Raw genomic sequence first — 71,332 nt, forward strand, 5'->3', positions numbered from 1 at the left:
AACTATGGTAAAGACTGTGAGAATGCATAACCAACAGGCTGAGTGAAGAAGTCCATGGGTGATAGCACAGGCTATCTTAGGACAAGAGGGGATCTGGACTACTAGGCTAACCTTGGCTACATATCAAGTTCAAGGCTATCCTAAAAGAAGTCCTGACTCAAAAACATAACAAACGGGTTAACGAGTTGTGGCATGGACCACGTGCAACTATTGCTGCTTGACGAAGTCCAGAATTTCAACTTTTTGGATCACAGTTCTCAGCACCCTTTTACTTTCATTTTTAATAATTCTCCCTATGTGTTGTGGGAGTTTCTTTATGTCTTTTCCTTTAGGAAATTTTGTTCCGGCTTTGAAGGATGAGAATGTGTAAAATACCAGCCTCTTTAAACAAAAGAATTCATTGGGAAAAATTCCTGCCACTGTGGAACCATATAGTGTGATAACTCTGCCTACTGTTAGAATTCCTGGCCACTCCCCCAGTTACATGACCATGCGTGCGCTGACCAGTAGCCAGGCAAGATGCTTAGTCATCCTAGGGCCTTACTCCTACATAATCTGTGCGCAGCATGGTCACCCAATCTATGTGCATGCGTGACGTAGCTATGTAAGCCTATATGTACATGTGAGGGGGTGAGGGGACCTATAAAAGTGGGTTCTACCTATTCCTCCCCTCTCTTCCTGCACAGTCATTCTATGGGCCTATGCACACCTGTTCTATTCCCTTCCTTTAATAAACTCTTATAGTAGGTTTTGTTGTGCCTCATGGCTTCTCTCGCATGGTAAATAGTGCCACTTAATAAATAACATTGTGCTGCCTAATCAATAACATTGGTGCTGAGACAAAGCGGGCCCTCCTGGCACTCTGTGCCCAGGACCCTGTACCGAGGTTTGCTCTACCTACAACTGCCCATTTTTCCATTTGCCCAGCCACTGGACCGCTTCACACAACACCAGCTGCTTCGATTGGTGAGCTTTCCCTTTACCAGCCAGCTTAAACAGTTCCCTGGACCAATGGGAATGACCATAGATCGTCCGGTGTCCCTCTGGTGTCCTGGGGATTGGGGGAACTCCCGTTCACAGCCTTCATTGGCTATGGTCGGCCCCCATCACAGGCTTAAATCTCCAGCCATTTACCATGACTACAGTCTGAGATATCGTTCTCACTGTTGGACCCTCGTCCTCGGGCTGCCTACACCCCACCCTCATTTTCTCGCTTACCGAAGCACTGAACGACTTTGTCAGCCTCTGTCAGACATTCATCCTCAGGCTAGGTACACTCTGGCCCTCATTCTCTGGCTTGATGAAGGATTGAATGACTTGTGCCAATTGCTGATCCTCACTTGATCTCGGGGACGCCTGAGATTGTAGTCTTGGATTATGTTTGTTTTTATTATTTTTTTTTAATTTTATTTTTTTCTCTCTGCCACAGCCATGGGAAATAAGGCTTCCAACCCTACTAGTCCCCCCTCTCCTCTGGGATGTCTTCTTAAAACTCTTAATGCCTTATTTAAAAACCTCTAAGCTTGTCTGGCTGTGCACTAAAAAGTGGCCTAAATATCCCTTAGAGAACAATAAAAATGGCTACCTAATGGCTCACTGGACCCTGATATTCTACGGGAATTATCTAACTCCTGCCAGCAAACGCGCCAAAGGAAAGAGTTACCTTACATCCAAGCTTTTTTTTTTTTTTTTTTTTTTTTTTTTTTTTTTTTTTTTTTTTTTTAACCTCAGCTCTAAACCCTCCCCTCGATTCCTCTCTCTGCCCACAAGCTCCCAGCTGTGCAACCTGAACCTGAGGAACCTCTGACTACGGCTCTGGACCCGCCAAGGAACCTCCACTATCCGACCTCCCGCTCCTGCTCCCCGGGCGTCTGCCCCTTCGCTCCTCCTCCAGCCCCTCCTCCTCTCCGATATCAGGCCGCTCGAACCGAACCCCACTCTGGCTCCCACCTTGACTCCTCCGGTCACTCGTTCTCAGCTGCTAAGGGACCCGACTCCAGCCACGTCAACCCAGCAACCGTTCTTCCTTCGCCAGAGGTGGCTGAGGTGGATGGACTGGTTAAGGTTCATGTCCCTTTCTCCCTCACAGAACTTCCTCAGATAAAAAGAAAACTGGGCTCTTATACCTAACTCTGCTTTCTTCATTAAACAATTCCAATATATTGCCCAATCTTATAGCCTTATCTCTCATATATATATATATCCCACTAGCCACTCAAAGGCCTCCAGGTCCCTGTCTTAAGTGTGGTAGAGAAGGCCACTGGGCTCATGCCTACCCTGCCCCACTCAGGCCACCATCTGGGCCTTGTCCAAAGTGCCACCGAGAGGGACACTGGTCAGCTGACTGCCCTCATGCACCTCGTGGCATGGGGACATCAAACGAGGGAAGACCACCCTCCAGTCGATCTCCTAGGCTTGGCAATGGATGATTGAGGGGAACCCAGGATAGCGGTTACAGTATCGGGGTGATCCATTTCCTTCCTTTTGGACACTGGAGCCACTTACTCAGTCCTGAGGGAGTTCTGGGGTCCCACCTCTTCTTCTTGTCTCCCTATTGTTGGGGTAGGGGGACAGCCTTACCCACCTCACCAGACCCCACCACTTAATTGTATTTTCAGGGGTACCCCTCTCACCCACACATTTTTAGTTGTGCCAACCCACCCTGTGCCCCTAATGGGAAGAGATTTTCTAGCTAAGGTAGGAGCTTTTATTTCATTTGCTCCCCACATTTTTCTTACCCCAGACTCGTCAGTAGCTCCTTCCTCCTCCTCCTAGCCACCCAGCCTACTAGTTCCAACATTTTATTTCCCTGGTCAGCCTCTCAGGAGGACCCCAAAGTCTGGGACACCCAGAACCCTTCTGTTGCTAGGCACCATCCCCCTATTATTATCCAGTTGCAGGACCCTACCAGGTATATTACCCAAGCTCAGTACTCTCTCTCACTCTAGAGCCTTAGAGGACTTAAGCCTATCATTTCTGACCTTCTCAGAAAAAAGCTGCTCCACCCAACCTCTTGGCCTTTTTACACGCCCATACTTGCAGTTAAAAAGTCTTATAGCAGAATACTAAACATTATAAAATCATGGCTACCAGCTCAAGATTTTTAATTCCCTGTGGCTGCTTCTTAATATGTTCAAAAATTCTTCCAAGCTCCAGAGCCAGCTTGAATCCACCTGAACAGATCAGATCCACTTCAGATAAGTATAATTCAAACTTTCCTGGTCCCAGGACACCCCCACACACCCCAGGACCTCTCAGGGACCTCCTCCCAAGGTACAATTTTTTCTAAACTTCCTCTTCTGCCTCACCAGCACCTCATCAGACCCAAACAGTCACTGAGCCCAAAGCAGCAGTAGATAATGGATGATTCCCAGAGCAGTGAAGGACAATCAACTACCTCAGGACGTCTGGCTGGCTACCCCAAAAGCCCCCTTCCCTACCCCCAAAAGTTAACTGATGCCCACCGAGTCAGCTGGAAGCAGTTGCAGGAGAAACAGCGCCCCTGTTCCCGTTTACCCGCGATTTTTAATAAAAACAAAGAGTCTGGAATGTTAGAATTCCTAGCCACACCCCCAGCTACACGCGCTGTCCTGTAGCCAGGCAAGATGCTTAGTTATCCTAGGGCCTTCCCTCCTGTGTGATCTGTGTACTGTGTGATCACCTAATCACCTTCACACAGAGTGGTCACACAATCTATGCCCATGTGTGGTGTAGCTATGTAAGCCCACATGTGCATGTTCAGGGGGGACCCATAAAAGCAGGTTCCACCTATTCCTCCCCTCTCTTCCTGCACAATCATTCCATAGGTCTATGCACACCCCTTCTAGTCCCTTCCCTTAATAAACTCTTATAGTGGGTTTTGTTGCACCTCGTGGCTTCTCTCTCATGGTAAACATTGCCGCTTAATAAATAACATTGTGCTGCTTAATAAATAACACCTACTCCCACATAAACTAACACCAAGGTGCTAGAAAATTTATATAGTAACTTATGCTGGATAAATAAGATATATTTGATAATCAAGATTTATAAATTCTAGCTGGGCGTTGGTGGTACATGTCTTTAATCCCAGCACTTGGGAGGCAGAGACAGGAAGATCTCTGTGAGTTTGAGGCCAGCCTGGGCCACAGAGTGAGTTCCAGGACTGGCTCCAAAGCTACAGAGAAATCCTGTCTCAAAAAACAAAGAAACAGCCGGGCAGTGGTGGCACATGCCTTTAATCCCAGCACTCGGGAGGCAGAGGAAGGCGGATCTCTGTGAGTTCGAGGCCAGCCTGGGCTACAGAGTGAGTTCCAGGACAGGCACAAAGCCACACAGAGAAACCCTGTCTCGGGAAAAAAAAAAAAATATATATATATATATATATTCCTCAGGTCTACTCAGGTTCATAGTAATATTATATTTGTCTAGTTTCATCTTTGCTAACTTTAAGTTTTAGCTATTTGGATAAACTAAGCCATATTTTAAAAATCCTACAATGTTCTATAAAAGTGTTTGGTGTCTCCCCCGCCCCAAGAAAGTCCTTTTCCCAAGGTCAGCCATTCCTCCAGGGACTTGAAGAAAGTTCCTGATTGCTAAAAAGGGAGTCATTCTGATCTCTGGCAAAAGGAATTTGTGACCCTCCATTACCATATAACTGGTGCCTATTAACTTGTCAAGGTCAATGCTAGCTTCCCCAATCCCTGATCTCAAGATACACCCCAGCTCACATACCCCCACCCCCACCCCCATTTAATCCTATGTGCAACTACAAATTATCAAAGGTGTATTCTTTAAATAAACTGTCTAGCAGCCATCCCAACTCACCCTCAGATCATGTCAGTCTCCTACTTTGCCCTCACCCACTCCATACATCCTCTTTGGGACCTGAGCCACCCTCCCGCCCCACCCTACCCTCAGATCCAACCCCACCCCATGCCCCCAACCCCATCCCGCAGCCCCCCAACCCCCACCCCACCCCATACCCCTAACCCCATCCCACCCTACCCTCAGCCCCCACCCTACCCCCATTCCCACTCCACCCCATACCCCTAACCCCATCCCACCCTACCCTCAGCCCCCACCCCACCCCCCACCCCCACCCTCGCCAAAGCTGGTCTCAGGCAGAGTTGGTTCCTTGGTTAAGAGCACTTGTTGCTACTGCAGAGGACCTGGGTTGTATTCCCAGCACCCACATGGTGGCTTACAATCATCCATAACTCCGGTTTCAGAGGATCCAACATCCTCTTCTGATCCCTCTGGGCCCCAGGCGCGAAAGTGGTGGATATACATATTCAGGCAAAACACCCATTCACATAAAATAAACAAAAACAAACAGAAACTTACTTTATGAGTCAAGTCACAGGAGACTCAGAAAGGTTTATAGATTTCCTTTAAGGTCGGGTGTGAGACATGATTTTTTTTTCTTTTTTTTGAGACAAAGTCTCAGGTAGCCTAGACTCAAACTTTGCAGCCAAATCTGGCCCTGGACGGCTGACCACCAATGCTGGAATTACAGGTATCTACTACCAAGCCTGATCGTGTGTGTGTGTGTGTGTGTGTGTGTGTGTGTGTGTGTGTGTGTATGAAGCAGGATGAAATGCCAGAGTCTAATCTGTATCTATAGGACTATCTATCTATCTATATCTCATCTGTATCTATACATACACATGCATACATATATATGTGTATATCATCTCTATCTGTAGCACTAAGTATCTATAGTGCATGAAGTTTTATGTAGAGGCAGGAAAAGTAAGATAAACTCTCAATACCCTTTCAAAGACGCAACTTTAAACAAATTTAAAAAAAATAAAAATAAAAAAGACAGTTTGCTCTAGGATGGATCTAGGATAGCGTCATCCAAGACACAACGAGTCCCGGGCGGCCGGCGGCGGGGCGGGGCTTGTGGCTGTTGTGACGCAGTGGGCGGGGCTTGCCCGCCCCTTTGGCCTCTAGCCCCGCCCACGGGCCTTTGGGTTCCCTGTTGCTGTTGCGCCGCTGCTGGCTGCTGTCCCCGGTGAGTCCCTGAAGTGAAGGGGGGCAGTTGAGCCCTTGGGGTCCCCGAAATTCGGACTTCTGGGCCTTGGGACGGGGCCACAGGCAGGCCACGGCGTGGCGGGCTTCAGCTTCACCTCGGTCCGTCCCGGGGGGCGTGGGTCAGCGAGGGTGGCTCCGGGAGGGCCTGGAGCGCCTACCGCGGCCTGGGAGGCCCGGGACGATTTTCCCAGAGGAGGGCGAGGCTGCCGGAGTTTGGGGTTCCAGGGCTTGTGGCCCGCGGGAGGACAGTCGCCTCTGACAGGAGCCAGGGTCCCGGCGCAGTGGCCCTGTGTTGTGGTTCGCGGTGGTATCCGGCCCCGCCGCCCCTGGTCGCCGAGGTTCCTGACGCCCAGCTTCTAATGTGTCACCGCTATCGGCTCTCAGGCCCAGGGGCCGAGGGCCCCGCTGCGTCACCCTGACCGAGTTACTTTCTCTTTAGGTCTGTTTCCCTCTGTGCCAGCAAGTTAGCTCCCTGAAACCTCTTTCCCTCTGTATCCCGTCGAGGCAGCCCCGATGGACAAGGAGATGTCAGTGCCCTGCTGCATTACAGCTGATCTGCCGCTGCTTTCTCCCTAACTTTTTTTTTTCCTGTCATTTGAATTCTTTGCCCTAGAAACAAATCCACAACAAGTGCGTATGGATGGAACTTAGGAGAGTAATTTGGATGTTGTATCATAACTTCCCTTTTACTTTTTTTTTTTTTTTTTTTTTTTGCAAAACCCACATATAACAAAGGACTTCATTCACTAGGTCTTTGTGGCTTATGAACCACACACGATTAGGGATGCCTAGATGGCTTACTTTCCCAAGTGTTGTCGGGAGTTCTGAAACTCTCTACCTTGTAGCAAGCAGGAAAGCAGCCAAACAGGAAACACCTTGAAAGGACAGGGGGTCCCGAGTTACCCAACAGTAACAAGTTACACATTCTTGTACAAACATAGTACAACATTCAGTGCAAAAGTATTGAAAATTCGTGCCCCGTCTCGGCTATAGAGTGAGAGAGACTTCGCCTCAAACAAGAACAAAACCAAAAATGAAACCAAACCAGCTCTACTTACGGATACTTATTTTCTCAGAGAAAGACACGGACGATGAACTTTCTGTTTCGTGCACGCAGGATCCTCACTATACCTGAACTGGTCCTTAGAGATTTCTCTAGCCAGATGCATGTGTTGGCCAGAAACCTACAAAGGGTTTCTATGGCTTACCCTGACTTCAAGGTCGTGGCTGAGCGGAGCTGAGATCCCAGGTCTTTTGGCCTCTGGCCAAGTTCCCATGCTGCCTCCCTGTTCTTCACACACTGCCACCGTGACCTGGCACGACACAACCACCCCTTTCAAGGGGGGAAATGTATGGGGTTGGTGAGGTGGCCCAGCAGTTAAGGGCATTTGCTCCTTTTGCAGAGGATCTGGGTTCAGTTCTAGTGCCCTCCTCGGGCTGCTCACAACCACCTGGAGCTCTGGTTTCTGCCCTCATGTGGTACACATACTCAGGCACACATACGCACATACACAGAAATAAATAAAATGTTTTTTAAGGATTTTTTTAAAAAAAAAAAAAACCTGTAGGCATGGGGATTTTGCTTCCGTCTGTGCTGTACATCATGTCTGTGCAGTGCCTGAGGGGGTCAGAAGAGGGCTTTAGATCCCCTGGAGTTACAGACTACGGTGAGCTGCCTTGTGGGTGCCGGGAATTGAACCCAGATCCTTTGTGCAAGAGCAACAGGTGTCCTGAGCTGCCGACCCGTCGTTTCTCCAGCCCCTAAAATATTTTTGAAACAAAAAGTGGTGGGTAGACGGGGAACTTTCACAGTTTCTTCCAGTTGAGTCCCTCACATCTGAGAACTGTTTTTCTGTGCTTCCCCTGGCATTGCTGTGGTGGTGAGTGACAGAACTTGCTCAGACCAAATATGACAGCTCTTTCCAACAGTTGATATGTGTCTGAAAGGTTCCTAGTTGCGTAGTTTTGTCTTACGTACTGGAAAACATCCTAGTTATTTATTTGTATTTTGTGTACATTGGTGTTTTGCCTGCATGTGTGTCTGTGTGAGGGTGTCACATTCCCTGGAGCAGGAGTCACAGACAGTTGTGAGCTGCCATGTGGGTGCTGGGAATGGAATCCGGATCCTCTGGAAGAGCAGCCAGTGCTCTTAATCGCTGAGCCATCTCTCCAGCCCCTGGAAAACAGCAAACAGCATGCTGGCACAGGCAGCCCCTGTGCCCCATTCCCGCGGGCTGCCTGGGCTCCCTTTCCCCGGGCTGCCTGTGCCCCGTTTCCCCGGGCTGCCTGTGCCCCGTTTCCCCGGACTGTCTGGGCTCCCTTTCCCCGGGCTGCCTGGGCTCCCTTTCCCCGGGCTGCCTGTGCCCCGTTTCCCCGGGCTGCCTGTGCCCCATTTCCCTGGGCTGCCTGGGCTCCCTTCCCTGGGCTGCCTGGGCTCCCTTCCCCCGGGCTGCCTGTGCCCCGTTTCCCTGGGCTGTCTGGGCTCCCTTTCCTCGGGCTGCCTGGGCTCCCTTTCCCCGGACTGCCTGTGTATGCTTTCTGCTGCTCGAATTTGCTAAGCCAGGGTCAGGAGGACTGCCTTCAGATCCTGCCTTCAGATCAGCCCATCTGTTTGGCTGACTGCTAGTTTTAGAAAGGAAAAGAAGTAAGATGAAAGGATTACATTTTTGTTTGTGGCTGCTCTTCCAAAGGACCCTGGTTCAATTCCCAACACCCACATGGCAGCTCACAGTTGTCTATAACTCCAGTTCCAGGGGATCCAGCACCCTCACACCAATGCACATAAAATAAAAATAAATAATTTTAAAAAATAAGTATTTGCATTTCTCTCTTGGTTTTGGAAGCATTCAATTTCTTCCTCTGAACTAACCTAGAGAAGCAACCTATAGTCAAGTCAGTATCTCGCTCGCTCGCGCGCGCGCACGCTCTCTCTCTCTCTCTCTCTCTCTCTCTCTCTCTCTCTCTCTCTCTCTCTCTTTCACACACACACAAACACACACACACACTTTCTTCCTGTCTGTCTCTGTGTGTGTTTATTTTTAAGATCTATTTTCAAGATTTATTTATTTTTATTTTATGTGTATGGGTGTTTTACTTCTGCATGGATGTTTTACTTCTGCATGTGTGTCTATGGTCCATGTGTGTGCAGTACTCTTGGAGGCCAGAAGAGGGCGTCAGACCCACTGGAACTGGAGTTATAGTTCTATTAGCTGCTATGTGGTTACTGGGAACCAAACTCCAGCCCTCTGGAAGAGTATCCAGTGCCAAGCCATCTCTATAGTCCCAAAGGTTTATTTATATAATAATATATATGCACATTATATATTTTATATATATATGTGTGTGTGTATATATATATATATGTATATATATATATATATATACATATATATATATATATATATATAGAGAGAGAGAGAGAGAGAGAGAGAGAGAGTAGCTATGTGTAGGTGTCCTTGGAGGCCATAAGATCCCCTGGAGGTGGAGTTACGGATGGTTGTGAGCTGTTTGATATGTATGTTAGGAATTGAACTCTGGTCCTCTGCAAAACAGTGCTTTCTTAACCATTGAGCCATTTCTCCAGCCCTTGTTTATTTTTGAGCAGGGTCTCCATATGTAGCCTTGGCTGGCCTAGAACTCACTCTAAACCCAGCTGCCTCCTCCTCCTCCTCCTCCCCCCTGAGTTCCGGCATCGTGGGCAAGAGCCACCATGTCCAGTGAGTGTTTGCTTCTCTTGAAACATGTGCCCAGCTGCTATGAGAGGCTCATGTCGAAGTGTTCGGAACTTAACCTTTTTTCTGCTAAAACCTATCGCTGTAGTTTGCAGCTTCATCTCAAATGAGAAGTAGACTGGGCTGTTGCTGCTTTGCTTCAGGATAAGAAGACCTATGCTTTGAGGAACAGTTTGGGGAGTAGTATATTAAACTAAAAGGCTCATTAGATGAAAACATGTCAGGTTTTCTTAGGCACTAAGAACCATTTCCTGGGACTCGTTTTGAAATACATTATTATTGCCAGCTCCCCTGAGGGCCCTAATCCTTTTGGAAACTGCTAGAAGGGAAGAAAAAAAAGAAGTAACAACCATGTCGGACAGTTTATGGAATCTCTACACTATCCCCAGATTAATGGGTTTTGGTAGGTGCTTTGTTTCCTGAGACAGAGTCTCAGAAATCTAGGCTTAGGTACGTGGCTGGGGCTATCCTTGAACTCTGAATCCGCCTGCCTCCATCTCATATGTTAGGATTATTAATGTATGCCAGCCATGTCTAGCTGCTGGATACTTTTGTTTTTAAAATCCCTGTTTGTGGGTCCTGGAGAGATCCCTTGGTGGTTAAGAGTACTTGCTGCTCTTGCAGAGGACCCGGGTTTGATTTGCAGCACCCACGTGGTGGCTCCCAAAAATCTGTAACTCCAATTCTAGGGGATCTGGTGCCTTCTTGGCCTCCAATGGCCCCAGGCCAAGGTGCACATACGTGCATGTAGGCACAGTCCATACACATAGAATAACATACATAAGTCTAAAAGAAAAAAATCATTTTCCCCTGTCACTACTTACATGACCAGACTCAGATTTTGGGAAAAGAAAAAGAAATGAGATAGAATACGGACCTAATATATCCTGTCACTTTTTCATAATTTCTTAGCTCTCTGGATTCTAACTTAATTTAGCGCTCGTGTTTCTTCTCTTTTCTTGCCTCTATGAATTACTGCCAGCATTAGGGCAGATGGTAGATTAGTTTTGAGTGGTTAGGAGAGGAAAACTGAGGCTAACTCATTCTAGTTTTCCTTTTGTACCCTCCAACCCCGTTTCTAGACAGCATTGTTAGAAAGGTAATTTTGCCGGGCACACTCCTTTAATCCCAGCACTCAGGAGGCAGAGGTAGGTGGATCTCTGTGAGTTTGAGGCCAGCCTATGCTAGAGTGAGTTCCAGGACAGCCAGCATTACACAGAGTAACCCTGTCTTGAAAAACAACAAAAAGTTGGGTTTTTTTGTTTTTGTTTTTGTTTTTTAAATTTACTTACATGTGCGCAAGTGTATGTGTCTGGGGACAAGTGCTATTATATTCAAGTGGAAGTCAGAGGACATCTTATAGGAATCAGTTATCTTCTTCCAGGGATCAATCAAACTTGGCTTTGTCAGGTTTGGTGGCAAATATCTCTATCCACTGAGCCATCTTGCCAGCCCAGAAGGAAAGGCTTTTAAGGATCACTAATGGTTTGGTTTGGTTCAGACAGGGTCTCACTGTGTAGTCCAGGCTGGCCTCAAACTTGTGATGATCCTCCTGCCTCAGAGCTCCCGAGTACTGGGATTACAGGTCATTATGCTCAGTTTAGGATTACTGATCTTAGCAGTTAGCAGTTTCCCTTCAGGAAAGGGTGAGTGTGGTACTTCCTCACTGAACCCATTAGGATTGGTATGGCATGCGCTGGGTTTCCCTACAGCCCGTTCTTGCCCTCAGTTTGGTAAAGAGGAAGGAGGGGATGCTGCCCCTCTCCAGCCTACCTGCCTCTTCAGCCCGTCTCCAGACTTGGCAGGTAATTTAACTTTGTTCTAAGAACGATTGAAATCTGAGGCCCCGAGGACCATCGGTGTCCTGAGTCAGAGACATGCTCAGAGGCCAAGTCTGGAAGCTTCATATAGTCTTGGTTTTTTAATAAGCAAGAGACCAAGCTGTTGCTTTTTCTAGACGAGGGAAGAGATGGGATTTCTTCTGGCTGTGTACAGGCCTCAGAGCATGGCTCTCTGGTGTCACTTGTGAGTGGGCTGTCCTTTCTCAGTGTTCTTTGTGAGTTAACTTGGTTGGTCTTCAGTGAGAAGGAGAGGCTGTACCAAGCCACCTGGATTCTTAGCTAGTATTCACAGCTTGCCAGAATTTGTGTGTGTGGAAGTGGGTAATGGGTTCTGTTTGGGTTTTTCAAGACAGGATTTCTCTGTGTAGCCCTGGCTGTCCTGGAACTAACTCTGTAGACGAGGCTGGCCTCGAACTCAGAGATCAGCTGCTTCTGCCTCCCAAGTGTGGGATTAAAGGGTACACCACCACCGCCATCCACTGTGATGGGTTCTTACATCAGATTTGTGGGTTCTTTTGGTTTTGTCACCATGCCATTTAAGCAGCCAAGCCAGCTGAACTGGTCATATCAAGAATTGGTATTATTCTTGGATGTTTTTATCTCCTTGACTTTTTTTTTTTTTTTTTTTTTTTTTTTTTTTTTTTTTTTTTTTTTTTTTTTTTTTTTTTTTTTTCTGAGACAAGGTTTCTCTGTGTAACAGCCCTAGCTGTCCTGGAACTTGCTTTGTAGACCAGGCTGGTCTCAAACCACAGAGATCTGCCTGGTGATTTAAAGGCATGTGCCATCATGCCTGGCTGACTTCTTTTTTTAAAGGCAGGGAGGGTTTCATGTGGCCCAGGTTAGCCTTGGACTTACTGACTTACTATACACACACACACACACACACACACACACACACACACACACAGACATACTATAACATTAAATCAACAAGAAAAGAACTCAAATCTTACCACCATCCTTAACATCATCACCATCATCTTCATCATTAATAATATTCTTGGGTGGTGGAGATCTAGCCTAGGTTCGTATGCTAGCTAGGCAAACACTACTGTTGAGTTACATCCCCAGTCCATCCCTGCCATTATTTACCTGTAAAGCCCCTCCCACTTCTTGATGAATGGCGTGCATATATTCTTCATTCATTTATTGGAAGAACACCGAGTGGGCAGTTACTTTAACCTTGTGCTGTGTACAAGTGAGGATGATGTGTCACAAGGAGAACTAAAGATAAGGGACTTCATGTAATTGAGGGCGGGCCTGACCTGCTGTTAGTCACAGTCCCCAGTCAAAGGGCAGACAGAATCATTTGATATGCTCAGATAAATTGGTTCTTCGGTCTTAGAACTGAGGAGGCAGGGTGGCTTCCCTGTGACTGGAGACTTCTAGGGAGAGAGTCAACAAGCTGAGAGACCTCCCGGCCCGTCTTCCACAGCATCCCAGCGCAGCCTTCATCCCCCAGACAGCAGCTTGCTACAAGGGAAATGACGGACTGGAATAGGACCCTTTCCACTCCACTTGGGAACACTACCCCAAGGCATGAGGTTCAGGATGTGGCTAGGCTCTGTCACAAACCAGAAAAATCAGTGAGTTCTTGGCTCTGTAGCTAAATTTTCCAATAAACTACTTAGTGCTCAAGTCCTCTTGCCTTCTCTGGGGGCGGGGTGGTGGTGCACTGACTTCTGGGAAGTTTGAGCCAGGTATCTGTGGTTCATACCTTTAATTTAATCCTAGCAGATTTCTGTGAGTTCAAGGCTAGCCTGATCTACATAGTGAAAACCTGTCTCAAAAATGAAAATCAGGCCATCCAAACAAACAAACTAAAACCCCTGACTTTTGAGGAGTTTGAAGAAGAGGCCTAGTTGGAGTTACTTCAAAGTAAGACCAAGACATAGGTTAAATCTGGAAGAACTGTAATGTTGTGGGGTTTTGTTCTCTCTCTCTCTCTCTCTCTCTCTCTCTCTCTCTCTCTCTCTCTCTCTCTCTCTCTGTGTGTGTGTGTGTGTGTGTGTGTGTGTGTGTGTGTGTGTGTCTGTGTGTGTGTGTGTGTGTGTGTGTGTGTGTGTATGTGTATGTGTGTGTGTGTGTTCACATGTACATGTAGGTGCCCTCGCCCTCGGAGGCCAGAGGAGGGTAAGGGATTTCCTGGAGCTAGAGTTACGGGCAGTTGTGAGCCACCTGAGGTAGATACTGTGGCCCTGTCTCCAGGTCCTCTGGGAAAGCGGGAGTACTCTTAATTGCTGAGCCGTATCTGCACACACTCTTTGTTCCTTTTCCGTGCTTTTACCTTACAAACAGGTTCCCACTGTTTATTTTTACTTTTTAATTTGCATGTGAACCCAGGGCCTTGCACGTACTAAGTAAGCACACTAAACTGCATGTCCGGCCCTCATTTTCCATTTCTGATTACATTTTGTCTGTATATTATATCTACAATAATCATCTAGAAAACAAAACACAAGTTATTATCCATTTTATAGGAAGGAGTCATACTTCCTCACTCTCTTCCAAATATGAGTTGCATTTTTCTTTCAAAGGTTTATTGTTATTATTTTAAGTTATGTGTAGGTGTGTGTGTCTGCGTGTGGGTAAGTGCACATGAGTGCAGGTGCCCTTGGAGGCCAGAGGCATTGGCTATTCTGAAGTTGGAGTTACATATGGCTGTGAGTCTCTTGACATGTGTGCTGGGAGCCAAACTTGGGTCCTCTGAAAGAACAGTAACTAGAGACACCTCTCCAGCCCTGTGCACTGCATTTTTCTGCTGCTGGAATTCCCTCAGCACAAACCCATTTCAAAAACCCTCGTCAGTCTTCCTCAAGAGTTACATAAGAGTCTACTCCCTAAAAATGTTTGTGTACCAGTTGTACAAAAAAGTTCTCTTTTTAAAAAGGTATTTTCTATGTCTGACAAATCTTTTTTAAAGATGTATTTATTTATTTTATGTCTATGAATGCTCTATCTGCATGTACAACTTTATGCTTGAAGAGGGCATCAGATCCCACTACAGATGGTTGTGAGCCACCATGTGGGTGCTGGGAATTGAACCCAGGTCCTCTGGAAGAGCAGCCTGTGCTCCTAACAACTGAGCCATCTCTCCAGGCCCTCTGACAAACTTTTTAACATTTTACTTATTTAGTGTGTGTGTGAGAGAGAGAGAGAAAGAGAGAGAGACAGACAGACAGACAGACAGACAGACAGACAGAGACAGACAACACACTCAGGATGTGTGGAGGTCTGAGGACAGTTTTGCAGTCAGTTCTTACATAACCTCGGTGAGATTGAGTCTGTCTGACTGTTTCTGTCTCCATGCTTTGTAGTCCAGCTCACCAGCCCATGAGTTTCCAGGCAGTTCTCCTGCTCTGCCTCCCGGATGACCTTCAGAGTGCTGGGATCACTGATGGGCACCACTCTGTTAGCTTTCTGTGTGGGGTCAGAGGGTAGACCGTCCTGAGTCTCCACAAGCTGAGTCTTCAGGCCTCAGCTCAGGCCGCCACGCTTTCCAGGCCAGCACTTGTACCCACGGAGCCATCGTCCAGCTCTCTCCTCTTTGGACCTCAGAGTATTTAGCACGTCTTATTCTAAATTCACTGGATAGCCACTTGCCATCTGTCCGCCATGTGGGAGTAGGATCCTTTGAGGGCCAGCTCAATGCCAGGAGTAAAATAATGAAATCTCTGCCAGCACGACAGTAACAATTACAAAGGTCTGCTAAGCAGCTTTCTTCAGTCTCTGTGCTGAGTCTGTCCTTCTGTCACTGACCAGGTATCTGTTTAGAGTGCACTGACTTAAGGTCTGAGCACTTCACATTAGGTCACTTAGGCCTCATAACCAAATGCAGTAGTTATGCTAACAGGTAAGCAATGATCAGATCACAAGGCCCAGTTTATTAAATTGCTCAATTCCATCCTTTAGAAGGTGGGACCAGGGGTATAGCTCAGCAATGGTCTTAGATAGGGTTTCTATTGCTGTGGTGACCAAAAGAAACTTGGGAAGGAAAGGGCATATTCCAGCTTGCATGCCATTTTGAGGGCAGTCAGGGCAGGAACTGAAATAGGGCAGGACCTGGAGGCAGGAGCTGATATAGAGGCCATGGAAGGGTGCTGCTTACTGGCCTGCTCCTCATGACTTGTTCAGCCTGCTTTCTTATAGCACCCAGGACCACCAGCCCAGGGTGAGCTCAGCTGTGCTACCCTCCACCCCCAACCACTTGTCAATCAAGAAAATAAACCATACACTTGTTCACAGGCCACTGTGGTGGGGGCATTTTCTCAGGTGCGGTTCCCTCTTCCAGAATGACTCTAGCTTGTATTAGTTGACATGAAAACTAGTCAGCGCAGCAGTAGAGGGTTTGCCCAGGGAGCAGGGGAGGGAAGTGTGTGTGTGTGGGGGGGTGTCCAGGGAAGGGAGAGGAAGGGAGAACACTAGAATTTAAAGGACACCAAGCTGATTTCAGAAGACATTTGTCACCACTGAATATCACATAACTTCTTGTCTCTATCTTTGTCCTAAATCAACTCCTAGTATAGCATCTGATATATGGAAGGGCCTAGTTATTGTGGAGCTGAATGGGAAGCTGAAATCCAAAGAACTGAACTTTCCTAAAATCATAGGGTTTGCTGGGATGTAAAGTAGAGAACTTTGAACTGAAAACTGGCTTATTTTCTTAGGAGAAAGAGAAACAAGTAGCTGTAAACAAACAACAGGGCTATGGAGGGGGGCAGCAGGGCCTGGGGTGCAGATGTCAAATACGCTCTCGGAAAATGCCCAGCATAGGAAGTTAGGAATGCACACTGTGCAAAGTGAAACAGAAAGCAGGCCGGGTCTCGATTCTTGGCAGGATTTTGCTTTTCCTGATTGCTTGAATAGAAAGTTCTTGGGTGGGAGCCTGGAAGTCCCCCGCAAACCCTTTCTGAATCTTACTCTATTCTGTCTTTTTAAATGTCTTTTTTATTGAAGCAGGTTCTCACATACCCTATTCCATATCTCCTGACAGGACTCCACCATGGACAAGACAATGGACGAGCCCCCCATATCAGCTGTCTTGCTGGAACACTGCAGTTTCTCTCAGGTCGTGTTTAACAGTGTGGAGAAGTTCTATGTTCCTGGAGGAGATGTCACATGCTACTACACCTTCACCCAACAGTTCATCCCTCGTCGCAAGGACTGGATTGGCATCTTTAAAGTGAGTGTGAATACCAAGGGATTAGGAACTAGTGGTGGGTCTTAGTTACCTTGACAGTATGTGTGCCCAATCAGAAGTTCCAAACTTCAATTCCTAGTGTGCCCTCATCACACACAGTGTGTATGAGCCTCAGTTTTAAATTTCACCGTGATGCACATCTTTAATCCCAGGACTCAGGAAGCAGAGGCAGGAGGATCTCTGTGTTTGAGGCCAGCCAGGGTTACACAGTGAGAGCCCATCTCAAACAAACAAAAAACAAATTTATTTTCAGTCCTAAACTAAAAGATAAAAAAAAATCTCACAATCCCCAAGTTTTATCATGTGTTCAACGATCAAATCTAAATGCTTTACAAATTATCCTATTGAGAGCTAGAGAGATGGCTCAGTGGTTAAGAGCACTCACTGCTCTTCCAGAGGACCCAGATTCAGTTCCCAGCATGCACATGGCAGCTCACAACCATCTGTAAATCCAGTTCCAGAAAATCTGATGCCCTCTTCTGACACCAGGGACACATTTCGTACAGAGACATATGTGCCCACAAAACACTTAACCACATAAAATTAACAAATTAATAAATTTAAAAAAATCGTAATATATATATTATCCTATTTTGAAATATGTACATATTGTTTGACTAAGATGGATGACCCCTTATATAATTTTTATGGCTTTGTTTGTTTGGAGAGTTTGAGACAGGGTCTCATGTCCAAGGCTAGCCTCAAACTCTTTGTATAGCCAAGGATGGCCTTGAACTCCTGATCTTCCTGCTTCTATCACAGTGCTGAGATTTGTACCTGGTTAATTTCAGTGACTTTAATTTTTCTTCCTTCCTTAATACAGTGTTGAATTTGTTTTACTGTGAATATCATAAATCCGGAAAGGATGTTGAGAAGTGGCCGGGTTGACATCCTGCATCTCAAAAGTCTTTTCCTGATAAGTGGGAGTCTTCCCTCGGTGCCCTCAGTAGCATCTAATCATCCTGTCAGTTCAAGGACAGAAACTGCTTTGAAATTAAACTTCTTCTCTAGTTTGTTCTCCTTTCCATCTCTGCCTTCCACCTCTCTTCCCTTTCCCTTCCCTTCCCGATGCTCTCCCTCCCTGCCCCTCATCCTGTCCCTTCTCTCCTTTCCTCCCTCCCAGCACACACACCCCACCATACTGTCCAATCATCCTGTTTACAGAGACAAGAGATAAAGGTCAGACCTAAGTAGTTCCCATCGCTGGCTCTGATCTCTGATTGGTTGACACTTCAGTATGCCATGTGCACACTTGCCAGTGCTGTTCGGCCCCAAACCAGATGCCGTCCTTTACTGCCTAATTGTTTGGAGGACCCAGCTATAGCTGAGGCTTTGGTGTCCAGGTACGGGCAGAAGATGACCTTCAGGACACTGGCAGCCTCTGGGGCGATGAGTCATCAGACTACTATGTGCTGACACAGAGCTGGTGTCCAGAGTGTTTTCATCCTGGAGAGGAGGCCTTAGCTGCTTTCTTCAGTCCTGTGTAGCCAAGCCTATAGATCAGTGCTAAGTTTAGCTTATTATTTGTTTTTATTATTACTACTGTGTGGTGTGCGTCTATGATGAGCATGTATGGAGATCAAAGGACAACCCTGTGAAGTTGGTTCTCCCTTCTACTTTTATGAGGGTTCCAAGTATGGAACGCAGGTCATCTAGCTCTCCCAGCTAGGTTTTTACCTGCTGAGCCATCTCCCCAGTCCAAGTTTATCTTAAAGCAAAAACAAAAGCTTAGGGATTTGAGAAATGGCTTAGTAGCAAGTTCAAGGCCAGCCTGGGTTACCAACCCTGTCCTCCCCCCCAAAAAAAGAGGGTAAATAAATACATAAGCAAATTTCAAATTATATTCAGGTTGGGACATGACAAGTCTGTATTAGACATCATAGAGGACAAACTTGTAAAGAGAACATAACTACTTTCTAATAGGTTTTCTGCCCCCCCCCCCATGAGTTTCTCTGCTGACACAGTAAGCCAGTTCAAGCTGAAATAAAAGTGTAACAACAACAGGTATACTGAGCAAAGTAACTCCCGGGCGGGCTCTCTGGTCACCAACCTGAGCCAGGGCCAGGAGGTTTTATAGACTGTAGGCAGTGGGTGATGATGTGTGTGTCTGCCACAGCTGGGTTTGTGCTGAGTGCTCAGGTGGGGGGGGGGGGCTTGGGCTGCTGCATCAGGGGAGGAAGCTGCGGAGCCACCAAGAACGCAGAACTGGGCTTGGCGCCTTTCCTTTGTTCAGACTCTGAGCAGGCCGGGTTTGGAGAGAGAGAGAGAGAGAGAGAGAGAGAGAGAGAGAGAGAGAGAGAGAGAGAGAGAGGAGGAGAGAGAGAGGAGAGAGAGAGAGGGAGAGAGAAGGGGAGGGGAGGGGAGGGAGGGAGGGAGAGGGAGGGAGGGAGGGAGAGAGAGAGAGAGAGAGAGAGAGAGAGAGAGAGAGAGAGAGAGAGAGAGAGAACAGGGCTTACAGGACCATGCAGGACCAGCCGGAAGCCCCGACCAAGCACTTTCCAATTTAGAAGGCTTGTTTTTTTCAGTGTATCCTGTGGAAGGTCTTAAAATTTATTGTTGCGTTTATTTATTTATAGGGAGGAGGTGTTACATGTGGCACAGCATGTGTGTGCTGGTCAGATGATAGCTTACAGGAGTGGTTCTCTCCTCCCACCAAGTAGGAACCAGGGTGGAGCTCAGGTGGCCAGGCTTGGCAACATGTTCTTCCTCCTCATGTGATTGAGAAGTTTTAAAACTTTTGTTAGAAGGTAGCAGGGCCAAGGTTGATTTTGTTGTGGGTTTTTTGTTGTTGTTTGTTTTTGTTTTGGTTTGTTTGGTTGGTTGGTTTGCTTTTTGGAGACAGGGTTTCTCTGTGTAGTCCTGGCTGCCCTGGAACTCACTTTGTAGACCAGGCTGGTCTTGAACTCACAGAGATCTGCCTGCCTCTGCCTCCCACTGCCCGGCCTCATGTTTCTTTTTTATTATTATTTTTAATTAGTGTGTGTGCATAGTGCACTGTAGGTATGTATGCTCTGCCTTGAGAACGTGGTAATCAGGACAATTTTGTGGAGTTGGTTCTCTCTGTCTTTCCTTCTTTCCCTGATCACCAGAATTTCAGGACAGGTTGCCTTTACCTGCTGAACCATATCACTGGCCCTGTTTTTTCCTTTTTTCCTTTTTTTTTTTTTTTTTAGGAGGACTTTGCAGGGACTAGGGCTATGATTGCTTGCTGTACAAGTGTGGGAACCTGAGATTTTGGATTCCCGACAATGATGTAAAAAGCTAGGCACAGTGGCACACAGCTGTAATCCCAGCTGACCAGCCAGTTGAACCAAATTGGTAAGCTCCTGAGTCAGTGTGAGACCCTTTCTCAAAAAAGGAAGGTGGATGGGGTGAGAGATAGCCCAGTGAGCACACACACACAAGACCTGAGCTTGAATCTCAGCCTCTCAGAAAAAGCTCGGTGTGTCCGTGCATGTACCCATAATCAGTGTCATGGGGGCCTGCCTAGCTCCAGGTTCAGTGCAGAATACCCAACAACTCTGACCTCTGTGCATACATGGGAGCATATACAACACACACATTTGTAAATAAAAAGATGAAGGGCAGGGCATTGTAGCACATGCCTTTTTTAAAATAATTTATTTATTTTTATCTGATGTACATTGATTGGTGTTTTGCTTGCCCATATGTCTGTGTGAGAGTGTTGGATCCCATGGAACTTGAGTTACAGACAGTTGTGAACTGCCAAGTATATGCTGGGAATTGAACCCAGGTCCTGTAGAAGAGCCACTAGTTCTCTTAACCGCTGAGCCATCTTTCCAGCCCCATAACACATGGGAGGCAGGCTGATGGAGTCTCTGTGAGTTCAAGGCCAGCCAGGTCCGCAGAGCAAATTCCAGGATAGTCAGAGCTACATAGTGTAGCTGGAGAGCTTCTCTCCGGGTCCCGCCAAGCCCCGGCAGTCTGACAGCCCACTTATAAAATAAACACACAGATGCTTATATTATTTACAAACTGTATGGCCATGGCAGGCTTCTTGCTAACTGTTCTTATATCTTAAATTAACCCATTTCTATAAATCTATACCTTGCCACGTGGCTCATGGCTTACCAGCATCTTCACATGCTGCTTGTCATGGCGGCTGGCAGTGTCCCTCCGCCTTCCTGTTCTCTCAATTCTCCTGTTAGTCCTGCCTATACCACTGGCCAATCAGTGTCTTATTTATTGACCAATCAGAGCATATACAGACCATCCCACAGCAACATAGTGAGATCCTGTATTGAACAAAACAAAAACAAGATAAAGAGAATGATTGAGGAAGACAGCTGATGTGGACCTCTGGCCTCTGTATGCAAGCATATACACTTGTACACACATGCATACATGAATACACTACACATAAGGCTTTGCTATATAGCTCAGGCTGGCTTCAAACTCATAGTCTTTCAGGTTCCCATGTAGCTGTGATTATGGGCAGGCATCGTTATGACTGTCTCCTCTCAAAACATTTTTTAATCAGTACTGTGTATGCTCTGTGTCAATTTGGATAATCAAGTTAGTTTGGTTGTTTGATTTGATTTGTCCTGGAACTCACTATGTAGTCCAGGCTGGCCTCAGACTCCTAGCAATCCTCCTGCTTTAGGTTCTCAGGTATCAGAACTAGAGGTATGAGCTACCTCAACTGACTGGTGACTTGGGGATAAATTCTGGCACTCATGTAATGGGTGTTGAGTTAGTTTAATTCCCTTCTTAACTGGAATTTTGAGTTGTTTGTATACCTCAATTTATCTTCGTTGCTACTTCATAACTATAATTTTGCTATTATGTTTCATACTGTTATGAATCGTAATGTAAATATTTTAGAGATAGAGGTTTGCTAAAGGGGTCAAGACTCACAGGTTGAGAACCACTGTATTAGATGTTTTCCCACATAATAGCCACAAGCCAAAAAACATATGTTCTTGTCATAATGAATTCATTCTATCTTCAGTATAAATAAATGTAAGTGCATTTTAAGAAAACATAGTCCAAATAAGACTTTTTCATGCAGTTCCATCAGTGCTGAATTAGAGCTTGTCATTGCAGGTGGGGTGGAAGACGACCCGGGAGTATTACACCTTCATGTGGGTTGCTTTGCCCAGTGACCTAAACAAGGAATCAACCAGGCAGCTGGAAGTCCAGTTCAAAGGTAGGAAAATACTAGGTCAAAGGTGCTGAGAACTCTGGACAATGCTAGTTAATCCCCTTGAGTTTTCTGGGACAGTTTTTGGTTTTGTTTTAAATGGGATAGCTCTTATTTTGTATTAAAAACCACATTCTACTTTCAGCTTATTATCTGCCCAAGGACGATGAGCATTACCAGTTCTGCTATGTGGATCAAGATGGCGTGGTCCGGGGAGCAAGTATCCCTTTCCAATTCCGTCCAGAAAGTGAGGAGGACATCGTGGTTGTTACCACGAAGGTCTGTAATCATCTCCCTCAAGCCTTTCTGTAGCATAGGAGCTCCAGCTTGGGTGGACTTTGCATCAATGACTCTACAGAATTGCTATGGATAGATATTATTGGGGAAAATCATATGATTACCGCTCTAACCCACTCAGGATGACTTGGGAATAATTTTAAAAAATCAAAACATGATTTCTCCCTTCTCTGGAACTTCTATAACTATTCAGTTCCCTTAGCTGTTACAGCTTTTATTTATTTATTTGCTTTTGTTTCATTTGCATTGGTATTTTGCCTGCATGTATGCCTGTGTGAGGTTGTTAGAGACAGTTGTGAACTGCCATGTGGGTGCTGGGAATTGAACCCAAGTCCTCCGGAAGAGCAGTCAGTGCTCTTAACCACTGAGCCATCTCTCCACACACACACCCTTTTTTTTTTTAAAGACAGAACCTCAACAACAACAAAAAGACAGAACCTCACACTATGGCTGGCATAGAATTCAGGGCAATCCTCCTGCCTCAGCATCTAGAATTCTAAGATTACAGGAATGCACCACTGTGCCCAGTGTCACTCATAATGTTCTATTATTATTATTATTATTATTATTATTATTATTATTATTATTATTATTTCCTGGAGACAGGGTTTCTTTGTGTAGCCCTGGCTGTCCTGGAACTCATTCCTTAGACCAGGCCGGCCTCAAACTCACAGACATCTGCCTGCCCCTGCCTCCTGAGTGCTGGGGTTAAAGGCGTGCACCAACACCTCCCAGCCACTCAACTTCTTCTGGCCTTAGGTTTGCTGGTCTTTGTCTCCTGGCAAGAGCAAACCTAATTCTACGTAACACAGGCACGTGATGTTGCCCCTTTCCTCCATTTGGAGGCTGTTCTCCCTGGCGTCCACAGTGTCGCTCCAGTGGGTGGGAATCACTCAGCTGCTCATCCGAGCTTGTGGGAAGTTCCCGCTGGAAGGACTTGAAAGAAGCTGCTGTGGTGTTCGATTCTTGCAGGGAAAGGTGGAAGAGATCGAGCAGCACAATGAGGAGCTTCTCCGAGAAAACCAGGAGCTGAGAGACAGCTGTGCCAGCCTCCAGAAGCAGCACTCAGACGCGCAGGCTGAGCTGGAGAGGAAGCAGGTACGGATGCTGGCCAGAGGTGAAGGTGGAGCATGTAAATGAGAATTGATGGCAGTGTCTCTGACCCAGTGCTGTTTCCGCTTGCCTTGGCTTCCTTCCTTTACACCCCACCCTTTTTTTTTTTTTTTTTTTTTTTGGTTTTTCAAGACTGGGTTTCTCTGTGAAACAGTCCTGGCTGTCCTGGAACTCACTCTGTAGACCAGGCTGGCCTTGAACTGACAAGGATGCCTCTAGAGTGCTAGGATTAAAGGCATGGGCCACTACTACCCATCACTTTTTTTTAAAGTGGGGTCTTGATATGTAGCCTAGGCTGGCCTTAAACTCAAGAGTCTCCTGCCTCAGCTTCTCAAAAGCTGGGATTACAGGCCTGTACCACCACCCTTCTACATCCAGGTTTTTGTTTTTTTTATGGAGACAGGGTCTCACTATGTGGTTTTGGCTCTCCTGGAACTTGCTATGTAGACCAGGATGGCTTTCACTGAGATTCACCTCCCCGTACCTCTGAGTTTGAGGCCAGCCTAGTCTTAGTAGTGAATTCTAGGTCAGCCTGGGCTACATAGTGAAACTTGCCTCAAAAATCAAAATATGTATACATGTTTGACTGCTTGTGTGTTTGTGAAGAGGTTAGAAGGAATCTGATCAGATTTGTGTGAGCCTCCATTGTGGATGCTGGGAACTGAAAGGAGATCCTCTGTGCAAGCAGCAGGTGCTGTTTTCTCTAGTCCATGGATGCCTTTTTGTTGTTTTTTGTTTGTTTGTTTGTTTGTTTGTTTGTTTGTTTGCTTTGTTTTTTGAGACAGGGTTTCTCTGTGTAGTTTTGGTGCCTGTCCTGGATCTCACTCTGTAGACCAGGCTGGCCTCGAACTCACAGAGATCCACCTGGCTCTGCCTCATGAGTGCTGGGATTAAAGGCATGTGCCACCACCGTCCGGCTCCATGGATGCCTTTTTGATTTGGAAAAAACAGGCTGGGACTCAGTAGTAGAGTGCTTGCCTGGCATGTATGAGCCCTGGATTAGATTATCCAGCCTGCAGCAACAACAACAACAAATGTTATAGCTAGAGTTTTCCTAGTCCTGCCTGGCCCACGGTCAGGATAAATCTCTCTCACCTGCCAGTCCCGAAGCTGTTCAGACCCAACCAAGTAAACACACAGAGACTTATATTACTTAAACTGTTTGGCCCAATGGCTCAGGCTTCTAGCTATCCAGTTCTTACATCTTAAATTAATCCATTTCTATAAATCTATACCTTGCCACATGCTTGTGGCTTACCAGCATCTTCACATGCTGCTTGTCATGGCGGCAGCTGGCAGTGTCTCCTCCTGCCTTCCTATTCTCTCAATTCTCCTCTCTGTTAGTCCTGCCTATACTTCCTGCCTGGCCACTGGCCAACCAGTGTTTTATTTATTGACCAATCAGAGCAATTTGACATACAGACCATCCCACAGCAAAATGTATATATGGAAAGAATTTAACTCAAATTATTTTAACATTACCTTAAATTAATTTTACCTCTCCTCCAGCATGTCTTGCTCCCTCTGCATCTAACTGGCGAATCTGCCTTTCTTCTTCCCAGACCTCTCTTTGTCCAGTAGTCCCACCTATACCTCCTGCCTGCCTATTGGCCATTTAGCTTACTATTAAACCAATCACAGCCACACATCTTCATACAGTGAAGATTCACAACAGTGTCCCAATCCCTCCACTGGAAGTCTTGCTATTCACCATTGCTAGAGTCTTAGCTGGGGTCAACCTTGTAGAATCCTGGGAGTTTCCCTTGCACCAGGTGTCTACTTGACCCTGAAATGCCCCCTTTCCAGTCATCTCTTTCAGTACTCTCCCTCTCCATCCACTCCTCAACCTGACCCCTCATGTTCCCACCCCCACCTGACTCCAATCCACCCTCAAAATCTCTTCTATTTCCTCTTTCCGGGGAGATCCAAGCATCCCCCCTTGAGCCCTCCTTGTTACCTAGCCTCTCTGGTCTGTGGATTATAGCATGGTTATCCATTACTTTATAGCTAATATCCACTTATGAGTGAGTATATACCATGTTTGTCTTTTTAGGTCTTTAGTTACCTTACTCAGCATGATTTTTTTCTAGTTCCATCCATTTGCCTTCAAATTTCATGATGCTATTGTTTTTAACAGCTGAGTAATACTCCACTGTGTAAATGTACCACATTTTCTTTATCCATTTTTCAGTTGAGGGACATCTAGGTTGTTTCCAGGTTCGGGCTATTATGAATAATGCTTCTATGAACATAATTAAGCAAGTATCCTTGTGGTATGATTGAGCATCTTTTGGGTATATGCCCAAGAGTGGTATTGCTGGGTCTTGAGGTAGATTGATTTCCAGTTTTCTGAGAAACCACCATATTGAATTCCAAAGTGGCTGTATAAGTTTGCACTCCTGCCAGCAATGGAGAAGTGTTCCCCTTACTCTACATCATCTCCAGCATAATCTGTCATTTGGGGGAGGGGGGCGGGTTAGCTTTTTGGATTTTTGAGACAGGGTTTCTTTGTGTAGCCTTGGCTATCCCGGAACTAGCTCTGTACACAAGGCTGGCCTCAAATTCACAGAGATCTGCCTGCCTCTGTCTCCTGAGTGCTGAGATTAAAGGTGTGTGCCACTATCACCCAATCATTTTTGGTTTTTGTTCTTAGCCGTTCTGACTTTGTAAGATGGAATCTCAGAGTCGTTTTGATTTGCATTTCCCTGATGACAAAAGAAGGGTATTGAACATTTCTTTAAGTGTCTCTTGGCCATTTGAGATTCTTCTGTTGAGAATTCTCTGTTTAGATCTGTACTCCATTTTTAAATTGGATTGTTTGGTTTTTTGATGTTTAGTTTCTTGGGTTCTTTATATATTTTGGAAATCAGCCCTCTGTCAGATTTGAGATTGATGAAGATCTTTTCCCATTTTGTAGGCTGCCATTTTTTCCTATTGACAGTGTTCTTTGCCTTACAGAATCATTTCAGTTTCAGGAGGTCCCACTTATTAATTGTTGCTTTTAGTGTCTGTGCTACTGGTGTTGTATTTAGGAAGTTGTCTCCTGTGCCAGTGCATTCAAGGCTACTTCCCACTTTCTCTTCTATCAGGTTCAGTGTAACTGGATTTATGTTGAGGTCTTTTATCCACTTGGACTTGAGTTTTGTGCATGGCAATAGATATGGATCTATTTGCAGTCTTCTACATGCTAACATCCAGTTATGCCAGCACCATTTGTTGAAGATGCTTTCTTTTTTCCATTGTATACTTTTAGCTCCTTTGTCAAAAACCAAGTGTTCATAGGTATGGTTATATCTCTGCCTTTGATACCATGCTGTTTTTAATTACTACATGTCTTAGAGTTTCTATTGCTGTGAAGAGACACTATGACCATGGCAGCTCTTATCAAGGAAAAACATTTAAGTGGTGTGGCTTAGATTTTCAGAGATTCAGTCTATTACCATCATAGTGTGACATGGTGGGGTGCAGGCGGACATGGTGCTGGAGAAGTAGCTGAGAGTTCTACATCCTTGATCCGCATGCCACAGGAAGTAAACTGAACTAGACCCAACTTGAGCATAGGAGACCTCAAAGCCCACCCCTACATGACACACTTCCTTCAACAGTGCCACACCTACTTCAACAAAGCCACACCTTCTAAAAGTGCCACTCCCTATGAGTTTATAGAAGTCAACTACATTCAAATTATCACACTATAGCTAGCTTTGTAGTAGAGCTTGAGGTCAGGGATGGTGGTACCTCCCTAGGTTCCTTTATTGTACAGGGTTGTTTTAGCTATCCTAGTTTTTTTTTGTTTTTCCATATGAAGTTAAGTATTGTTCTTTCAAGGTCTGTAAAGAATTGTGTTGGGATTTTAATGGGGATTTTGTTAAATATGTAGATTGCTTTTGGCAAGATGTTAATCCTACCAATCCATGAGCATGGGACCGACCTAGGCCCTCTACATATATGTGACAGTGTGTAGCTTGGTCTACTTGTGGGACTCCTAACAGTGGGAGCAGGGCTGTCCCTAATGCATTCTGGCTTTTGGGAACCTATTCCTCATACTAAGTTGCCTTGCCCAGCCTTAATACAAGTCCTACCACAACTTGATATGCCATGTTTTGTTGATATACATGGATGCCACCCCTTTCTGAACAGAAACAGGAGGAGTGGATTGGGGGGAGCAGAGGAGAGGAAGGGGAGGGACTGGGAGGAGAGGAGGGAGGGGAAACTGTAGTCGGGATGTAAAATAAATAAATATATTTAATTAATAAAAAAGAAAATTAAAAAAATATCTTTTGGTGTGGAATCCCCTTAGTGGTGCCATTCTCTCTATGTAGTGCTCTGCCTAACTAATACAGTATTTGAAAGTGGCTACTAAGTTAAAAGTGCTAATAGAGTAGTTACTCTCCTGTTACTGTGATAGAGCACAATGGCCAGGGGCAACATGGGAAAGAGAGGGTTTGTTTTGGCTCACAGTTCCAAGGGGTGAGTCCATCATGGTGGGGAGGCGTGGCGGCAAATTGCAGGGATGTTGGCAGGAGCAGGAGGCCACACTTCATTTACAAGCATGGGTTGCAGTGAGCACTAGAAGTGGAGCAAGGCTGTACCCTCAAAGCCTGCCCTTGGTGACGGTGACGAGCTTCCTCCAGCAAGGCTGTACACCCAAAGCCTACCCTCAGTGACACACTTCCTCCAGCAAGGCTGTACACTCAAAGCCTACCCTCAGTGACACACTTCCTCCAGCAAGGCTGTACCCTCAAAGCCTACCCTCAGTGACACACTTCCTCCAGCAAGCCTGCACCTTCTCAGAACCTTTCCAAACAGCACCACTAGCTAGGGACCAAGTGTTCAAATGCCTGAGCCTGAGAAGGACATATCTCATGAAACCACCACAGTGCTTACATACTAAAACTTGTCTTAAAAATGATCTGCCTCTTAATCATGTTTCGCTCTCCAGGAGGCACTAGAGGCACTGCAGAGCACCAATAAGAAGTTAGAAGAGGACATGGAAGAGCAGAAGGCCTGTTGGGAGACTGAGATGCTCCGGTGAGTATGCCTGCCCTCTTCTTGCATGGGAGCGATGGCAGTTTGTAGTTAACACTGCTCGTTAAGGTAGGGAGTGACCCAACATCCCTGTCATCCCTCCCATTGGTCATCCTCGGCTACACAGGGACTTTGAGGGCAGCACAGGCTACATGATACCCTATTTCAAACAAAAAAAAAAAAAAAACCTGACTTCCTGTTATGGCATGTATGTAGGTGATTAACTGTTGTCTTAGGCCAGGCCAGGTCTGAGTCACTTATGTACTGGGGTAATTGATCTGGAATCATAAACAATCATTTCCACTCCCATAGACTGAAAGAACACAACCAGAAGATATCCTCAGAAAACGAGAAGCTGGGGAGCAGAGTAGACCAGCTTCAGGTGAGTGACAGTGTGCTTTTGCCAAAGGGCATTTTCCAGAAAGATGTTGCTCCTTGTAGCGAGTGCCTCGAAGCACAGCAGTGATGTTCAACTTTGGTGCTGTGGCAGAATATCTGATGTAAAAACTTGACAAAGGAAGGATTGATTTGGCTCAGAGTCTAAGAGGTTCCTGTCCACCGTGGTGGAGAGGGTGTGACAGCAAGCAGCTCACACCACAGCATCCAGGAAGCAGAGAATGCTTGGGCTGGCTTTCTCCTTCCCTTGTGTTCTGCCCGAGCCCCTCGGTACCTTTCCCTTTTATTACCTCCTTAGAAATTCTACAGAAGCCAGATGTGGTGGTGCCACAGCACTAGGGAGGCAGAGGCAGGCGGAGCTCTGTAAATCCAAGTCTAGTCTGGTCTACAGAGCACGTTCCAGGACAGCCAGGGCTACACAGAGAAACCCTGTCTCAAAGGGGAAAGAGAGAGAGAGAGAGAGAGAGAGAGAGAGAGAGAGGAGAGAGAGAGAGAGAAAGAAAGAAAGAAAGAAAGAAAGAAAGAAAGAAAGAAAGAAAGAAAGAGAAGAAAGAAAGAAAGAAAGAAAGAAAGAAGAAAAAGAAAGAATAGGAATGTCCACAGACACAGAGTGCTGCGCTCATCTCAGAGGCATTCTCAGGCGGATGGGATCGACAAGCAAGACTGAACACTACCATTTTTAGAGCATCAGACTTCAAGTTAGGCTATGGGTTTTTCAGTCTTAGATCATGTGGTCCCACATGTGCATATTACAAATAGTAATGGCCTACGAGGAAATTAATTTGTGTTTGTGTATATATCATGAACTAATCTTAAGGATGATAATCATTTATAACAATGATTTTCATTTATTACAAAATTTTCTCAAGCAAAATCTTACTCCAAAGCCTAGGATGTAATGTAAAGCAGAACTGCTCTATATTTAGGAAGAAAGACAAGCTTTCATTTAAAAAAAAACAAAACGAGACTGGTTGACCGTTGCTCAGTTGAGTCAGATTCTGGGCCGTGTGGCAGAGCCGGTGAGTGGAGGAGCCCCGAGGGGTCTCTGCAGTTGGGAGTTGCTAGGAATCATCTTCGCTCCTGTGCGCGTTAGCTTGGAACAGGCTCCCACTTAGTTTTCCTCTCTCTTACTGTGGAATTCACTCTTTGCTTTAGGCCCAGCTGTCAACTCAAGAGAAAGAAATGGAAGAGCTTGTTCTGAGAGACCAAGACATGACAGAGCAGCTGCAGCGTCTCAAGAATGAAAATAGCCAGCTCGTCCTCAGTCTCACTGAACAGGTAGACCCGTGCAGGCAAACTTTCCCACGAAAACACACCTTGTGCTTTCTTTCCTGGCTCTGGGGAAGGGCTCAAAAGATGCCTTTACCTCTACTGCTGCTTTTTGAGACACCGTCTCACCGTGTATCCCTGGCTGGCCTGGAACTCAGTTTCTGCTGCCTCTGCCTCTTTGGCTCTGGATTAAAGGTGTGCACCACCACACCCATCACACCCAGCTCAAAGAAGCCATCTTGTATGAGGTTATGTCATGATCTTATTCAACAACTAAAAGACTTCCTCAGCATCCTGCTTGCTCATGAGTTCAGTGTGTGCATGTATGTGTATGTGCACGCGTGCGCCTGTGCGCCTGTGCGTGTGTTCCCAGCGTGGTACTAAAGTCTCTTTCTGTGCAGAAGGAGCAGCAGAAGAAGCTTGAGCAGACAGTGGAAAAGATGAAGCAGAGAGAAACCACGGCGAGGAAGAAGCAACAGGAGCTGACGGCATGTTGACTGTTTGTGCATGGCTCTGTGGGCGGTGCCTAGGAAGACAGGAGGGGCTGTTTTCAGGAGATGGAAAGACAACCGAGACATTAGGGTAGCATTCACCTATGGGGTTTTACTTTCTATCCAAAAGGACAGAGAATCTGCCATTTGAAAGATGTTTCAGAGAGGTAGATGTGTCTAATATGTGATGAGTGATCAAGGAGTATGGAACATTAAACATCAGGACACAGTAGTGGACAGATCTTTGGGTTAGGAACTTACTCCAGATTTGTTATGACAAACAAGTGAATAACTATAAAGAGCCACACGAACATACATAGCAATGAAAGCCTAATTAACTAGTAATTTCCTGAAATAACTTGTTGGAAAAGAGGCCTCACGATGCTGACAGGAACTGAAATCTGTGTTTTCTGAATGGATGTCAAAAAAAGACCATGAGGATTCTGACATCGGAAAGTGTCCAGACTGCCTCATACTGTAGCTGCATCGCTCTGGCCCTCACATTTGGTCAGGTTTTGAGAACTGACTGTGTGTATACTGCTTATTTGCTAGCTCACTCTTACAGTCTCAGCCAGGTAGAGGCTGAGGCAGGAGGACTGGGATTCAGTCATCCTGAGCTGCATAATGAGTTTGAAGCCAGCCTACCTTTCATGAGACCCCGTCTCCAGAACCACGAATATGAGAAGTAAAGAGTAGGACAGGGTTTGCAAACCGTTCAGCCCTACGACGGGCCTTGAAGAAACTGAATTCGTTACTAACCTTTACAGTTGAGACCGTTTCCCACAAACCCGCATTGCCCACTTGTGAAAAATGGCAGCGTCTGGTGCCATTGAGCCCACATTACTGCAGGGTCACAGCCAGGTGGTTGAGGGGTTAGATGGGTCACACGCTCTCGGGGACTGAGCCCAGGGCTTGTCTGTGCTAAGCATGTGCTCCCTCCCCCACTGAGCGCCACCCCAGCTCTCCTCTTCTGTTCATTCACTCCATTTCATCCACTTCTCTCCTGACTCCCAGGCATATGTGAGGTTTTTGTTGAGTGTTGAAGGAGGGGAGAAAATAGCTTTAATCTATAATTATATGAAGATTTGAACCTCCTTATGATTAATCTAGCTTTTCTTGGAATTTTTCAAAACCCAAGGACTCCCCCGCTTGGTGCTAGGCATCAGACTCAGGACCTCACACATGCTCTCCAAGCCTTTACCTCTGAACTATATCCCCTTCCTTATAATCTTTATTTCTCACGCAAACGCTCTCTAACTGCAAGGACTGTGTGTCTTGTACTTCAGGAGCCTAAGAACAAAGAGACAACCACGGAGGAGGAGTTAGTGCGAGAGGTTGACCGCCTAAAGGCAAAGGTAGAGGCCGGGAGAGCCTGTTACTTAGAGAAGTACAAAGAGTGTCAGCGACTCCACAAACAGATCAGGCAACTCAGGGCTTCTGCAATGGTAGGTGCCAGTGAAAGGGCCCAGGAGAGCAAGGGACGTGGAAGTCAGGTTCCGACCAGCCCAGAGGACACGCACCCTTACTAAGGAGCTTTTTCTTCCTAAAAAGAGAGGGTGGCATTAAGAGACCGGAAGCCAACCTGGGCAAGGGGAAAGTCCCTGGGGACTCAGACCCATTCATGGATCTCAGGGAAAGTTTCTGTAATGATTCAGGAGGTTCGGTGCAGACTCAGAGTCCTTTCTTATTTCTGCCTTTTGAGGAGGTGAAGCAGGACCAGAAGAGCCAACAGGAACCAGTGGGGATGGGGAGCAAGAAGCCTGACATCGGCACTGTCATCGGGTAGCCCCTCGATTACCTCAGGGCCGGCTAGAAGCGCACAGCAGTTTGGGCACCAGCATTCAAATAAAAAATCATGCAACCAAAACCACAACCAGTAGGATTAGCTGGAGTGTGTCTGTGAGACGTGTGCATGTGTACGTGGACAAGCAAGAAATGGGGAGCACTGAACATGAAACTAGCTGAGTCAACCAGCGTTCTGGGGAGTTCCGAGCCCAGGCTGTGTACCTGGTGGAACCTGGGAGAAAGTCCTTCCAACCCAGATCAGAGTGCCTCAGGCCCCTGGAGTAAGGTGTCCACTCAGAACTAACAGGGTCCTGTCATGCCGGGTAGGATTCCAGGGTTCTAGTTGTCTTCACCTCTGAAAAGTCAGTCTTCAAGGGTCTGCCTCGAGCTCGCCTCGCCTCTCTAGTCTCTTACCCTGTCAGTTAAACTGACACACCTGACATTGCCATGCCTGCTCAGCTTTCCAGCCTTTGGCCAAGTCCCCAGCACCCTCCCACCTCCCAGAGTTCCCTGCTCTCCTGCCTCAGCCCTCCTCCCTTTGGAAGCCAGCTCCTCCGCAATCTACCTTGGGGCTCCATTTCAGTATAAGATCCTAACTGTAATGTCTTTGTTGACAGGATGAGAACTTTGACCTGTCTAGAAAGCTAAGTGACAACAAGATTGTGTCTGACGTTCTGAAGAGAGAGAAAGAGAGACTAGACAAAGAGAACAATGTAAGTGTGCAAGAAGGAGGAAATCCCAACATCTCAGAGGGAGGGCTGGGGGTAATGGCTCATGGCTGTGATTCCAGCTGCTGCCAGGGTAAGGCACGATTAGCTCAAGTTTGAGGCCATCCTGGGCTACAGTGTGAGTTCCAAGGTTACATTGTGAGAGAGACCCTGTCTCAAAATATTCAAATAAACCTGGTGGTGGTGGTGGTGGTGGTGGTGGTGGTGGTGGTGGTGGTGGTGGTGGTGGTGGTGGTGGTAGTGATAGTAGATGCCTTTAAACCCAGTACTCAGGAGGCAGGAGGATCTCTGTGTGTTTGGGGCCAGCCTGACCTACAAATTCTAGGACAGCCAGAACTGTTACACAGAGAATCCCTCAAAACAAAACAAACAAAAACAAGAGAGAGAGAGAGCAGGTTAGCTCAGAGGTGTGATAGTAAAAGTCGGAGGGTGAATAGAAGGGCCCTTTCCCGGTGAAGCAGGCACATAAGCAAAGTAGTCCAACTTACCACAAAATCCTGGGATTCGTTGGTTTTGTTTTTGAGACAGAATCTCTGTAGCCCAGGCTGGCCTCAAATTTGCCATGAACTGAAAATGACCTTGACTTCTTGAACCCATGGCCTCCATCTGCCCTGTGCTGAGATTACAGTCATCCACCACCATGCCTAGTTTATGTGGTGCTAGGATCGAACCCAGGGAGTTTTGTGCATGCCAGGCAAGCACTCTACAGCTTGGTTAAGCCAAAACCCTGCTTTTTAAATTATTTTTTGATGTTTTGAAAGAGGGTCTCAATATGCAATCCAGCCTGGCCTTGAACTGGAAGCAATCCTCCTGTCTCTGCCTCCCAAATACTAGGATTACAAGCATATAACACCGAGTCCAGCACATAAACACTCTCTCTGTTCTACATAAACTTACTTGGCATGACAGGGGTCATCTCACAAGAAGCAGCCTTGGTGGTCATGGCTATGGTGACCATTCACTTACTCACCAATCCAATATTAACTATCTGTATGTGCTAACACTGAGCTATTGGCCGAGTTATTTATTGACTGAAGCAAAAAAAAAAAAAAATGCTTCTACTTAAAGTCATCTCATGCCCAGCATCCAGGAACAGTTGTCCAGGTGAGTGTTGCTGCTGCTTCTAGACTGACACCTCTCACTGCTCCATCGCTGCCCTTGCTGGGAACCTTCTGGGCTGTCTGTGGCCCCAGTGTCAGGAAACTGCGGGAAACTGCAACAACGACAACAAAGGCGTAAGAAGACAGCACAGCAAAGTGCACTGCCTTCTTTTTTTGTCGTTGTTTGTTTGTTTGTTTGTTTGTTTTGAGACAGGGTCTCACTGTACCCAGCAAATACTCCTAAAGTACACAGCTCAGAAGCCCTGGCCGTGGGCACTTTATGGCCCCATCTCCGTAAGCAGTCCGTCTAGCACACTGAAACTCCACATACATCAACCAATAAGCCCCTTGAGAATTTCTGAGCTGGCTTTTATTATTTGGGCTGATGCATTTGGAGATTACAGAAAGCCTTGGGGGTCTGTTTCTGGTCCTCTATTCTCATTCTCTTGGATTAGATGGGGGTGCGAGGCAGGGTATGGAACACAATCCACCCTGCCAAGCAAGAGTCTGCTGTTTGGAAGTTTGGTCCAGAACTGCCTGGAGTGAAAAGCCAGGCGTGGAGGTGCATCCTGTACTCTGAGCACTCTGGAGACGGCACAAGCAAGAGAAGCAGGGCTTTGTTTTGATTTATGGGTCATATAAATGTGTGGGTGTGTGCATGTGAGTGCAGGTGCCCTCAGAGGCCAGAGGCCTCAGGTTCTCCTGGAGCTGGAGTTACAGGTGGCTGTGACCTCCCCACCATGGCTGCCGAGAATCAAAGGGCAGTGCAGGCTCTTAACCGTTAGCCTTCTGTCCAGCCGTAAGAACCAGGAACTCAGCCAGGGGTGCAACACAGGCCTTTAATCCCAGTACTCAGGAGGCAGTGACAGGTAGATCCCTGAGTTCAAGGCCAGCCTGATGTACAGAATGAGTTTCAAGACAGCCGGAGGTATGTAGAGAAACAGTCTTGAAAACAAAACTAAATAACTAAATAAATACATACATAAATACATAAATAGATAGATAAATAAATAAATAAAAATACAAAATACAAAAATAAAGAACTAGGAATTAAAAGTTTCAGCTACATACATACAAGTTAAGGGCCAGCCTGAGCTACATGAGACCCAGTATCCAACAGAGAGTGGGCCAGTAAGATGCTCATCAGGCAAAGGCATTTGTCGTGTACGCATGGTGACCTGGGTCACCCCAAACCCATGCTAAAGTAGAAGAAGAGAAACAACTCCGCAGAACTGTCCTCTACCCTCCAAACTCATGGCCACACCTCCACCACACACACACACACACACACACACACACACACACACACACACTAAAAACTTAGAACATATCAATTCAGTTCAGATGTCTAAACTCAGACATAAGCGTAGTAGTTGTGGGTCGGTGGTCGCATGGTTCACGGGGAACCTTATGGGCACCTGCCTGCTCCTGCAGCAGTTCTCTGTTGCTGCCTTCCAGCGTGTCTGTAAATCTTTCTGTCCTCAGATCCTGAAGAAGGAGAACAACAGACTGATGAACTACATGGGCCTCCAAGGCGACTCTTTTCCACATCAAATGCATTCTTCAGATCAAGGAGCTGGTAGGCAAAACCCAGGCCTTGTGTATGGAAATCCATATTCTGGTACGACAACTTTCCCACTCTATCTGGAAGGCCCTTGCCAACATCCTTTTCCCCCACTAATATGTGTGTGTGTGTGTATGTGTGTGTGTGTGTGTGTGTGTGTGTGTGTGTGTGCTGCTAATTAAAGCTAGCATTGTTAAGACTTGCTGGACAGAAGCTAAGGACCCAATAGAAAGAAAGATGGCAGGAAAAAAGTGTTAATTGAGAAATAAATCTGAATCCAGAAGACACAAATCAGATCATTTGCCTAGAGGCAGCAGGCACAAATTGAGTCCCATGGCTACCTTCCAAATATAAATCAGAGAAATGTCTTTCTGTAGAAAATGCACACATACAAAGGAGAGGAAGCTAATTAAGTTTTGGAAATGGAAACGCTAGAGGCAGGTTGTGCCTCCCAGAAACCCATAGTTCCGGCAGCCCCCTGATGGCCCAGCCGAGGATAATGAACAGGGGTGTGCTCCACTGAGACCTATGGGCAGGAAATAGGAGGGATGTGAAGTAACTTGTCCCTTCCACGTGGGAGGCTGTCCCTGCTGTCTGCAAAGCTAATGCAAGTCCTCATTTGGTTTTTTGCCTGGTTTAAAGCAGTAACATCTTCTTTAAAATCAGAACCAGTTCTTTGCAAGAGGCAAGAACAAGTTTCGTCTTTGTTTTTAAATATTTGAACACGTTTATATTCTCTTCCGGCATGGCAGCCTCATGGGAAAGGAGCAGGTGGAAGGCTGAGCCTAGGGAGCTGGCGCCGTGGGTAAAGTGCTTGCTATGCAAGCTTGAGGACCCGAGCTCAGGTCCCTGCCCCACATAAAAAGTGACACAGTGGCATGTGCCTCCAATTCAAGCACAAGGAGGATAACAGATCAGAGCACCCCAGAGGTTGCTGGCCAGCTATTGCAGCCAGTCAGTGAGCCCAGGTTCAATGAGATAGAATTGTCTCAAAGAATGAGCTAGAACAGCTGGGGTTGAGCTGAGAGCACTTGCCTAGCACACAGGAAGACCCAAGATTCAGTCCCCAGGACTTGAGGGGGTGGGGCAACCAAGAGAGGAAGACTACTGGCATGGACCTTTGCTGTCCATGCACGTGTGGGCGAGTATTGCACAGAGTGCATGCACGTACACACAAATACAAAGTGGGAGGCCATGCTAGATGCCATAACAGCGAGACTGTGTCAAACAAAAAATAATGATAATAGTGATGAGGGGCTGAGAATGTAGCTCAGTTCGTACAGTGCTTGCCTAGGATGCTCCAAGACCTGGCTTCAATTCTTAGAAACTGGGCATAGTGCCGCATGCCTATAATCCTAGGACTTGTATGGTGGAGACAGAAGGATTGGATATTGAGGGTCGTCCTCAGGTTACATAGCGAGGTCAAGGCTTGCCTGGGCTTTGGGAGACTCCGTCTCAAAATAATAACATCGAGCTGAACTTGTTGGCTCATGCCTGTCATCCCAACATTGGGAGGCTGAGGCTGGGGGATTGCTGTCAGCCTGAGCCACAGAATGAGATCCTGTCTCAAAAATAAAACAAGAAAAACAAATAAATAAAAATTATAGGAAGATTTTCCCTAACTGACTTTCTGGCTGAGCAATGGGGGGTGGGGACCAATGGAGTCATCTGTATCTTCAAACCAGTCAGCTGGGCTGATGAGACAAACGATGTGGAAGGAGCTCCTTCCACGTGTTGTCACAGTAACTATGACGATGGATATATAAGTCACCTCCAGGGGACTGTTGATGCTTCCCCCTGCCCTGGGCCGCTTAGGACCCCAGTGACCACTGAGCTGTCTTCCCCCTGCCCTGGGCCGCTTAGGACCCCAGTGACCACTGAGCTGTCTTCCCACTGCTCTCCTTGAGGACCTGCCTAGCAATCACCCAGAGGTTGGGCTGGAGAGAGGGCTGAGTGAGTAAAGTGCTTTTGTGAGTGTGAGTCCTCAGAACCACATAAAAGCTAGGTGCTCTAGCACACCTCTGTAACCCCAGTGCTCCTTCAGTGAGACAGGAGGCAGGACAGGGTTCTTATTGTTTGCTCATAGCCTAGGCAAACAATAAGGACCCTGCCTCAGACAAAGCAGACTAGGACCTACACCTGAGACTGTTCTTTGACCTTCATGTGTGTGACACACACACACACACACACACACACGAGATAAATGCAAAGCAACAGATCTGACAAAACAGAGGCCTGACAGGCGCATCCTGCTGCAGACGTTTTTGATGGTGAGTACCCTCCAAAGGTAACAACAGCTGGGCATAGTGGAGTGCTCTTTTAATCCCAGCACTTGGAGGCACACGTAGATCTCTGTGCCTAGTGAAAGAGGGCACAGTGAAGGTCCCAGAACACGTCTACTAGACCACAGCTGGTGTTCAGGCATGCTAGGTTTTTCATTGAATAAAATCCTTTTTATTCCCCTCAGGTATCCAAGAAAGTTCTGCTCCCAGCCCGGTAAGTATTTGGTTCATGAGATTGTTGTTCACATATAAAATCCCTGAGAAATCCCCAGGCTTGCTCCAAATCATGGGAGAACCAGGGAGAGATGGGTGCATTTTGATAGCTGCAGGCAGGGGTCAGCTGGCTGGGCCCAGGGCTGGGGTAGCCGGCTGAGGTGAGGAGAAGGAATCGGCTTTCCATCCGCATTGCTCAGGGTGGTCTCCTGCAAATTGAGTTGGCAAGTGACAGGGAAGAGATGTGGCCTGGTCAGCTAACCAAACAAAGCCTGCCCAGTGCTCCTTCCAGGCAAGAGCAGTGTTGACTGTTTTGGCAATATTAGGCCCTTTCAGTCCCAGGGTGAGAGGAAACCCCAGACATCCTCTCCATATGTGAGTGTGTTCTTATTTCCTGAGCACCTTTCTTGTGCTGATTATGCTAGGCACTGAGAATACAGTGGAAAGCCAGATAGAGGGACATGTCTGTGATGCAAAGCTCACGTTGGGACATGACCTCTCTTCTTCCAGCTTGCCATGAAGTGCCTCATCTGTTCATCAGACTTTGGTGATGGAGTCTGTGATCACATCTTGGAGCAGCAGCAAATGCAGACCCATTTCTTGAATTGTCCAATTTGTGACGAAGCCTTCCCGGCAAGAGAGAAGCAGATCTTTGAAGACCATGTGTTCTGCCACTCTCTCTGAGTGTCCCCGCCTGCGGTCTGTGCTGCATCAGGTCTCACAGTGTAGAACACAGTCTCTACTGTAAGCTCTCCAAGGAGAGAAGCCTGTCTAAATCATTTGGGGTTCACTTAGAGCTGCTGCCCGCAAAGGGTGACTGTGGCCGCTGTAGGGTGGTGTTGACAGCGGCTGCGGCTGCCCTGTCCACGTCACATAGCTGCAGCTCCAGCCTGCCACCTGCAGTGCCCTTTGGTCCTCAGACTCCAGTGCAGAACCTGCTGGTCCCAGCAGCCACCTGACACCAAGGCATTGTCTTCCAAGTTGTCCCACTGCGGTCACAGCCAGGCCTTGAGCATTTGTGCCCTGTCCTCAGCCCTGACCCCAAGGGTGGGAACAGGACGGAAGTGGAGAATTTCTTTATCTTCCTCAGTCCTTTCTTCAACCAATGGCCTCAGATTACCCCAAAAAGGCACAGCAGAGAACTCAGATTCCAAAGATTTATCGGCTTCCAAAAGGAGCAACTTTGTTTGTTTTTGAAAACAGGGCCTGACTCTAGCCCTGGCTGGCCTGGAACTCTCTATGTTCTGTGTACGTGTGCCCCCAGAGTGCTGGCATCAAAGGCATGCACCATCATGCCTGGTGAGAAGTGGCTTATTCTTCACCTACAAACAGCCTTATTTCTAGCAGAGTGTGATGATGTGTATCTGTATTCCAGCAGGTGACAGGTTGAGATAGGAGGGGTATGAGTTCAAAGCCTCTTGGACTACATTGTGAGGCTTTCTCTCGGGGAAAAATGGGGAGAGGGCAGGGAAAAGGCTTCTTTCTATCTAGATACTTCTGATTGGCACTTTCTGATCATTTCTTTACATACAACATGGATTATTATGTCATATATATGAAGAGATTTTTTTTTTCTGGCTGACCTGGAATTCACTGTGGAGCCCAGGCTGGCCTGGAACTCAGCAATCCTGCTGCGTCACCTTAGTGCTGAGCCTACGGGCCTGAGCCACTGCTCCCTGTCCTGAGTCTGTGAGTGGCAACTGGGAATGGGTAGGAGGTGTATGGGCTTGCAACTTTCTCAAGAGTTACTTGTTTGTATGAATCTAAGACTAATGAGACAATGTTAATCTCTTTACTGTTCGAAATAAATTACTCTTTTTAAGGACATGTATCTTTTTGTTTTTGTTTTTCAAGATAGGGTTTCTTTGGGTAGTCCTGGCTATCCTAGAACTCACTCTGTAGCCCAGGCTGGCCTCAAACTCAGAGATCCCCCTGCATCTGCCTCCCGAGTGCTGGGATGAAAGGTGTGCGCCACCACTGCCCGCCCGGCTTGTTTTATTTTTTAAAGGGGGAAGGGCTGGAGAGAGAGCTCCATGATTAAGAGGCACTCCCTGCTTTTTCGAGGACTCGAACTCAGTTCCCAGCCCCTCATAACCATCTTAAACTCCAGCCCCACGGGATCTGGCACCCGCCCCCAGCCTCTGTGGGCTTGTGCCCACACAGACACATAAATGAATAAAAATTCTTAAACATTTTTATAAAGATTTTCTATTTTTATTTTATGTGCATTGGTGTTTTGCCATGGGTGTCGGGTCCCCTGGACCTGGAGCTACAGACAGTTGTGAGCTGCCGTGTGGTTGCTGGGAATTGAACTCAGGACCTCAGGACCTCTGGAAGAGCAGCCAGTGCTCTTAACCACTGAGCCATCTCTCCAGCCCCTCTTAGACACTTTTTAAAGGGGACAGTGAGATGGCTCAGTGGGTAAGGACACCGCCAAGCAGGCGACCTGAATTCCACCCCTGGAACCCACATGGTGGGAGGAGAGAACTGACTCCCAAAGCTGTTCTCTGACCGCCACGTGAACACACACTAAACAAGCGATATTTAAAACAGAACTTAACAAGAAGAAGACATTCCATTTATGATCTTGTATTTTAAGTTTGAGGATTAGGCAAAAGGGTCTGAGAACGCAGACTCACCAATGATAGATACCACCTCCCAGTCAACGCAAGAGTGTCCTGCTTCCACTGAGTGAGAGGCTCCTCAATGGAGCCTCTGCTTGAGAACTCGGGCCCTGCCTACGCACGGTGACTTTCTATCTGTGCATTTTAAAGCAGGGTGGATTTTGCATGCTTTATGAAGTTCAAAGCCTTCTGTCCAAATCTGCCCATCTGAACTGTTACGAAAGTAATTCTGCTCTCTCTTCTGTGGAGGACCAAACTGACAGGGCTCCTAGGCATCAAACAGTGGGTCACTAGAGCAACTTACAAAAACTTTGAATACAGGATGTCATTCATAGGTGAAGGAAGCTACAATTCTCTCCTGATGGGGCGGGCTGTCCTCATGTGACTGGAGAACATGTCCAATCCCTTTAAGTTTTTTATTGTGTGACAATTTCATACATGTATACAGTGTATTTTGATTAAATCCCCTCCCCCGTTCCCTCCCCGCCCCGACTCCACCCCAGCAACACCCCCCCAATTTCATGTGCTCTTGTTTTCAACCCTCTGAGCCCATCAGGGCTACTCGTGTGGGTGTGGGACCGTCTACCAGCACGATAGCCTCCGCTTCCCTGTGCAGCAGCCATCCTGACATCGTGGGACTTCACTGCCATCCACACTTCACACCGCAGACCCAAATGGAAAGGCAGAATGGTGATTTTTGTGCCAGGCTCTGTTCCCAGCTATCTTCGGCCCCGTGTGGTCTGTGGACCACAGATTGGACAAGGCGGCTAGACAGCTACCCTCGGCTGCTCGCCTTGGTTTCCCCATGATAAAATGAAAACGAACCAGTACCTCTCCTGTGTCATCCCGTCACTAGGAGAACTTCCACACCCGTGAGCCTTTTGTCCCCCCCACCCGGAGGACCAGATGCCACGTGAACACCACTCCACAATGGAGACCTGGCAAATGGAAATGCCATTTTTTCCCAACGTGCCTCTCCCACCCCTGTGGATTGCTGTGCCTCCCCGGACGGTTCTCGGAAGAGCTGCAGTTTAGTTTGTACCAGTCAGCTCTTAATTAAGCACTTGAGTGGAGAGAAGCAGTGGCGCGCATAATCCAAAATCAGTGGATGCCATTTTCTGGTGAATTACCCACCTCTTTGCTCCTGCTGCCCCGAGGGTTCCCAAGATTATCGGAGGCGGCAGCAGCAGGCGCCTTCCACTGCTGCAGGAAAAACAGTTGAGGTGTTAATGAGCCTTTTTGCTGGGTGTAAAACAAAGCGTCCTTAACCACTGTTCATTATCTCCAGCTGCTCTTACCAAGGCAGAGAAGGGGAAATTATGCCCCAGGCGGCTCTGAGTGGTAAGAGAGACAATCATTCTTAAATAATCCACTGCCCACTTGCCTTCTCCATCCCCTGGGCACCCACAGATTTCATAGTTGTGAGATACCTGCAGAATTATAGGAAGATCTGTAAGCAAATAGCAGCTTTATCCAAACTGGATTTCTGAAGTTTTGTAGTTAAATGTGGCGACAGGTTTTCTTTCTTTCTTTGCTTTTTCTATCGCTGAAATCTCTCTGCCTTAGTGGGATTACTTGATGACTTGGGAAAAGTCACATCCGAGTGGGAAGAGAAAACTAACCCTAGCCTGGAGCACTGCAGAGGCTGAGGCAGGAGGATTGCAGTCTGAGCTACATCATAAGGCCTTATCCCCGAAAAGCAAGGGCTAGGAGTGTAACTGAGTGGTAAGACTGTGTGTATAGCATGTAAGTGACCTTTGGTTTGATCCCCAGCACCACCAAGAGAAAATAAAAGCGAGTGTGAAATCACAAAAGGTACAGTTAGCAAACGTTCGGTAGCACAGGTCCTTAGCAATAGCTACAGCTTAGTGTTTTCTTTGTCTTGATAAAAATTGAAATAAAATGTTCAAATTCTGTTGTTCCGTGTTTTGGTCTGCAGCGATTCACCATGGCTGTAGTTTGCACTAAGCTAAGCATATGGCGACTTTGTCTCCTAGCAACAAGTATGGATGAGAAGACTAGCCAGGGCTAAGAGATGAACTGTTAGAATCAAACAGATGGACTTTGGTAAGGATGAAACGCAGAGACTCTCACCTGGTTACCTCCTTGCCTGGGTTACCAGCAACAGTAGTACATAAGCTCAGGAACATGTCCTCCCTAGCTGATCTCACAAATACTCAGATGTTTATGCATTCATAAAATGTTTATCAAAATGTTTGGAATAAGCAGATCTCTAGAAACCATATTGACTAAAAGAGATCCCCTGGTTCTGGAGAAATGGGAGTGACTGATAGCAGGCGAGGAGTTTGTGGTCGGGGAAGAAAATGGTAAGCCGAGCATGTAGCACACTCCTGTAGTCCCAGCACTTGGGAAGCTGGGACAGGACTGCCACAGTTTTGAGGCCAGTTTAGGTTAAACAGTGAGCACCAGGCCGGCCAGAGCTACACAGCAAGACCCTGTTTCAGAAACCAGAGGAAGAGGGGAGGAGGAGAGAGGAGCACATTGATTGTGGAAGAGGTTATACAATTCTAAATCAACCAGAAGAAGTACTGGACTCCATTTGGAAGATTTAATTTACGTGTATGAATGCTTTGCTTTTGTGTATATCTGTGCACTACATGCAAACCTGGTCCCCTCGGAGGTCAGAAGAGGGTGTCGGATCCCTGAAACTGAAGTTACAGAGTTATGAGCCACCACGTGAAGCTGGGAGGCAAACCTGGGTCTCTACAAGAGCAGCAAGTGCTCTTAACTGCTGAACCATCTCTCCAGTCCTAAATTACACTTTATTGGTTTGGGTTTTGGTTGTTTTTTTTTTTTTTTTTTTTTTTTTTTGGTTTTTTGTTGTTTTGTTTTGGTTTTGGTTTTTCGAGACAGGGTTTCTCTGTGTAGCTTTGCGCCTTTCCTGGAACTCACTTGGTAGTCCAGGCTGGCCTCGAACTCACAGAGATCCGCCTGGCTCTGCCTCCCGAGTGCTGGGATTAAAGGCGTGTGCCACCACCGCCTGGCCTAAATTACACTTTAAACTGATGTGTTTTGCATTGTGTTGATCATATCAAGTCATGTTTTCAAAAGTTAAAAAATAAATAAATTAATTAATTAATTAATTTAAAAAAAGCCGGGTGGTGGTGGCGCACACCTTTAATCCCAGCACTCGGGAGGCAGAGCCAGGTGGATCTTTGTGAGTTCGAGGCCAGCCTGGTCTACAGAGTGAGATCCAGGACAGACACCAAAACTACACAGAGAAACCCTGTCTCGAAGAAAAAAAAAAAAAAAACCAACTTGCTAAGTCTACAGATTGGCTCATGGTGGATGCTTCAGTCCCACCTGGTCCCAAGGTCCAGCAGCTGCTCATAAAATAACACTCAGAGGCTTAATATTAATTGCAAACTGGGGGCCTATGGCTCCGGCACATGATTAAGTAGCTCTTATGACTTAATTCAACCCATTCCTATTATTCTATGTCTTGCCACGTGGCTTTACGGCTTACAGGTTCTTTCACATCCTGCTTCCCCTGGTGACGCCTGGCAGTGGCTCCCCACTCTCTTCTCCTGTCTCTCCGGTGGGAATGGACTGCCTAACCTTATTCTGCCTTGCCATTGGCCAAACAGCTTTATGTATCAACCACCCAGAGCAACACATATTCACAGTGTACAGAGAGACATCCCACAGCAGAGAACACTGGGCTCAGGAACTTGGGTAAATTTTGTTTCCCCTACCTTGGGCTGGTGACAGCAGCGTTAGCTGGGGAGAAATCTAGATGGAGGGGGTCAACGCAGTCAGTGGTGGCCACCATCTGGCCAGCAGCGTGAGTGGTTTCTGTGGGGGAATTTCTATTCTGTGGAGATGGATTTACCCAATAAAATTGGGGGAGAGTCCACTGCCTACAAATCCCAGGTAATCACATTAAGAGATCCAGTCTGCTCCGCCTAATGTTATTGCTTTCTCCCCGTAGAAAGAAAGGATATGACCCCCCCAGGGGACTAAGTACGTTGTCTACCCAGTCAATCAACAGTTATTGAGCACCCACAGTGTGCACAGCTAGTATCAGGCCAGGATTTAAAAAGATAACACAAGTCCTTGCCCTCAGGGAGCCACAAAATTAATGAAAGAACATTCTCTGTGCCCTCTGGTAACTCATACTGCCAAGGGAGAAACTCAGCTTGGGGGGAGGGGTGTCCCCGAATCTAATGGGGGAAGGAGACAGCCACCCAGAAGAGGAATTTCAGAGCACAAAGAGAAAGGAGGTCCTGGAGGAGAAGGGGAGGAGTCAGCACGCTAACACAGGAGTGGATGTGTGTGAGTGGCTGTCGGCTTGTTTCTTGAAATGGTCTAACTGTAAGACAGACTGGAAACAATGCAGCCCTGCAGGCTGGCCTGGGAGTCAACAGCAATCCTCCTGCCTCAGCTTCCCAAATGCTGGGGTTACAAGCATGACCTCCATGCCCAGCTAACACAGGTATTTCCCAAACCTAAAGTGGTGATGCCTTGGCACAGAAATGTTCTTTCGAGAAGAGATGGCCCAGAGTCAGGGAGCCCTGGGTAGCTGGAGGTACAGGCAATTGGGAGCTGCCCGGTGTGGGTTCTGGGAACAGACTCTGATGTTCCGGAAGAGCAGCAAACACTCTTAACTGCCGAGCCCTCACTCCAGCCCAGCTGTCGCCATTTTGTGGGTGTTTTTCCAGGCAGGCTCTCATTATACAGCCCGGCCTGGCCTGGCCTCGTGACCGTGGACTATGAACTTGCCTCGGCCTTCTGAGTGTTGATCACAGACTTGTGGCACCACACCTAGAAAAGGAACATTTGGATTATTTCTGTGCTACTGGGGTTTGAACCCAGGGCCTTGGGCATTCTGGGCAAGAGCATGACCTCTGCTGTCAAAGAGCACCTGGAGGTTGAGGGCCTCAGGAAAAGCATTTGTGCTGGATCACCTTCGGCGTCTCTTATATCCACTGACGAGTGTCCTTCCGGGGGAGAGGGCACACACCAGCCGGGATGGCACTGGGAGCCCGGAAGCGGAGTCTGGAGTGAGGGGGGGAAGGGTGCTGTCTTAGCCACCGCTCTGTTGCTCTAGTGAAACGCCATGAGCAAGGCAAGCGTTTCATTAGAGGCTTGAACAGCTGGGGTCAGTCCGTGATCACCATGGCTGAGAGCATGGTGGCAGGCAGGGAGAAGATCTGGGGTACAGTAGCTTCCAGCCTGAAAGTGAACCTGGGAAGAGCCTAGGGGTGGGGTGGCCTGCAGCCCGGGGAGTTTGCTCCTCGCAGAAGCAGCTGCTGCACCAGTTTGATCAGTGCAAACACCAGGTACATTTCACTGGGTCAGTATTTTACATCCGGTCTAGGGTCTGGTAGTGTACATCTGTTCCCTGGAATGTCCTCTGATTTAAAACTACCACATGCAGGCTCCCAGGGCTTTCTCTGCCCTGGTGCGTCTTGCTTGCTAGCCTCCTTTTTAAACCCTCTTAGCATCTGCCCATGCCAATAATCCCTCTAATATTTCAGTTGGTTGCACCCTCCACTTAGAAGTCCCTTCTGAGGCTCCTGAGCTCACGGGGACCTGGTGAACAAGTTGACTTCTGCTCAATTCAGTGACCTTATCTAGTCTTCAACCGTCATCCCCGCCCTCCCCCTCTGTGCCCATGTAGCTCAGGATAGCCATGAACTCCCTCTGTAGCCAAGGGTGGCCTTGAACTCCTGATCCTTCTGCTTCTACCTCCAAAATTCCAAGAGTACAGGATTGTGCCACCATGCTTGACTTGTGCTTTCTAGTTGCATGTCAGTTCTCTCTCTAGTGGACTCAAAATACATTCTAGTAGCCGGGTGGTGGTGGTGCACGTCTGTAATCCCAGCACTCAGGAGGCAGAGGCAGGTGGATCTCTGTGAGTTCGAGGCCAGCCTGGTCTACAGAGTGAGATCCAGGACAGGCACCAAAACAACAGAGAAACCCTGTCCTGAAAAAATAAAAACAAAAAGACAAACAAAAACAAAAACAAAAAAAAGATGAGGAAAAAGCTCAGCTTGGCAGAGCACATCTGTGATCCCAGCTAAGTTAGGAGAGTTGTAAGTTCAAGAACAAGCCAGACTATAGCAAGACCCCTCACAAATTTAAAAAGAATAAAACCAGCCAGGCAGTGATGGCACACACCTTTGATCTCAGCACTCAGGAGACAGAGGAAGGCTCCAGGGGATCTGATACCTTCTTCTGGCCTCTACAGACACCTATACCCATGTGGCAGACATAACATAGACACATAAATAAAAATGTATTTTATTTTATTATGTATATATGTATATGTGCTTGTGAGTGCAGGTGCCCATGGAGGCCAGAAGAGGGCACTGGACTCCCTAGAGTGGGACTGACAGTTTGTGAGTCACCAGCCAGCATGGGTGCTGGGAATCAACTCCAGGACCCTGCAAGAGCAGTCCATGCACTAACCACTGAACAATCTCCACAGCCCTAGAAAATCTTTAAAAGGTAATAAAATATACAGCAGGTAAGCAGATAGCCTTCCCACGGTTGATACTTTTGCTCTTCACAATTAGCTAGACAAGGAAATCGCTTTGTGTGTGTGTGTGTGTGTGTGTGTGTGTGTCTGTGTGTCTGTGTGTCTGTGTGTGTCTGTGTTAAGGTTTTTGTTTTGTTTCACTTTTTTTTTTTTGATTTTCAAAACAGGGTTTCTCTGGGTAACAGCTGGGGCTAGGAGTGTAACTGTAGAGACAGGGTCTCACACTATAGCCCAGACTGGCTTGGAATTCACTGTGTAGCCCAGGCTATCCTGGAACGCATGGCTCTCCTCTCACCTCAAGCTCCCAAATGCTGAGACTGTAGGTGTGAGACCCCGTGCCCGGCTATTTATTTATTTACTGGCATATGCCTGTTTTGATCCTCTACCCTTCTCTCAGGAAGAGAGACACCACCCCTGCACTTTGTCCCTGCTCCTCGGTCCAGACCTCTGCGCACTGGACTCGGCGTGGATCGTCTAAGTACTGCCTGTTGAACACTTATCACAAGCGCAATAAATGAGGGAGGCGGGGCTCGGGGCGAGGCCCGGCTGTGGGGTGTGGGGGTTCATCACCGCGCCATCTAGGGAAAGGGTGGGACCCAGGTGTGGAAGAAGCGGGGAAGGAGGTGTGGAGTCTAACTTCCTCCCACTCAGCCTTACTCTAGCGTCTCTCCAATAAAGTTCATAGTCCAGGAAATTCCCTTTGAGTGGTAACTGCTCTTAAACTTCCCAAAGATAAGAACTGTTGGCTAGCGCCTCTCATCTCCTGCCACCTCCCTCAGGCTGATGTTCTGTAACTCTTTCTTTGCCAGTGGCCTGGCCGTCCTGCTGACTTCTAAAATTAAGGTTTTACTTTAGGGCTAGAAAGATAGCCCAGCCATTAGAGGCTATGACTTACAGCAGAACATCAAGATTTTATTTTATTCTTATATGTATATGCATGGGTGGAGGGGCACTTGGAAGCCAGAAGAGGGTGTCAGGTCCCCAGTATCTGGGGTCACAGGCAGTGTGAGCCAAATGTTATACATGTTGAGGTCTAAACCCATCCTCTTGAAGAACTGGAAACACTCTTAACCTGTGAGCACTCTCTCCAGCTCTGTCCAGCTTACTTTTGAACCCTGGTATAGCTTCCTAAAGAGTGCTGGAGAGGCCAGATCTCAGTCCCTCCCCTATACCAGGGAAGCCAGCCCTGCTGTCTCACTGGGAACTGTACCTCTCTCTCTCTCCTTCTCTTCCTCCCCCACTCCTTTCTACCCCTTCCTTCTGGAAAGTTTCATAGTTCCACTCCCACTCAGCCAAAAAAGGTAAGTAGTTTGGAGACAGGAATTGGCTAGGGCTGGGTCTGGAGGCATCTTTACAATAGAAATCCACTAGTGTATAGATATAAGTATCTAAAAAGTGGTTTGATACCATGTCCCTTAAAAAAAAAGTCGAAGGGTCTATGACCTCTCCAGCCACCGGTTCTTGGCCAAGTTTTCAGTACCCGACATTCATTCCCTCCTGTGGCGTGGGCTTTAAGTCCAGTCAGAAGGTGTTGGCTACCCCCATTACACCTGTCCCACCAACCCATATCTGCCACTGGTGATCATCACTTAAACCAGCCAGGCTGACCACTACTGTAGATCCCAGGGTTCCCAGCTCGGTAAGACTGTTGATATCTTTTTCCCTCAGTAGCCCACAAAGTACCTTCGGTCACTACGAAGGCTGCCAGATGTGAAGATGCTTCCAAGTCAGAACTAGCTTGATTCTGCCTGTGGTCAGTATCTGGAGTCTTCAGCAATAGGGTCTTCTCAGAGTTCCTAAGTACTACTAAACATATATACATATATACATGAATGAGAGCTCTACATATATATGTGTGTGTGTATTTGTGTACATGTATATGTATGTATGTATGTGTGTATGTATATGTACATATATACATGAAAGGGTGAGAGGAGGTGACTCCTCAGTTAAGAGTATATATTTGCTGATTTAATGATCTTAAGGAGGACGCAAGTTTGATTCCCAGCAACCACGTTGAGCATCTCATGACTGTCTGTAACCTCAGAGTTTCAGGAGACTCCAACACCTCTGACCTCTGTGGGTATCTGTATACACACACACACACACACACACACACACAGAGAGAGAGAGAGAGAGAGAGAGAGAGAGAGAGAGAGAGAGAGAGAGAGGGAGGGAGGAGAAAGAGAGAGAGAGAGAGAGAGAGAGAGAGAGAGAGAGAGAGAGAGAGAGAGAAATCTGAAGATGAGACAGAGGAGCGGGGAATGGGTGGATATGGTCTAACTACATTGTATTCATGTATGAACTTAACAAAGAACGAATAAAAACTAAAAACAAAACAAAAAAGACGATCTCTGTGGGTTGGAGGCCAGCCTGGTCTACAAAGCTAGTTCCAGGACAGCCAGGGCTACACAAAGAAATCCTGTCTCAAAAAACAAAAACAGCCAGGCGGTGGTGGCGCACGCCTTTAATCCCAGCACTCGGGAGGCAGAGCCAGGTGGATCTCTGTGAGTTCGAGGCCAGCCTGGGCTACCAAGTGAGTTCCAGGAAAGGTGCAAAGCTACGCAGAGAAACCCTGTCTCGAAAAACCAAAACCAAAAACAAAAACAAAAACAAAAACAAACAAACAAAAAAAAAAGAACAACAAAAGCCCACCAGAAATTCACTCAAGTGCAGGAAATGTCTCCTCTACGTAGGTATGGGTGTTTGTCCGCACACCACATGTGTGCCTTGTGCCCAAGGAGGCAAGGAGAGGGCATTGGATCCCATGGAACTAGAGTTACAGCAGTTGTGAGCCACCATGTGGGTGCTGGGGACTGAACCCGGGTCCTCTGGAAGAGCAGCCAGTGCTCCTAACCCCTGAGCCTTCTCTTCTTCAGGCCCCAATACATATTTTTTAGTAAAATAAAAAATACATAGTCCCCTATTCAGCCACATGAATTACGATGTGTACAGTGTTTATAATGGGCGCTGGGCGTGTAGTTCAATGGGCAAAGTGAGCAGCATGCTGGCTTCAATCCTCACACAGCATAAATGGAATTTAGGATGGTGTGGGGGGCCGGCAAGATGGCTCAGGCGGTAAAGGTGCTTGCTGCCAACACTGAGGACCTGAGTTCTACTCCCGGAACAGACATTTGCTACACGTTGTCTTCTGACCTCCACACAGACACACAGACATATGCACAGACATAGACAGACACAATAAATAAAGTTCAAAATGTTTAGAATAATGTTTATGATGTTTGGTCCTTTTTTTTTTTTTTTTCACGAATCCCAGGCCGGCCTTGTACTTACTATGTAGCCAAGGATAACCTTGAACTCCTGATCCTCCTGCCTCCACCCCTACAGTACTGGGATTACAGGAGTGTGCCACTCTGCCCAGTTTATGTGTGACCCTTTGTTTCTTCTCATTTTCTTTCTGTTTTGACCTTTTCCTGCAGGGGGTGGGGGTGGGGGTGTCGACTGAGATGCCCCTGTTTCAGCACCACACACCCCCGTGCTGAGACTGCAAGTGTGCCCATCACGCCAGCCTCTGGCATGGATCTTGTAAGCACTCAGTAAACTCAGCTGGGCAGGAGGCTTAGGAAAAAGGACAGTGTGGAGATGGGAGTCTGGCTGTGAAGTCGGCCTCGAATCCTGACTTCCACTCAATACCTTACCTAGACCCTGGACTCACGTGTCCTTCTCTGGAAGTAAGCCCATAACCCCTACTGCCCTGAGGGTCCCTGCGAGGACGAAGGGAGAGAATACAGACCAAGGGCTTGACATGGGATCTGGCTCACAGTGGGCACCTTAGTGCCACCGTGGGAATGTCAGTCATTTCATGTGCAAGACAGGGGTAATAGCCGGGTGGGGGTGGCTCAACGCCTTTAATCCCAGCACTCGGGAGGCAGAGGCAGGCGGATCTCTGTGAGTTCGAGGCCAGCCTGGTCTACAGAGGGAGTTCCAGGACAGCCAGGGCTACACAGAGAAACCCTGTCTCAAAAAACCAAAGAAAAGAAAGCCACTCAGTGGTTGAGTGTTTTCCTAGCATTCATAAGACCCTGGGTTCATCCAGCATGTCAAAAAAGAAAGAAAGAAAAAAGGAGAAAGCATTTTAGTTTTCAGTTTTATGGACAGGGAGGCCTGACACTCAGCATCTAGGTTCTAGATGACATGCCGTTATCTCATGTGGAAGACGGAAGGACAAGATGAGCATGGAGGAGCTAGACAGTGTGCTGAGGAGCTGGAGGGCACAGGAGGGCACAGCGGGGCACAGCAGGGCTCAGGAGGGACCTCTGCTCTCATCTGTTCTCCATCCTACCTCCTGAGCCAGGAGTCCCAGAGGACAGAGCCTCTTCCCACTCAATACCTCCTGGTGTCGGAACCTGTGTGAGTTAACTGTCCTCTTCTCTCCTTAGCCCAAGATCGCGGCTGAGAGGGGGCCTACGGTACTGAACGCTGGAGCCTTAGCTGCCGTCCTCCTGGGAGGAGGGAGATGGACTCAAGCCTCCAGCTCTGTCCTGAGCTCCTAAGCCCTCTGGTGGAGAGTCTGCAGTTTAACTAAATTCTGCCCCATTCTGGGCACCTCAGCATGGCTTGACACCTCAAATAATTAATATACACTCATATCCCACATGGAATATGGCTTATATACAAGCTTTATATAAATGAGTTGCAACTGACTGGATAATATATTAAATTTACTTATTTAATCTTTGTTTAACTCCATAATGTGGCTTTCTTTTTTATTTTAAAACAATAATTTTTTTTCGAGGTTTCTGTCATGGACAGAATGGGTCAATAGTACTACCATTACTGGAGCAGCTAGGTTAGGCAGCTCTCCCAGAATCTGCCAGATCGAAAGCCCAGGCAGGCTGTACCCACTCCATTCACTCACCCACTCATCCACCCACCAATTCATCCATGCGTCCATGCATCCATCGGTCAGTAGGGGCTGTGGTAGAAAAGGCTAAGTGCGGTATGAGACTGCCCTCTAGAGGTTGCTCCAGGGAGGTGCAGTGGGGAGTTGAGAGCCTCCTTTGTTAACACGTAAGGTTAAACTCACTAGGACACACAAGTAGGCACGGCAGTACAGTTTGTTGCAATGACTGATGGGATACATCTGTGCACCGAACCCGCCGGGAGCACCAAGGAACCCTGAACGTCTCAGGTAACAGGTGTAGGCACGGCAGGGTAAGCAGGGTTCAAACCGGGCCTGGAAGGGTGTCTATGACATTGCCGGGCATCTCTGTAGAGACAAGCTATTCTGGGTGAGAGGAACAGCTCTGTAGAAGAGCAGATTTGCAGGGGTCTGTGAGGAGGATAGACATACAAGGTATATCTGGGGGGGGGGTTAGGGGGCAAGTGATAAGGAAACCCACCCAACAAAACTTCTCTTACCCCCAAGGGCGAAGCCAGTACGCTGACTCCAAAGCTGTAGGATCTTAATTCTTGGAAGGAGTGCACTGATTTGTTCACTCTGTGGGTATTCGCTGAGTGAGCACCTTGCCTGGGCCAGAAGCTATTTTAGGCACGGTGTGCACACCGGGCAACCACGCCACACTTGAGAAGCTTAAAACGTAAGCCTGCACCAGAGGACGAACAGCAAACACTGCAAGGGATCGTGTCTGGTCGCTGTGGAGGGAGCGGAGCCAAAAGCCGCAGGCAGTGGTTCTGAGTGAAGGAAGAAAGCACACTGGGGGAGGGGTCCTCACCCTGTCTAAGGCTCTTGGCTGTGTGCGGAGGTGGGGGGGAGGGAGCCGTTTAGTGCCAGGGGAAAGGCTCGGTGGTTGAGAGCACTGGTTCCTCTTCCAAAGGACCCCCTGCAACTCCCAGCACCCAAATGGCAGCTCTAACCTGCTGTCACTCAGGTCCCAGAGGACCCAGTGCTCTTCCATGGCCTCCTCAGACACCAGGCATGCATGTGCTACACAGACATTTATGCAGGCAAAACACCCATACATGTAAAAATTACACGTAAAGCCAGGCGTGGTGGCACACATCTTTAATCCCAGCACTTGGGAGGCAGAGGCAGGCTGATCTCTGAGTCTGAGGCCAGCCTGGTCTACAGAGTGAGTTCCAGGACAGCTGGGGATACACAGAGAAACCCTGTCTCGAAAAACAAAGATTACACATAAAAGTAAGTTAATTTAAAGGAATTTTTTAGATTTATTTATTTTATACATATGCATATTTTAGTTGCACGTATATCTGTGCACCACACATGTGCCTGGTGCCCTCAGACGCCAGAAGAGGGCATCAGATACCCTGGAATTGAAAGTGCAAATGTAGTGAACCACAGTGTGGGTGCAGAGTCCTTTGGAAGAGCAGCCAATGCTCTTAACCACTGACCCATCTCTCCAGCGTCTCTTTTTCTTCTGAGATAAGGTCTCTAGCCCAAGCTGGCCTCAAAATCACTAAGCAGCCAAGGATGACCTTGAACTTCTGATCTTCCTGCTTCCACTGCTCCACTGAAGTCTAGGTGCATATCACCACACACAGTACTTGTGCTGAGGATCAAACTTGAGACTTCATGAATGCCCAGTAAGCATTCTACCAATTGAACTACATCCCCAGCCAAAACTAACTTACCCTTTACGATAGATAGATAGATAGATAGATAGATAGATAGATAGATGATAGATAGATAGATGCAATGTAAAAAGATTAGGGATATCAGGGGTTGGGCGATTGCCATATTAATGGGGTCGCCAGGCAAGCTTTGGGTAAGACCTTAGGAAATTACTGAGGAGTCACAAGGTTGCAAACGGGAAGGGATTGGGAACCGGGGCAGAACACCCAGTGGGAGGAAATGTCAGCAGGCAGGGGGTGCGAACTTTGATTTTGACTGACTAACAATTACTTTAGCAATAGAATTTAAGAATAGATTTTGAAGCCAAGGTTAGTAGTACAAACTTACAATTTTTCTTGGGTGGTAGCAGCAGAAAGATCAGGAGTTCAAGGTCAGCCTCGTCAAAATACTAAGTTCAAGACTTGGCCAGTCAGATGGTTCCGTGGGTCTGTCTGCCTGTGATCGGGCAAAGATGGCAGCAGGTGTTTCTGCAGGGTGGTGCAGCTTGACCTCCCACCAGCCCCCAGTAATGACACAGAGACTTCTTATTAATTATGAAAGCTTGGCCGTAGCTAGGGCTTGTTCCCAACTAGCTCTTGCAACTTAAATTAACCTGCTTTTACTAACCTGCGTTCTGCCACGTGGCTAGTTACCTCTCCTCAGTACCATAAGTCTGACTTCCTCCACATCTGCCTAGTGATCCCCTGCCTCTTTCCCAAAGTTCCTATCTGCCCCCAGAAGTCCCGCCTATCCTCTCCTGCCTAGCTATTGGTTGTTCAGCTCTCTATTAAACCAATCAGAAGGTGCCTTAGACAGGCAAGTAAGGACAGAGATGCCTCTTCACAGAGTGTACAAAAAGGTTATTCCAACATCTATTGTGTGATATTTTGATAGCCCTCTGACACTCCTGAGACTGCCTAATAAAGTTATTTCTTGAATCAGGGGGTGGAGCCTATAACTAGCTGACCAGAATTGGCCATAGAGAAGCCAGCAATTTGGATAGAGAAGACGCACGGGAAGGAAAGGGCAGGGACTAGATTTTGATCTCTCTTGGTTCTGGAATGAGGGAAGAGATGTGTCTCTTGTGGTGTCTCTGGCCAAAAGACAAGGTCAGCTAGTTGCACTACAGCCTCCCTGAGCTAGCAGGTTTTCACCCCAGCCTCTAACTTCTGAGTCTTATTGGTAAATAGAACAATAGAGACTTAATTTAAACCTACATATTGTAGCTGCAGCCGAGCTGGGACTGTGGGACCAGAAGCCCTGCCAGGCTGTGGTCTGAGTGGCTGGCAGGGCACTGACTGAGGGGCTGTGGGATGGCAGATGATAATTAAAATATCAGTAGATTAATGTGCAGCTGTTGAGTGAACAGAAAAACTATATATGGCATCCAACGTGGAGGCTCGGATATCCACATAAGGCCTGAGAAAGCGGTTTCTCGGGCAGGCAGAGCTCTTTTGAAGAGGCCCTGCTGTGCAGCAGAGCTCTGGAGCAGCTGGTGTGCTAGGTAAAGATGCCTGCTGCATCCTGGACACAGCAGCTTCCCAGAGCTGCAGCAGTGCATGAGACACTGAGACTAGGCTCTCAGGGAACCAAGGGGGTGAGGAACCAGCCACCAGAGCTGAGAGGCGGCTAGGATGGCACCTATTTAAGGTTTATCTGGCAGTCAGAGAACGCTGCAGGTGGTCAGTAAAGTGGTCTAGAGGAAGGAAACCTTTACATAGATACAGTAAAAAATGGGTATAGACAGTCGTAGAAAAAAATAGTTTAAAAATAATGAAGAAAACTCTTTAAAGAGAGTAAAGAAACATTTCTTTAAAAGCCACTTAAAGATGGGAAATACACAGCGTGTCTGGATCCCATATGGTACTTTGCTGACTTTGAACTTTTTTTTTTAATATTTATTATGTATACAATGTTCTGGCATGTATGCCTGCACACCAGAAGAGGGCACCAAATCTCATAGATGGTTGTGAGCCACCACATGGTTGCTGGGAATTGAACTCAGGACCTCTGGAAGAACAGCCAGTGCTCTTAACCTCTGAGCCATCTCTCCAGCCCATAACCTGTGTTTTCTAATCATCCTAAACAGTTTGTAATAGTAGCTTTCAAGGACTAGAACTTTACATTATGTTTTCAAATGAGTTGCATAGGTACAACACCTCAAACAAGAGTAGAAACATACAGTATGTTGTAACAAAAATAACCTTAAATTTGTATCAATACACAAAAATTCATACCAATGTAAAATATTTGAGACTAGTGGTTGCTTTTTAGTTTAAAAGTATATTCAGGGCCAGGTGGCGGTGGTGCATGCCTTTAATCCCAGTACTCAGGAGGCAGAGCCAGGCAGATCTCTGTGAGTTCGAGGCCAGCCTGGTCTACAGAGTGAGATCCAGGACAGGCATCAAAACTACATAGAGAAACTCGGTCTCAAAAAAACCAAAAAAAAAAAAAAAAAAAAAAAAGTATATTCAGGGCTGGAGAGATGGCTCAGAGGTTAAGAGCACTGGCTGCTCTTCCAGAGGTCCTGAGTTCAATTCCCAGCAACCACATGGTAGCTCACAACCATTTGTAATGAGATCTGGTACCCTTTTCTGGCCTGCAGGCATACATGCAGGCTGAACATTGTGTACATAATAAATAAATAAATATTTAAAAAATAAAATTTAAAAATAAAAAGATTCAATAATCTATCCTTTTATTCTATTATTCCTATATCACCCTCCATTTTTCTTTTTATTCCTTATCCTCATTTTTCCCCCAACACTAGATAGGAGAGGAAGAAGAACAGAGGAAAGAAAAAGAAAGAAAGAGAGCCCTGACTCTAACCTCCTTTATTTCGTTTCCTCCCTGACCGTGACCAATAACAACATGTAACCAACCCCCTAAATTACAACAAACGTCTTTAAGCCCCCCAACAACCAAAGAACAGCCATATCCCAGGAATGTAGGCGTCATGTGCTTAAATTTGCTTTTTGTTGGCTGGGGGTGATGGCATTTTTAGGGGACCCTGAGAAGATTGGGACAGTGGTCAAGTCCTGGGGGAGCTAGCTGTAACATTTGTTGTCCAGTCTCTGTGTGATGGGAAAGTACAGGGCTTATCTGAAGTCCTGGCTGGAGTAGTCTGAGGCTGGACCATCTTAGCTAGCCACTTTGAAGTTGTCCTAGATGCAGATTTTTTTTTTTTTTGTGGAGGGGTCTCAAGACAGGGTTTCTCTGTGTAGCTTTGGAGCCTGTCCTAGAACTCGCTCTGTGGACCAGGTTTGCCTTAAACTCACATACATCCACCTGCCTTTGTCTTCTGAGTGCTGGGAATAAAGGTGTCTGCCACTGTGCCTGGCCTGGATGCAGATTTTTGAGGAAAGGACAACAGAGGCATTCTGAGAGGTTGGATCACCTAGGCTGCTTGTCTTGTCTTCATTGGTGTCTGGTCCTTTTTTTCTGAAAAAAAAAAAATACAAACTTGTAAAGGTAACATACATATCTGCATTAACACAAGTATGGAATGTGCAGTGTGCACAAGTCAGTTAAAGATGATTCTCTGCTCTGTGTTTGAGCAAGGAAAAGGCATCTGCCAACTTTATAAGTCTGTTTAGGCTGCATACCAAACTGTCATGAGGACTCTGTAGCCAACAAGGATTATCATGTCTCATCCGTTCTCAGAGCTGATCCCATGCAGAGAGATCAGCATATACATCACCTGTCTTGTAGTTTTTCTTAGTTTCTTTCTTGATGTCTATAGCAAAGATTTTCAGGTCTCCCCTGGTCAAATCTGATCTCTATTGATTTTGAAGGAATCCATAGCTTTTTGGTTCCTATGAAAACAAAGGCATAACCTCTCCCCCAATGCAACACATTTCCTGATCTCCATTCTGAAGTTAAGACATCCTTAAAATATATAGACTGGTTTAATTCAGCAGTTTTTTCCCCACAATCCAATGTCTCTCAGCAACTGTTGTATTTTGGTTTTTTGTAGGTTTTTGTTGTTGTTGTTGTTGTTGTTCATTAGCATTTAAAATGTTTTTTTCATTTTTCTTTATTAAGAAATTTTCTACTCACTCTACATACCACCCACAGATCCCACCTTCTCCCTCCTCCCATCCCCTCCTCTCTCCCAAGCCACCCCACATTCCCACATCTCCCAAATCAAGGTCTCCCATGGGGAGTCAGCAGAGCCCAGCACACTGAGCCTAGGCAGGTCCAAGCCCCTTCCCACTGCACCAAGGCTATGCAAGGCATCACACCACAGGCACTGGGTTCCAGAAGCCTGCCCACGCACCAGGGACGGATCCCAATCTCCCTGCCTGGGTGCCCCCCAAACAATTCGAGCCAAACAACTGTCTTCTGCATCCAGAGGGCCTAGTCCAGTCCCATGGGGGCTCCACAGCCACTAGTCTACAGTTCATGGGCTTCCACTAGTGTGGCCAGTCATCTCTGCACATCTTCCCATCATGATCTCGATGTCTCCCACCTGGCGGGCTCTGTCTCAGGGAACAGATGCAGTCTCGGAGCAACATTTAAAATTTTAAAGTTAGGCCGGGTGTTGGTGGCGCACGCCTTTAATCCCAGCACTTGGGAGGCAGAGGCAGGCAGATCTCTGTGAGTTTGAGGCCAACCTGGTCTACAAAGCGAGATCCTGGAAAGGCGCAAAGCTACACAGAGAAATCCTGTCTCGAAAAACCAAAAAAAAAAAAGGATGATGAGTACTTCCCGTCCTTACATGGCTTATTCTTTTTCATATTACTTTACTCTCTCTTTAAAGACTTCATTACTTTCAAACTATTTTTTATGGCTGTCTATACTCATTTTCTTCTCTTTCTTTGGCACCTAAGCACATTTTCAAGCACACTGTACCCGTCCAGAGGTTTTCTCAGTCGGGACCTGCTTTCTGCATGCCTGCAGCCTTTCTGGGACTGTGTGAGCCGAAGCCAACAGGTGCATGCAACAAGCACTCACAAGCTTGCCAGAGAAACGGTCCTATCTGTGCATCTGCAGGTTCCGTTTGTGGCTCTGCTTAGCACTTGGTGCTGGCGACTGACTCCACCCACCTGGGGTCCTGGAGAGCTGAGCCATACCCATGGGCAACAGGCTGGCCTACCTGCCCCAGCACTGGGAAGTGGCTAGGCGTGTGCTGCAGCAGCATTTCCAACCAGTCTCCGACCGAGAAGAAGCATGCCAGCTGTTCACAGGCCTTGCTCAAGTGCTCAGCTACTCAGCAGGGCCTCTTCAAAGAGCTGGGCCTCTTCAAAGAGCCAGGCCTGTCTGAGAGACTGATTCCTAGGAAGCCACATCTGGCTCCATGTCTGGAACTTTTCTCAGTTTTCTCAGGCTCCATGCTTGGATATACGACGTGCCTCCACATTGGACACCAAAGGTAGCTGGACTTTCTTTAGACCGCCAGCTCCTGAATAATGACACGGAGACATTTTATTAATTATGAAAGCTTGGTCTTAGCTTAGGCTTGTTCCCAACTAGCTCTTAAAACTTAAATTCACCTGTTTATATTAATCTGTAATCTGCCACATGGCTCATTACCTCTCCTCAGTACCGTATGTCCAACTTCCTCCACATCTGGCTGGCAAATTTCCTGCATCTCCAATTCTTTCCCAGAGTTCCTGTCTCTCTATGGAAGTCCTGCCTATCCTCTCCTGTCCAGCTATTGGCCATTCAGCTCTCAATTAAACCAATAAGAAGGCGTCTTAGACAGGCAAGGAAGGACAGAGACAGCTCTTCACACAGTGTACAGCAGGGTGGTTTTTAAGGAGAAAAGGGGAAAGTCTGTGCTAGGGTCAGCTGGTCAGTCCTGATTGGACATGTTAGCCAGTGTAGCCAAATAATAAATTTTGATTGCTGGACCTTGATGAACAGTCTCATAGGCATATGGAAGTGGCCGAATAAGGGAATGGACCTTGGGGGCTAGCTTTAGGAATGTAAGCTAACGGTTTAGCAAGGGAGAGGAAAGGGGAGAGAGTAAGACCTGCCAGACCATGTTTGCAATGCCTGGGCCTGCTAGAGCCCTTCATAGAGGGAGACAGCAGACAGCTTCTTCTGGCCTCTACCCTGTACATGCCTCCCTCCCCCACGGTCTCACTAGGTAGCTCTGGTTGTCCTAGAACTCACTCTGTAGACCAGGCTGGCCTCAAACTCAGAGATCCGCCTGCCTCTGCCTCCCAAATGTTGAGATTAAAGGTGCGTGCCACCACCACCTGTCTTGAACTTTAATTACAGTTTTAGGAGGAGCGCACACCTGCCACGGCATATATTCAGGCTGGGGGCAGGGGTTCGTGTGGATGTTGTTCGGCATGCATGTGAAGGTCTAAGGACAACTTGTAGGAGTCAGCTCTCTCCTTCTGCCATGTTGGGGCCCAGGGTTCAAACTCAGGTCATTAAGCCTGATGGTAAGTGCCTGAACCTCTGAGCCATCTCATGAACTCCTTTATTTCATGTTTGTGGGTTAGTTTTGTCCAACTTGTAGTTAATTTCATTTGTCTCTCCCTCCCCTCTGACCCTTCTTATTTTTTCTTTGTGTGTGGAAGGGGGAGTGGCAGGGTTGGGAAAGTGGGTAGACTAGGTCTAACTGTATAACCAAGGCTGCCCATAAATGTGCAGTTCTCAGGGCTGAAGAAATGGCTCATAAGTTAAGGGTACTGGCTCCTTTTCCAGAGGATCTTGGTTTGATTCCCAACACCTATACCATGATTCAGTACATCCTTTAATCCAGTTCCAGGGTATCAGCTGCCCTCTTCTGGCCTCCGTGGGCACTGCACACATGTTGTGCACATACATGCAGGCAAAATGCCCATACACATAACAAAAGAAAAAAAAAAAACATGTGATTCTCTGTAGCTAGAGTTTTCCTGCCTTGCCCACAGTCAGGACAATCTTTGTCACCCGCCAGTCCCACAGCCGCTCAGACCCAACCAAGTAAACACAGAGACTTATATTGCTTACAAACTGTATGGCCGTGGCAGGCTTCTTGCTAACTGTTCTTATAGCTTAAATTAATCCATTTCCATAAATCTATACCTTGCCACATGGCTTGTGGCTTACCAGCATCTTCACATTCAGTTTGTCATGGTGGCAGATGGCAGTGTCTCTCACTCAGCCTTCCACTTCCCAGAATTCTTCTCCTCCTTGTCCCACCTATACTTCCTCCTGCCTGACTACTGGCCAATCAGTGTTTTATTTACTAACCAATCAGAGCAACACATTTGCCATACAGAACATCCCACAGCAATTCTCTTGCCTGTACTTCCCAAGGGCCAAGATAATAGTGTGTGTGACCACACCTGGCTATTCTTTTTGTGATGTCTCATTATGTTAGGCTACCCACAAATTCTCCCCCCCCCCCCTTATAAGAGTTTATTAGAGATAAAGGGACAGAGAGTGCGCAGGCCTGTGGGAGAGACACGTGCGTGGAGAAGAGGAAGAGGAGAAGAGGGCCAGGAATATGGCGCTCCGCTTTAAAAACCGGCTGGGGGCATGGCCAGGTCACGTCACTACTCCACGCATGTGCGTAGATCACATGGTCACGTTGGACGCTTACTTAGCCATGTAACGTCACGGATTCTGGTCACGCGAGATGCCTTGGCCGGAACTTGCTAGGCGGAGGTGTCCGGCCTGACCGGAATTGGCTAGGCGGAAGTGTCCGCCTGGTAAATGCGACCGTTGGGGGGGGGAGGCGTGTTGTGAACCCTTCATTCCCGACTCTTTTATTTTTTAAAAAAAGAAAAAATTGGCTACCCACAAATTCTTAGCCGCATGTGATCCTCCTGCCTCATCCTCTTTGTAGCTACAACTAGAAGTGTGCACCACCATGTCCAGATGTAGTTGACATGGTAGATAATCAATAAGAAAATAGAAATCAAGCTGGGCATGGTGGTACACACCTTTAATCCCAGCACTCAGGAGGCCAAGGCAGGAGGATCTCTGTGAGTTTGAGGTCAGCTGGGTCTACAAAGTGAGTTCTAGGACAGCTAAGACTGTTACACAGAGAAACCCTGTCTTGAAAAACCAAAAAAAGAAGAAAAAAGAAAGAAAGAAAGAAAGAAAGAAAGAAAGAAAGAAAGAAAGAAAGAAAGAAAGAAAGAAAGAAAGAGAAAAAGAAAAAAATAGAAAGCTTGAACAATGCCATACATAAGAACCCAATAGAAGCCAGGTACAGTCATGAGTGTCTTTGATTCCAATACTCAGGAGGCAGGGTAATGGGGACTAGAGGGGTCCAGTCACTCAGTAGTCCCCTCCCAGGGTCCAGGAAGAATCTACGACCAGCTGATAATTTAATCTTTGATGATATGAAATGAATCTATGTACACGAAACTCATAGTCCATACACTTTATTCTTCTGAGTCAGTTCTCTCTCTACACAGCTTTAGTTCTGCTCTGGTGCCCAGCTCCTTTCTTGCCTGATTTCTCTCTACAATTATCTGCTGTCCCCTCTAGGTTCTATCTTAATTCTCTCATCTTAGTTCTGCCCCATCTAGGTTCTCATCCATCTAGTTCTTTCCCATCTCAGCTCCTCTCCCATCTCCTTCTTCCTCATCTTGTTCTTCCCCATCTGGCTCTTGCTCATCTTCCATCTCGTTCCTCTTGTCCTCTCTTTTAGTCCTTCAATCTAGTTCTTCCCCATCTCAGTTCGTTCCTCTCCAGTTCTTACCCATCTAGTTCTTCCATTCTCTTTTTTCTTCTCTGTCTAGTCCTCCTCTGAAAATAAAACGGCCCTTTTATCCTTTTGACCCTTATCTCTCCAAGCTATCTCTGCTCCCACTGTTTCTGGCAAGTGTGTTTGGTTGCTAGGCAACTTAGCCAGTCAAGTTTCGTCACAGCTAGATGTACCTGTAAGCTGGAACCCTTAGTTCTGAGTTAATTGTTAAGGGTGAATCTAAAACTAAAGGTAAGACTTTGGAAAGGACAAAGTTAAGCTTCATCAGCACATCCTCCGGGCCTTCTCAAACAGATAGTCTAGAGGCTTAAGTCTGTTCTTAGAGAGTACAAAGGTATCTCTGATAACATACTTTCATCCATCCGGGGATGGTCCTGGCTGGATTCAGCTAATGACAATAATTACAGAAAGGCCTGAAATTAGGGATCCTGGCTGTGTTACTGTTCAGAAGGTTATCTAAATGTTCCTTTAGTAGAGGGGAAATGGTGCCCAAAGAATGATGGAAAAGCTACAATAGCACACAATAAATTCATAGTAGGAAACGGCTGATAATCAAAAGCCAATATCATGAAGACTCCTTGAGCCTCAGCTTGACCTCTGGAAGGCCCTTGGTTTCTCCCAGGTATTAGTTTATCATAATCAGCTAAAATCTCACTTCATATATTTTTGGGGCTTGCAGCAGCAGAGGCAAGTCTGATCTATATATCAAGTTTTAGGACAGCCAGAGCTACCCAGTGAGACCCTATCTCCAACAACAAGCAAAAAACAAAACAACAACAACTCAATAGATACTTGATTAATGTTAACATTGACTGTTAACTTGAGAGAATCAAGAATCTTCTAGGAGACATACCCTTGGGCATGCTTGTGAGGGAGTTTCCAGATTGGGTTTCTAGGTGGGAAGACCCATCTTAAATGTCAGCATCCATTCACTGGGTGGGGGCCCTGGACTGAAAAAAAAGGAGGAAGGGAGAGTCAGAATTCTGGCTCCCTGCTGCTTGCCAGGATACCACGCGACCAGCCACCTCCAGCGCCTATGGCAGCACCAAAAACTCAGCCGGAAGAAACTCATCCTTGTGTTGCTTGTGTTGGGCATTTTGTGCCAGGCGGTGAGAAAAGTAACTAGTTATGTGATGATACATTTGTAATCTAAGAACTAAAGCTTGCCTGAAGATCAGAGCCAGCCACAGACTTAGCCACAGAGGTCAGGCAGTGGCGGCACACACCTTTAATCCTAGCACTCAGGAAGCAGAGGCAGAGATCCCTCTGGATGGCTGTGAATCCATGCTGGGCTACATGGATTCATCCAATCTAAAAGAGAAACAGCAGGGCAGTGGTAGCACACACCTTTAATCCCAGCACTTGGGATCACACACCTTTAATCCCAGCACTTGGGAAGTCACATTCCTTTAATCCCAGCACTTATGAAGGCTGAGACAAGAAGTGATATGGCTGGGCAGAGAAAGGAATATAAAGTGGGAGGAGACAGGAATTAGGCCCCTTTAGGGTCTAATTAGGCTGAGGACTCAGGAGCATTCAGTCTGAGGATTCATAGAGACAGGATGTTCTCTTTTAGGCTGAGGAGTTGGCCAGGTGAGAAGTGGCTGTGGCTTCTTTTCTCTGATCTTTCAGCATTGACCCCAATATCTGGCTCTGGGTTTTTATTATAAGACCATTTAGGATTAGTGCAACAAAGTACACTTAGAGAGCAATCCAGCAGACAACAGGAAAGCTTAGATTCTCAGTGACACAGGAATCAATACTGAGGCACATTAGTCCGTGAAACAAGCTTCAGGAAACTGAGAAGACTCAACATAGTCCAAAATATGAGCCCTGATTGGATTGAATGAGTTACCTGAGGGTAGTGATGCACAACTGTAACCCCAGAATTTGGGAGGATGAGGCAGGGGAATTGCTATGAGTTCAAGACTGGCCTGGGTTACAGAGTAACTCCCAGACCAGCCAGATATGAAGTGAGACGCTGCCTCAGAGCCTTTCCAATGCAGAAAATACTGCTGAACTTAAACACCTACAGGTAAACAAAGAGCCCAAAGCGTGTTCCACCCTTACAGAGCACAGGGTGAGGCTGACCCACACGTGAGCACCCACACCCCCACACCCCCCACACCCGCCACACGTGGACATGATCCTCACCAAAGAATGAATGATTCCTAAGCTGAAAGGGGAGGCTGCACACAACAAAACAAGAGCAGCATGGGAATCCATGTAAGCCTAGGGACACGATCGCACACAGCCATAATGCCAAGGCAAGAAGACCTCCCCTAGCCCAAGGCCAGCCAACCTTGGGTACACAGTAAGGCCCCTGTCTCAAAAAAATACAGGAAGGAGCCGGGCGGCGGTGGCACGCACCTTTAATCCCAGCACTCAGGAGGCAAAAGCAGGCAGATCTCTGTGAGTTTGAAGCCAGCCTGGTCTACAGAGCGAGATCCAGGACAGGCACCAAAACTACACAGAGAAACCCTGTCTTGAAAAACAAAACAAACAAACAAACAAATACAGGAAGGAAGGAAGAAGAAAATGATTAAATAACATCATCTTAAATACAAAAAAAAAAAAAAGAAGAAGAAGAAGAAACAGAGGTTGAGAGGCTGCCTCGCCCCATCCACCATGTGAGGGCTCAGCTATGTGGTGGTCGGAATGAGACCGGCCCCACAGGCTCGTATTTGAATGCTTGGTCCCTAGTTGACAGAACTATTTGAAGGATTCGGCAGTGTGGCCTTTCACCTTTTGTAGCTGGGCTTTCTTGTCAGCTGCCCCCAAATAATGACACAGAGACTTATTATTAATTATGGGAGCTTGGCCTTTAGCTTAGGCTTGTCCCCAACCAGCTTTTATAGCTTAAATTAAACTGTTTCTATTAATCTCCATTCTGCCACATGGCTTTTACCTCTCTCCCATTCTGTATGTCCCACTTGCTCCACATCTCGCTGGAGTCTCTCCGCTCTCTTCTTCCCAGAGTTCCCCTCTCTCCCTTGAAGTCCCGCCTATCCTCTCCCACCTAGTTATTGGCCAGTCAGCACTTTATTAAACCATTCAGAAGGTGCCTTAGACAGAGGCATATCTTACAGCATACAAAAAGATTATCCCACAACAACATTTGGGTGTCACTAGGGGCAGGCTTTGAAGTTTCAAAAGCCCATGCCAGGCCCAGTGATTTTTCTTTCTTTTTTTTGTCTCTGCCTGATGCTTCTGGATTTCTGGGTCAGATGTAAATTCTCAGCTATTGCTCCAGAACCACACCTGCCTACTACCATGCTCTCCTCCACGACAGTCACAGGCTGACCCTCTGAAACTTTAAGCAAGCCCCCAATTAAATGCTTTCTTTGATAAAATTGCCTTGGTCGGGGAATCTCTTCACAGCAATAGAACACAATAGGCCAAGACAGGCAAGGAGGGGTCATCTGGAAAGCAGAGGAGGATTGCTGAACCTGTGGGCACCTTGACGGTGGACTTCCCAGCTTCTAGAGTTGTGAGGATTCATTTCTTAGAGCAGCCTGAACAGACTAAGATAATAATACACAGAGGGCCAGTGAGATGGCCTGGCGGATAAAAATACCAGTTGCCAAGCCTGACCCTTTGAGTTCCATCCCTGGGAACTCAAGACCAGCCTGGCCTACAATGTGAGGAGAATCAACTCCGACCTCCGCATGCAACCATAGCACTCAAGAGGCAGAGGCAGGTGGATTTCTGTGAGTTCAAAGCCAAGGCCAGCCCGAAAATAAAAAAGGTTAAAGCCTAAGTTCTCCGTTGCACCCTGTCTATAGTGAACAGAGCCCAAGAGATGCCAGAAATCTAGTATTCAGCGACTCTGATAACTGTGGACCTGGTAATGACAGGCTAAGCTATTAAATGGTTTGTTGTTGGGTTTTGTGTTGTGTTTTTTAACTCTTTACTCTTTGGGGAACCTGCCACTCAGCTCCCAAATAAATACACAAAAACCTTCTTTCTTATGAATGCCCAGCCTTAGCTTGGCTTGCTTCTAGCTAGCTTTTCTTAAATTATCCCATCTACCTTTTGCCTTTGGGCTTTTATCTTTCTCTATTTCTGTATATCTCTTCTTTCCTTCTTACTCCGTGTCTGGCTGGGTGGCTGGGTGGCTGGCCCCCAGCATCCTCCTCTCCCTACTCCTATTCTCGCTCCTCTTCCTTTTTTCAATCCTCCCTTCCTTTCTTCCCTAGATTTCTCCTCCTCCTTATTCTCTCTGCATGCCAGCTCCGCCTATCCTTTCTCCTGCCTTGTTATTGGCCATTCAGCTCTTCATTAGACCAATCAGGTGTTTTAGGCAGGCAAAGTAACACAGCTTCACAGAGAAAGACAAATGCATCATGAAAGAATGCAACATATCTTTGTGTCATTAAGCAAATATTCCACAGCATACACTAACGTAACACATCCTAAATTAATATTCCATAACAGTGGCTGACTTGCTTGTATTGATGGATAAGCTGGACAAAGGGAAGATTCTCCTCCAGGGCAAGGCAGGGATGGGACATGACAGTACAGAATTTCATCATGTAACTCAGACTGCTTTGCAAATGTAAAACTGATCTTCTCCATCTAACATTCTCTATCCTCACCTTTTCCTCATTCTTGAGGCACATAGTCATGTAGCTCAAGCTAGCCTTGAACTCACAATACAGTCAAGGAGCCTTAACTTCTGATCCCCCTGCCTCCACTTCACAAGTGCTGGGTCACAGGTGTGTGCCATCACAGCGTTTATGCCATTCTGGAAACCAAGCTCAAAGCTTCATGAGTGCTTGGTAAGAAGAGGGCATCAGACCCCCTGGGACTGGAGTTACAGACAGTTGTGAGCTGCCATCGAGAATGTTTTTATAAGAGGCCAGAGTTCTGAGTTTTCAGTCATTTTGCTGTGTTTTGTTTTGTTTCAGACAGAGTCCTGTTCTGCAGCCCAGGCTAGCCTAAAATTCATGTCGATCTTCCTGCCTCAACTTCCTGAGTACTAGGATTGCAGGTGTGAGTCAGCACACCAGCCTCACTTTAAATATTTCTATTAGAAATATAGCTGGGCAGTGGTGGCGCACACCTTTAATCCCAGCACTGAGGAGGTAGAGGTAGGCAGATCTCTGGCAGTTGAAGGCCAGCCAGAACCTGTCTCAAAAACAAACAGGGGCTGGAGAGATGGCTCAATGGCTAAGAGCACTGGCTTCCAGAGGAGCCAGGTTCAATTCCCAGCACCTACATGGAAGCTCACAAATGTCTGAAACTCCAGTTCCAGGGGATCTGACATCCTCACACAGAATACATACAGGCAAAACACCAGTGGACATTAAATAAATAAATTTAAAAACAAATAGCATTTGAGGTCTGGAAAAATGATTCAGCGGGGTTGGGGATTAGCAAGCGCAGGGTCCTGGGTTCAGTCAGTCCTCAGCTCTGAAAAAAAAAAAAAAAAAAGATGATTCAGCAATTAACAGCACCAGCTGCTCTCCCAGAGGTCCTAGGTTCCAATCCCAGCACCTCTAGAATTGGATCACAGACAGTTGTTAACTGTCTACCAGCACAAACCCATACACATAAGATAAAAATAAATAATACATTGGCTGGAGAGATGACTCAATGGTTAAGAACACTGGCTGCTCTTACACAGAATCAGGTTCAATTCCCAGCACCCACATGGTGGCATACAACCATCCCTAACTCCAATTCCAGGGAATCCTTCACCTTCATCTTTTTTTATTTTATTATTTTTGTTTGGTTGGTTTTTGTTTTTTTTTCTGTTTTGTTTTTTCCTAGACAAGGTTTCTCTGTGTATTTTGGTGCCTGTCCTGGATCTCGCTCTGTAGCCCAGGCTGGCCTCGAACTCACAGAGATCTGCCTAGCTCTGCTTCATAAATGCTGGGATTAAAGACATGCGCTACCACTGCCCGATGTTTTTTGGTTTTTCAAGACAAGGTTTCTCTGTGTATCCAGGCTGGCCTTGAACTCAGAGATTTGCCTGCCTCTGCCTCCCAAATGCTGGCTTAAAGGTATGTGCCACCACTACCAGCATATAAGTAAATATTTAAAAATAGTTTTTAAAAAATAAATATTGCTTTTTAAATGTTTTTTAAATCACTGTTGGGGGCTGGAGAGATGGCTCAGAGGTTCAGAGCACTGGCTGCTCTTCCAGAGGTCCTGAGTTCAATTCCCAGCAACCACATGGTGGCTCACAACCATCTGTAATGAGATCTGGTGCCCTCTTCTGGTGCGCAGACAACATGCAGGCAGAACACTGTATACATAATAAAAAAAAAAAAAGAAAAAACTATCTAATTTGTTTCCTATACCTGTGATAAACAACATAACCAAAAGTAACTTGGGAAGGAAAGAGGTAAGTTCATCTTACAGTCCACAGCCCATCATGAAGGGAAGCCAGGACAGGAAGCTTGAGGCAGGGGTTGAAGCAGAGGCCACGTAGGGACACTGCTTCCTGCTTTACCCCCCCCTGGGGTAGTTTGACTGGAATTGGCCCCTATAATCTTACAGGGAGTGGCACTGTTAGGAGGTGTGGTCTTGTTGGAGGAAGTGTGCCACTGTGGGGGTGGGCTTTGAGGTTTCCTATGCTCAGGACACTGTCCAGTGTTTCAGTTGATTTCCTATTGCCTGCAAGATGTAGGACTCTGAGTGGCGGTGGCACTTGGGAGGCAGAGCCAGGCGGATCTCTGTGAGTTTGAGGCCAGCCTAGGCTACAAAAAAAAAAAAAAAGATGTAGGACTCTCAGCTACTCCTCCAGCACCATGTCTGCCTGCATGCTGCCACGCTCCCTGCCATGATGATAACAGACTGAACCTCTGACACTGAAAGCAAGCCCCCTCAATTAAATGTTTTCCTTTATAAGAGTTGCTGTGGGGCTGGAGAGATGGCTCAGAGGTTAGGAGCACCGACTGTTCTTCCAGAGGTCCTGAGTTCAATTCCCAGCACCCACATGGTGGCTCACAGCCATCTGTAATGAGATCTGGTGCCCTCTTCTGTATACATAATAAATAAATAAACCTTAAAAAAAAGAGTTGCTGTGGTCATGGTGTGTCACATGACACCATGTGAGACATTCTATTCACAGCAATAAAAATGCTAAGACACACACACACACCCAAACTTATTTGCTCATGTCTTACCTATTCCATGACCACCTGCTCAGGGATGCCACTGTCCACAATAATCTGGGCCTCCCACATCAATCAGCCATTAATCAAGATGTCCCCATAGGCTTGCCCACAGGCCAATCTGATGGAGGCAATTCTTCAGCTGAGGTTTCCTCTTCACAACTGACACCAGCTTGTGTCATGTTGATTTAAAAAAACTACTTGCAGAGCTGGAGAGATGGCTCAGCAGTTAAGAGCGCTGACTGCTCTTCCAGAGACCAGGTTCCATTCCCAGTACTGATGTGACAACTCACAACTGTCTGTGACTTCATTTCCAGGGGATCCGACACCTTCACACAGACATACACGAAGGCAAAAACACTAATCATACTCTCCTCTGATCTTTTAACCGTATTTATTTTTACTTTTGTGTGTTTGCGTGCCTGTGTGTGTGTGTGTGTGTGTGTGTGTGTGTGTGTGTGTCCCGCGTGTGTCTGTCTGTGTAGGCCAGAGAACAATCTATCCTTTCTCAGGTACTTTCTCTCTCTCTCTTTTTTTTTTTTTTAAAGATAAGGCCTGGAACTTCCCAGGCAGACTGGTCTGCCCAGCCAGAGAACTCCCGAGACCCAACCCGCCCCCTCAGACAATCCCCAGCACTGGATTACCAGCCATGGGTTCTGAAAATCCAGTTCAGGTCCTCATGCATGCAAAGCAAGCTGTCTCCTGACTGAACGCCCTCCCCAGCCCCTGCCATCTCTCTGGGTTTTTGTTGTTTGCTTGGTGTTTTTCTGAACAGAACTTCATTACATAGTCCTGGCCGGTCTCGAACTTACTATGTAGACCAGACTGGCCTCCAGCTGCAATGACCATCTCTGCCTCCCCAAATGTTTGGACTGCAGGCTGGCACCAACATCCCAGTTTATCATTTTATGGTTTTCATATTTTTACATTATGAACCTTCTCTGCTTTTTAAAAATATATTTATTTATTTTTTATTTACTTCACTACTCACTAGTTTAAAACTGCTTATATTTTATGTGTGTTTCAGTTCATGAATGCATGCGCACCACATGCATGCCAGTACCCTGAAGGTCAGAGCACAGTGTCACCTCCCCAGACTGGAGTTACAGACAATTGTGGGTCCTCATGTGGGTATTGGGAACAAAATCTGGGTCTTCTTTCTAGAAGAGCAGCCAGTGCTCTTAACTGCTGAGCCAACCTTGTGGGCTCATTTTTTTTCTTTTCCTTTTTCTTTTAAATTTAATTTCAGCCACACGTGGTGACCATACATTTCATGCCAGTTCTTCAGAGGCAAAGGCAGGTAGATCTCTGTAAGTCCAGGGCCAGCCTAGACGATGTGTAAATTTCCAGGCTAGCCAGAGCTACAAAGAAAGACCCTAGCCGGGCGGTGGTGGCGCACACCTCGGAGGCAGAGCCAGGCAGATCTCTGTGAGTTTGAGGCCAGCCTGGTCTACAGAGCAAGATCCAGGACAGGCACCAAAACAACACAGAGAAACCCTGTCTCGAAAAAACAAAAACAAAAACAAAAAGAGAGAGAGAGAGAGAGAGAGAGAGAGAGAGAGAGAGAGAGAGAGAAAAGGAAGACCCTGTATCAAAAATAATTGTTTTGAATTTTTATTACATTTATTTATCATGTAATCTCGC

At 46.8% G+C, this 71,332-nt stretch overlaps 1 protein-coding gene across 3 annotated transcripts; it reads left to right on the forward strand.

Annotated features, from left to right (window-relative positions):
• Positions 1-5,892: 5,892 nt before the first annotated feature.
• On the forward strand, positions 5,893-40,047 carry Calcoco2 (calcium binding and coiled-coil domain 2). 3 transcript variants are annotated; one of them, XM_028869019.2, is made up of 13 exons: positions 5,894-5,998; positions 16,584-16,772; positions 21,858-21,960; positions 22,100-22,233; positions 23,224-23,349; positions 28,307-28,395; positions 28,705-28,774; positions 29,944-30,066; positions 30,459-30,545; positions 32,951-33,046; positions 35,647-35,782; positions 38,193-38,221; positions 38,731-40,047. In XM_028869019.2, exons 2-13 carry the CDS (start codon positions 16,593-16,595, stop codon positions 38,902-38,904), a joined length of 1,347 nt encoding a protein of 448 aa, XP_028724852.1. In that variant the 5' UTR covers positions 5,894-5,998; positions 16,584-16,592; the 3' UTR covers positions 38,905-40,047. The 3 variants fall into 3 exon arrangements, with proteins under 3 accessions (XP_037056445.1, XP_028724852.1, XP_028724853.1); XM_028869020.2 differs by having other exon boundaries at positions 35,647-35,740; XM_037200550.1 differs by lacking the exons at positions 32,951-33,046; positions 35,647-35,782; positions 38,193-38,221; positions 38,731-40,047 and adding exons at positions 31,835-31,993; positions 32,251-32,418 and having other exon boundaries at positions 5,893-5,998.
• The last annotated feature ends 31,285 nt before the right edge of the window (positions 40,048-71,332 follow it).

This window comes from Peromyscus leucopus, chromosome 8b, assembly GCF_004664715.2.
Source record: "Peromyscus leucopus breed LL Stock chromosome 8b, UCI_PerLeu_2.1, whole genome shotgun sequence".
Classification (NCBI taxonomy): domain Eukaryota; kingdom Metazoa; phylum Chordata; class Mammalia; order Rodentia; family Cricetidae; genus Peromyscus; species Peromyscus leucopus.

Bases quoted from the DNA above. Each gene is read 5' to 3' on its own strand.
- Calcoco2 (XM_028869019.2), top strand. From the start codon at position 16,593: ATGGACAAGACAATGGACGAGCCCCCCATATCAGCTGTCTTGCTGGAA. The intron at 28,775-29,943 runs GTGAGTGACAGT...TCTTTGCTTTAG, and splicing joins GCAGAGTAGACCAGCTTCAG to GCCCAGCTGTCAACTCAAGA. The intron at 33,047-35,646 runs GTAAGTGTGCAA...TTCTGTCCTCAG, and splicing joins GACTAGACAAAGAGAACAAT to ATCCTGAAGAAGGAGAACAA.